This window comes from Lotus japonicus, chromosome 1 (genome assembly GCF_012489685.1).
Source record: "Lotus japonicus ecotype B-129 chromosome 1, LjGifu_v1.2".
NCBI lineage: Eukaryota > Viridiplantae > Streptophyta > Magnoliopsida > Fabales > Fabaceae > Lotus > Lotus japonicus.
In genome coordinates, this window is record NC_080041.1 from 115777534 (window position 1) to 115835963 (window position 58430).

Genomic DNA, 58430 nt, shown 5'->3' on the forward strand with positions numbered 1-58430 from the left:
GGAAGACAAGGTTCTTCTTATTTTATGTCTATTCTTAGTGATTGTAGGGATTTGATTTCAGCTTTTAATAATTTTCATTTTTCTTTTGTTCGTCAGTTCGGGAACTCTGTGGCTAATCGCTTAGCCAATGACTCTTCTAAGTTCTAAGTACCCCAACTATGTTTGGATAGAAGAGATTCCCCCAGAATTTGAGGTTTTGGTTCAGTCTAATGAAATTGCCAATTTGGCCACTTAGTTTTTCTTAATGGAATATGTTTAAAAAAATAAAAATATTACCTAGTAATATCGATACAAAGAGAAATGATACTCTTGTACTAAAATTTGACATATTTAAAATACAAATATAATTAGTATCTTTAATAAGTTGAATTTTAATACAAACTTTAATATGTTGAATTTCATATTAACAAAAAATATAATAAATTATCAATATTAAGATAACATTACACTTTCCTCCCTTATTATCTTAAAATTCACAATACTCACTTCTATAAGATAAATACTGATTAAAGTTTAAGCTATATTTGATATGTTCTTAAAAGCTCTTTAAAAGTGTTTGGAGAAGAAGCTTATTTCAGTAGCTTAAAGCTTTAAGCTTAGGTAGCTTATAACTTATTAAATATATTCTCATTTTATCCTTATTATTTTATTAAAATTCCATCTTTAACCTTATATGTTTCTTACTAAATCTATTTACTTATTACTTTAGAATAAAACATAGTTGTTTTATTACTTATCACCATCGGTTCGAGTATCAGATTCAGAGATTGAAAAACCGATGAATCCGAACCAACCCAATGGTATTGAGTTTATTTTTTTTTTACTTCACCTCAAAGACTTCACACCATTATATAATTTACATTTGAAGAGATACGAAAACATGTTCACAGCTGTTTAACATTACCTATTTTGTGTTAATGTAAACTTGAGGAGTACAAATACTCTAAGACCCAAGTTAAAGTATTTATAAATGTTGGTTTTAGCTCTTTTTGTTGGATTATATAGATTATATCATTATGAAATGTTGTTCTTTTGGATATGCTGGATTATGTGGAGATTCCATATTGTTTTTTTTTATAATTTTTCACATTTTAAGAATACGTTTTGTGCAAATTTCAAAATTATAATTTTTTGATTATGAATCCGACCATCTGAACCGAACCAATCCGATTGAGATCGGGTTGGTTTAGTTCGGGTCCAAAATAAAAAATTAGGAAATCCAAACCGAAAATGTTTGATTGGTTCGGACATTTAAATGCTTTAAATCCGAACCAATCCGGTCCGAATACACCCCTAACTAGCGCCTTGCCCGATAGTCCGAAAGTGTTTTCTCTGTTCTTTTTGTAAAAAAAATTAAAATATATAAAGTTATAATAATTTGAATATTAATATATATCATATAGGTATTAATGTAAAAATAAAATATTTAAGAGCTGGTGTTGATGCTCACTTAGTGTTTGCTTTCTTTTTCTTTGTCTTTTAATTTCTTTGGTTTTTCTTGTTTTGTTGCTCTTTTGGTTTGTATTTGACTCAAGGTTTGGGCTTTTCCCTCTCTGTTTCTCATTAATATAATCATTTTGGTTTTCTAAAAAAAATGTAAAATAAAGTAATGTTAAATATAAAAAAAATTATACAAGTATGTCCTTTTATGTCATTTTAGATTTCAGCTTGTTCAACAACTAGTTTTACCATTTCAAAAAAACAAAACAACTAGTTTTGCCAGACATTTTTGTTCTAATTACGTAGCTTTTCAGCTTTCAATTAGCTTTTCAGCTTTCAACTACCTTATCAGTTAGGCGTGCCAAACATAACCTTAGTATATTTTTTTTTTATTCATCGGAAAATAGCCTTAGATTATTTTAATATAGACCTTTAATGAGTCTTCTATTAAAAAATTATTTTATTTATACCAATCAATATTATAATAAACTAATTTAATAAATTTGACTTTTTTAAAATGAGCACTTTAGAATATAAAGTAAAATATTGATTAAAAAATCAACATTTCAATTTAAAAAACATGATAAATGTATAATAACTTACCTTTAACTAATTATGACTGGACATGTTTCCAGTTGAACCAGTTACCGGCATGAATAAAGTTGAATGAAACGAAGACAAAATTTCCCCTTTTTCGTAAAAAAGAAAATTCAAAAACGGAAAATTCATTCGGTGTTTCAGTTTTCGATTTTCAATTTTCAATTTTCGATTCCGAGCTGTTGAAGGTGAAGCGAGAGTTGAATTCTACGGAACTCTGGTTTTTTTAATTTTTTTCTGTGTATTTATTTGAATTTTTTCGACGAAATCGATGTCGACGACGCCGGAGATTGGCGCAATCTTGGAAAACTCGAAGGAGCTCGATCGGTTAAGGAAAGATCAGGAGGATATCTTGTCGGAAATCAACAAGCTTCACAAAAAGCTTCAAGCCAGTGAGTTTTTTTTTTTTTTTTTTTTTTTTTTTTCATTCATGCTTTAATTAATTTCCCTTTTTTACTCTTTTGTCCACATTCATCATCATGCTAATGTCAAAGCCAGTGCTTGTTTGTTGAGAATGAAATTACTCTACTTGTTTCCTTATTTTCCGCAACTGCAATTGCGGCCGCAATGTAAAGGGTTTTCGAGTCCCCGCATTAACTCACATTTGTTTGCAATTTCGCAATTGCAATGACGACCGCAACCGCAATTTAAAATTCTGTTTTGGAAACAGGATCTGATATTTGGTTTATGATTATTTTATTCTCTACATATGTGTATGTAGTTGGTTGTTGATAGTTTCTTGTTGCTTCAATGTAGCTCCTGAAGTGGTTGAGAAGCCTGGAGATACCTCATTATCTAGGCTTAAAATGTTGTACACTCAAGCAAAAGATCTTTCTGACAATGAAGCAAAGTATGTTTGTTCTGTAGCTCTGAAGCATTTTATTTTCTTTTACACTGTTTCGAATCATCAACACACAGTTTCTTAACATTAGAGTAAGCTACTCTTACATAATCTTAAATTTGGTTGCAGCATTTCCAACAAACTGATAAGCCAACTTGATGCCCTGCATCCTCCGGGAGCACAAGGGCAGCAGCGAAGAAGATTAGGTTTGTTTCCAAGTTGTGACCTATAAATGTTTTTCACGTGAAATATAATTGCTTCAAAGAACATATTTGATTATTGAGTCTTGCTAGTTTCATTTTCATGTGCCTTGTCTAATTGACAGTACTTGTGATACAGAAGGCAGTGAGCAGAAAAGAAAGCGAGTAAAGGCTGATTCAGACATTACAAGGTTAAATCCTAGTATGCGAAACCAACTTGAGGCTTGTGCCAGTCTTAAGGGTGAACAGGTATGAATTTGCTTTGAAGTTTGATCAATATAAATCAGTGAACATATATTGATTGCTCTTTTTCTTTTTATTGATAAAGTTAATTTTTCTTTGTTATAGTACGCTGTGCTTTGGGCAGTATATTGCTTCTGTTTAGCTCGTTTGGGTTAAACTGTTTCTGTTAGTTTGGTTAAAGCTTACAGCTGTTAGAGATTCTGTTAACTAAATGAGCTGTTTTGAAGTTAATTATAAGTTATAGTTTAGCTTTTAGATGTTAGATTTATAGGAACCTTTCGAAGGTTCTCCGTGTCAATCATACTAGCTTTGTCACAGACATAGTTGTTGCCTCTCAGTATTTTCTCTTTCTTCCTATTATTTCTTCACTTTCTTGGGAAATCATTTCTTACAATGAAGCATCTTTAGTCCTATTTCATTTGGTTAATGTTCTTGCTTCTCCTTCCTCAGGTAGCAGCTAGGGTGACACCACGTAATGCTGATAAGGATGAATGGTTTGTTGTAAAAGTGATTCATTTTGACAAAGAGTCGAAGGAGTAAGTATACATTTCTGTATTTTTCAATCTTTCAATGGAATATTTTACAGTTATTTTAGTAATATTGTTTTTGGGCATTTAATCTCCTCCTTTGGGTTAGCGCTTGTTACACTAACACATTGTTTATGGGAAAGAAATGTATGTTCCTCTCCTCAATTATCTGCAAGGGGACTTTTGTAATTGCCTTAGAATAGAGTGCCACTTTCTTTTGCTAACTTGTTTTCAATTTGGGGCAAAGTGGGCTATCCTCTACTAGCATGTACCAAGTACCAACTATCCGAAAAACTCAAGTTCTCAGATGAAGACACATGAACAGTATTCTATTTCTAACACGCCCCTCACGTGAGAACCTATTGGGCTTGAAGTATGAATAATGTGCACACCCAACTATGTAATGATGAAATTCATTTTTATTTTTTTTATAAGTAGAATGGTGGTGTGGGAAAATTTGAACTTAAGGTTATTTGGTCATAGAAGCTTTGGTCGATGCGATAAACCAATTATATCAAAAGTTTAAGCTATTAGGTAAAGATACATTGGTAGCTTTATTTTATATTTGTAATTCAGGATCAACTATATAATGCCCGAGGGTCTTCTTGTTAACCTAAAGGCTCATCTACTCAATCCATGATCTATTAGTGCTTTACATTTTGATTACTGTTTGAGTTTCTTCTTTTTTATTTTTTTATTTTTAAGTGATTACATTTTTAAGTATTATGAAGTTATTTTTCTCACAGAAAAGTACAGTAAGTCAAGTATTGATTAGATATAAGTTTACTAAAATTCAGATCATGATGGATGGAAAAATTTAGCCAGCGCATCGCTTTAGTTAGGCTAATCATAAGCTCCTTTTTTTGGGATGAGTTTGTTTGTCAAAATCTAACTTATTGAGTTTGTCATTTGGCCATCCTTAAGCTGTTTCAATAGCTGAGATGTTTACATGGTATAAGTTACTGTTGCTCATTTTGACTTTCATCTTTTTATGATTATCCTTTTTCATTATTTTAGTAATTATTTTTGTGAAACGATTTTACAGATTTGAAGTACTAGATGAGGAGCCTGGTGATGATGAAGAGAGCAGTGGCCAAAGGTAACTTATTTGGAAATATATTTTGTTTAATTGTGAATGCTTATGTGTATGTTTATGACCAACCATCTCAAAAGTTTAAGCTCTTAGGTAGACACATAAATGGTTTTTATATTATATTTCTATGATGTTGCATCACGTAAGAGCCCTTTGAAATTGAAGCATTGACAATATACTGGCTCACCTACCTTTAGTTGAAATTCAACTTTTGTTTGAAGAGTGTGGGGGTGGCAAGGATCTAACTCTAGACATCTTGGTCAGAGAGGCTCCAATATCATGGCATGAACCTACCAACCATCCCAAACGTTTAAGCTGCTGGGTGAATATACATGCATGTTTTTACATCATAATTCTAACATTGTACCATGCTTGAGTTGCTGCTTAAAACTTACATGGGAATTTATTTTCACAATAACAATCGAAGCCTTTTTCCATTACTTGGAGTGAACTACATGGATCAAAGAATGCCCTAATGTATCATATATCATGTCTAAAGATAGACCATTTAGATCCAAGTTCTTAATAGTTTGGTCCATAAGTTTCCTTGGTGTCCTTCTATCTCTTACTGTTGAACTGTCTTTGCTATTGCCTATTCTACCCATTTATTGGTGCTTCTGCAAGCCTTTTCCATGTTTGCTCGAACAATTTAAGGTAAGTCTTTACCATCATTTCCATAATAGATACTCCCTTAACTTCTCTGATAGATCCATTCCTAATCCTGTATCACATTTTGTATCTCCACTCATCTATGATAACATTCTCATTTTTACAGCATTGATCATACTAGCTTGTTGGCCCTTTACTCCCTAGCACTCAAATCCATGCAGTATTGAATGTCTTATAGTTGTGCAGTAAAGTTTTCTCTTAAGTATGAGCAACACTTTTCTATCACAGTTTATATCTAAAGCCATGGTTGCCAAAATCATGATTTTAATCGCATAATCGCACGATGTATGATTTGTGCAACCCTGGTCGATTAAAATCATGACCAAAGTCGCTTTTTTACTTGATCATTCCTCAATCGTGATTTTGATCATGAAAATTGCAATTTCACAATTTCTTAAGCCTGGATTTGAAGCGGTTAGCCCTAAATCTCAACCCATTTCTGTTTTGTGATCATAAATGTTTCAACCGGCTGGGTGCTCCCTTCCACGGTGCTTATTCTCCTTCAGCGACGTGTTCTTCTCTGACAATGTCTGCTTCCCTGCATTTCCTCTGTCCGTAACTTGTTCTGCAACGTCTTTTATGCTTGGAATTTATTAATTCTGTTTTCCCTTGGTGCCTTTAAGATTAGCATTAGTTCTGCTCTGCAACATCTTTCCAACTCAGGAGTTATTGGTTGTGTTCTACTGCACCTTTTCAGCTTGTGAGCTATAAGTCTTGCTTGGAGTTAGGATTTTCAATACTTTTTTGGCTTTTGCATGACATTCTTATGGAATATGAATGCGTATAAGTTTATTTAGGTTTCTAGTGATTTATAGTTTTTTTCCTGTTTATGCTACTTTTATATGCACACACTCACACATACATATTAATTTAAACGCACATGTACATATGCTATCTAAGGATCAGGTTTACGATTTTATGAGTTTCGCCTCCCTTTCCATTTAAATATCCCGATTTTGACTACCTTGCCCGAAACATTCCTTGATTTACTCCACTCTACATGAATCTGATAGTTTACATCTTCATTTTCTTAGTAGGGAATGTGAACTATTGTTGCTGTATTTGAATGGGTTGTTCATTATTATTTATTTATGGTTTTTCTGCTGCATTCAGACAGTACAAGCTTCCCATGGCAAATATCATTCCTTTCCCCAAGAGTAACGATCCTTCGAGCGCCCCAGATTTCCTTCCTGGAAAACATGTATTGGCAGTCTATCCAGGAACTACCGCACTTTATAAAGCAACAGTTGTCCATTGCCCTCGCAGGGTAATCATTCTCTCCTTTCCTTAATAGAGTGGGATCACCTGATTTTCCCTGACTTCATTACTCTATAATATATAATCCTGGTTAGTTATAATTATAACTTTGTTGACTGACATGATACTAACCAATAGTACTCTTGTACATGTTCTGGGCTATTCTCCATTTCACAATTGTGCAGAGGAAGACAGATGAGTAAGTATATCTATTATGATCTGAATGCACATTTTTTTTTATTACTTGTTATGATTGCTTACTTTTTGAGCTGATTGGAACAGTTATGTGTTGGAATTTGATGATGATGAAGAAGATGGATCCTTACCTCAAAGGACAGTGCCCTTCCACAAAGTGGTTCCTCTGCCAGAAGGACATCGCCAATAAGTTTAAGCTATTTGTAGTTGTTGTATAAAGTAGAAACTAACCTATTGCAGTGCCTGTTGTGTAATATTATCCATGTGTTATTATGGTTCCTTACAATAACATTGTAGTGTAATTTTATGGACGTGTGAATGACATTGCAGTTTAATTTTATGTTCTTTGGGAATGATAAATGTCCAAGTTTTTTTTTTCTAAGAACTAGTATGGTTGCCTGTCTGCAAGTTCCATTATTTGAAAAATTAGGCATAACATTTAAAAAGCTTTTACCTCTCTCTCTTGCAAGTACCTAAGATTACATAGAAGAAATAAGAGAGAAAGAAACACCACTCAAATGAGTTATGATCTTTCCATATGACTACCTCATAATCTCTCAAGACATATGGTGTTTCAATTTCTGGGGCATCCATACAACAGGGCAAACGTCATCATTTTCCATACACCAACCCCCGTTTCATCGTTAATGAGAAGCTTTGCCATATATTAATAGCTATGTTAAGGGTTAGTTAGTAAAGCTACTGTATGTAAAGCTGCTTCTAGAAGCTACATATCCGTGTCTATATAAGGAGCGCGATGCAGTGGCTTTAGTCAATCTGGTTCAACCGGGTTTTAGACCGGTTTAATAAGGGTCTATACTCTATACGGGTTGACATCATAACTGATTCAATCATTTTTTTTTGAAATTTAACTGATCCAATCATGAGACTGTTTCAGGAGGAAAAAAGTTATTTACAATTTTTATTGTGAAATAAAATCCCAGGGAATTTTTTGAAACAGTAAATAACTTGAAAAAATATCGTGGATCCAAACATGCACTTAAGAAAGAGAAGCTAAGGAACGTGTGACAAGCAGTTTCAATCAAATTATTTATTGCAAAGCACATAATAGAAACCATCAATAAGCCGGTGAATTACCAATCTCCAGAATGTTTCTAATTTAAAACATTGAAGGAGCTCCAAGTTTCTGGTTTTCATCTAGTAGTGGAATAAACATGATGCATTACTGGATTTTTCTTATTTGGCTTTCAATTCATGCCTTCAATGCCTGTAACATGCTTGAGTAATTAGTGTAGGCGGGTCTGTGAAAGAGCCATTGAGTATACGATTGGCAACCCAATGGTTAGCAGCCTCAGCATAGTGAACACCATCCCAACTCACATACATTGAAGGCTTTTCACAAGCATTGCCAAACACGTCTTTCCCATTTGCAGTTCCTATTGTCCCACACCATATGTGAGTGTCATTCACATGATACCCACAACAGATTTTTAGCGGATCCACAAATCCTGAAAAGCAAAAGTAGTTCATTAGATTTACCGTAATTGATTACTTATAGTAAAAAATCATGGCCCTTTTTCTTTGCAATTATCAATCTCCATAGAAAGCACACATTTCTAGTGATAGGCATAAACTGAGATTTTGAAGGAAGAAACTATTGGCATGTTATAACATGTTTGTATCAGTTTTGTTTCTTTCCTGGAATCAATTCCAACATCCAAATATGTTTCACAGAAGCTTCTCTCAAGAAATGATATAGGCTTTAAAATCAATTGTAGAAAAATTTCCAAACATAAACTTATAACATGTTTGGATCAACTTCTCTTTTCTCAAAATCAATTCTGAAATCCAGAAGCTACTCACATAAACTTCTCTTACGAATTGACTCTGGCTTTGGAATCAATTGTAAAAGGATTTCCAAGTATGCAATTAAATTCATGTTTGATATTTTGCTTCTTAGCTTTTAGATGATAGGCACCTCGTAGACTCACCTTCATTTTTGGTATTGCTGATTAATCCATACTTTGCAGCATAGAGATCAACATATGTAATTGCAGCTTCTGGCAGTTCTGTCCTCAGCTTGACCACTCTATCCTTAAGTTGCTTGTTGAATTCTACAGCCATCACATTTTGATCCTTCACACATCCATACGGGTCAAGATAGCCAGCAGGTAGATTATGCTTGTAAAATAGGTTCACAGGCAAGCAGCCAATGGGGGCAGTGTTGTGTATCCAGAATGTCCTCCCTCCTAGTTCATATATATTCTGCGAAGTAGTATATTCATCAGATTCCGGACTAATTACAGTTAGGGTGGATGGATAAAAAACTTAATCAATCTTTAATAGCAATAAGCGCTTGTCCGTAAGCCATATTGAGAAGCTTAATGAAATAAGCTCAAAATATGTTAGAACTAGGTACAAACACTTATTCGTAAGCCAAATCTAAGCAGCTTATGAAATTAAGCTCATCATAGCTTATAAGTAGGTCATAGAGCCTTTCGTCTTGTTGGAGTTTCTCTACAAGAAAATGCATTAAATAGGCTCCAATATATGCTATTTGGTTTGCATCCAAACGGGCACATAAGAACTTTACATAAGCTCCCCCAAACACTTGCATAAACGTTTATGTTATAAGATAAGTTCAAATAATCTCTTCCAAACAGGGCCTAAGTCAATTATGGACTTTCACGATCTTTTCAAATCTGAAAACACTTAATGACTAGTTCTTAAGCAGTCATCTCTATTACAACACTACAAGTGACCAAGTACTACTTACTTTAACTGCAGAGGCTAACTGGTTGACAATATCCGGCATGGATTCACGCATTTGGTCGAAGTTCATCATCCTAAATCCAACAGAGAGATCATTTTGACCAATATCAAACGTGTAGAGCGCCTTAGAGAACTCCTCAGGCACCGGAAGCTTGCTTCTCTCAAGCGCGGTCTTCGCTAAAATTTTCAACAAACATACACCAACACAAAACCAATAAATGACTAATTTAGTAACAGAGGTTCCAACTTGCTCAACTATAACATTGTTTGTTTGTTCCTAGTAGCATTTTACCTTCTTGGTAAAGTTGCTTGGTACGCGCCTTGAACTGCTTAAACTGCACAAACTGCATATCAAGGGAAAATGGACTAATCCCATATTGAAAAATGGTTTCATTCTGCCTCCTAATGGTGGATCCTCCAGTGGCAAAATTTGCCCCATGTCGGTAGTTGGTTCCAAGGGAATTCAAATAAGCACTCAAGTATGGCAAGTTTAGCTTCTCAGCTGCAACAAATTTACAGTTAAAAAATTAAGTGCTTTTTCATTCTTACCCAGAAATCAAAAAATGAACTTTTTCATTTCAATTATTGAAACAATAAAGAAAAAGCTAAGAACAAGAGAAGAAGAATACCTATGAAATCTACAATGAGACGACCATCACAGTCTCTTGCAGAAGGTTTCTGTGGAAAGCTCTCACCATATGGCGGTGGAATTGGCTCAAATGCAGCTGAGATGCCTCCAGTGTCAGAGTTGGAGTCTCCAAAGTTGTAGATTGCTGGAAATGCACACGGGGGTGAGTTTTTCAGCTCAACACTGTTCACACACAGAGTACAAGATAGGAAGAAGGCAATGAAGAGTGGCCTTAACCCCATTTTTCAGAGCAAGGTTATGTGAAATTCTTGAGAAGCTGGGAGAGTAGTTCAATAAATGGAGAGATACAACAAAAGTGAAAAGTTCTATGATACCACGGAACATAGGATGAACATAATCATGTTCATTGGCCACATCTGTGTTTGTAGAGAAAAATATTTAATAATGCCTGTACAAAATCTTAGATTGAGAGAGATATCACGTAATAAATGTTTGGAATATATTTACTTAAGGTTCTATGGTACCATTATTTCCGGAATATCAGAGTAAGTAGTACTCCCTCCGTTCCTAAATATAAGATATATTCCAAAAAATTGCGCTTATTAAGAAAGTACTTAATGTAACTAATTAGTATATTGGTTTTTTAAAAATGCATACATTCTACCCTATTTACCCTTTGTCATTTTCTCTCACTAATAATCATTGCATTTATATCAAAAGTCATAATTAGTTGAATTAGCAGTAATTAGTGGTAGGTGGTAACTTTGAAATTGAAAACATACAATTAATGTGGGGGGTAAATATGGAAGAATACAAAACCTTTTACTAGATTATTGTAAGAGGTCTTATATTTAGGAACATGAAAATTTTAAAACTAGGTCTTATAATTAGGAACGGAGGGAGTATTAAATTACGTTTAAAAAAGGTATTAAATTAGAAAAAAGACATGTCAAAGGTTTATAAGTTGAAATTGTAGATAAAATTTGAGTTAAATAACATTAGATTTAAGCGAATTAATGATATGAGTTAAGTGACAAAGTATACAATTTTTAGTTAATTTTTATCTTAAATATCGGTTTCAAAAAAAAATCTTAAATATCATTGGTCTATTTAGAACCAAAATGATTTAGTTCAAATATTGTATAGGGTAATTTAAACAACTCAAATAGAACGGTTTATACAGTTGTTACTTTACGGTTTCATGTGAAAAACATGATCATCTTGAGTTTTAGGTCTGGGATCTCCGTGGGCCTCTAACCATGTCCATAATCCGCATTTGTGTGCTTCACTTTCTTTATGCATACTGTTGTAATGAGTAAATGCTCTAGAATGAAAAAGGAATACAAGAAGAAAACTATAGTAGATGTGATATATGATGTGATGCAATAATAAGTAAGAGATGAAAAGAAAAAATTAGTCTACGTAGAATTAATGCCGGTATTGTTTTGTGTCTCATAATTGCTATTTTAAATACTATTGTTTTTATCTAAGAAAGTGATTTTATTCACACCATATTTTCTTCCGTCCAATTTTTAGTTATTTCTCGTTTTTATATGATAAATACATCATATTTCTCACCTTTTTGTAAAGAGTTTGAATTTAAGTGTGAATGAAACACGAACCCATTTGTGTAAAGTTAAGTTTTTTTATCATATAAAGCACACTTCCATCTTGATATACAAGATAAAAAGAAAATGAAATAAAAGAGATACTAGGTGATATGATAAAAGTTAACAGAAGTGGGAAATATGCAGAAAAGAACATAAAAATAAAATGAAAAAGAGAATCATATATAAATGAATCAAAACTCTTATAATACAATAGTAAGACAGAAAGCCCACAAATATACAAATTTCAGAATTAATTTCTTGGGGAAGTACTACTAGTGTAAATGTAAGGACTTTACACGTAACATGTTAATCAAGAACCTTTCTTATTAAAAACAAGAATCTAAAAATAAGTCGGTCATGACTTTTGTCGGCCTTCAGAGATTGCCCTTTGCATATAGTAAGGATATTTCAATATTTGATAGTCGATGTTGTCGATCTTGTGTCAGTGTATGCTATAGAAAGCAGGACAAAATTAAGATTAGTATTTTCCTTCACACTTCCCATCGAGTGAAGAAGAGGTAAAAAAATGGGAGAGATGGGTATAAAATAAATAAAATAAAAGAGATAAGATGTAATAGGTAATATGATAAGAAAAAAAGAGATAAATAAATTTAAGTGAAATTGAAGTGGATAAAAAAATAAGTGTGAATGTATCAGTTTTAAAGTTAAAAGGAGGATATAGTTGAAGAGTGATTCATATCACTTTTTATGTGTGAAAATATTTCATGGGAATATAATTTAATAGTTAGTTTTGATTTCAGTTTACCATTGGAACAAAGTTGCATTTTGATCTATAAAATAAACTAGGATTATGACCCGTGCTATGCACGGGGTCTTTATACACAATTTTTTTATGTTCGTATCTAATCGAACAATATAGCAATTGAGTGCGTATGTCTGCGTAAAATCAAGAATCCATTTTTTTTACTTAGGGTTACCTACAACAAAATTAAAAGCACAATAAACTACTTGTTGTCAGTTGTAAATAAAAGAGGAAACTAATTGGTTACGCATGTGAGTGCAATTGGTGTGCCATTGAACAAAAATACAAGTATAAAAGCACAGTAATGTATATTTATGCTAATTTTCCTGTGACTGAACCTGAAGAACTGAGTTTGTGTCATGTGTGAAGGTACAATCAAGCAACATATAGTTTATTTTACTAAGTCTCGGGGGGTCAAGAATGTAAAATAAAAACAGACAGTGTTTGTAAAATATTCCTTGAAACTATCTATTTACTACATTGTTTTGCCAAGCACAACACAAATGCTAAGGCTAAAATGTCTAAGCAAAATAATTCATAGTGTAACCTTACTGAACCACAAAAATAAAATTGAAGAACAAAGATTAAGCAATAAACATCGTCTGAATAAACATCACAATCAAAAACATAAATAACACTCATCATCTAATAATCTAGTAACGTCGAACTTCAAGCCGGTAGGTGTCTGGTTGATGCGTCTTGTAGAACCGCAGTTGGTCCCTAGCACGAATGTGTTCCTCCCTACCAAACTCATACCAGCCATGACCAAAGTCAACTTGATTGGTCCTACCATCTGCCCATTTCAGGATCCATTCAACCGAATTGCCATTGGGTAATATGATGTTCAGTGATGGAGGTTTGTGTGGAATCAGCTCAATTGCGACATTAGCAGGGACATGCTGCAAAAATGTAGCAAAAAATAAAATCACTTATGAACGGTTATACTTGATAACATGAAAATGGAAGTGGGATGAGTAATACCAAAGATTGTCTTCCGTATGACTTTGCCTCAGTGATATCACTCAACCAAGCAAGCTCCTCCTCATCATCAGAATCCTCCTGCTCCATGACTATGTAATCATCATCAGAATCCTCCTGCTCTATGTAAGCTACCTCAGTGTATTCATCATGAAATATCCGGATATAGAACTGGCTCCCTCTAATGTAGGTGTAATGCACCCTAACAGTTCCATTAATGTGGTGCGCTTGATAGATTTCTTGAAAACTTTCTATTCCTTTGTCTCCGTTCACTGTCTTAAGACTCACAGAGAATATGTTGTTCGCCGGATCAGTGAGGAGAGCATTCTGGTATGGCATGATAATAGGGTTATTCTTGACAAACCGCCTAGGAAACTTCGCAAAATCCTACAAAGAAGTTTGCAATAATCATGCCCAAGAACAAATAAAAATAAATTGTACAACATATATTTATATCATAGATATTGCACTTATATAAGATAGTCTAAAAGGCATAAACTTGATGGGCTAAATGCTTACTGTGTCAGATCGGTGGATAATGATAAAGTTATTTGCGTCTTGGGGAAGGCTTGATAATCTAACTTGGTCCATATTATATTTCGAAAACAGATGTAGCACCTGAAACTTCATTGAACGCAAAAAAAGGTAATAAGTAGTAAATAATTTGGATAAAACATTAAGATTTCGACTGGATTATCTATATGTATACAAGTCAGAATATGATGTAATCAATAAATGGTGGAAGCAGGATATATACACACTTCAATTACTACAGCCACAAAAAAAACCTAAAAAATCATTCCCACACCAGCAACAGTAAACAATGCCCACAATCCCACTAAAGGTCCACTGCCAAAACAACTAAACAAACAAAGACCTGCCAAATAAACAAAAGCACCAACATACTATCCAAACATACAACACCAGCACGCAAGCTTGAGGCAACTCTACAACTTGATAAATTACACCGACAGGATAAAAATTAAAGGCTGTGTAGACCACTGAAATATCGATTTCAGAAAACCCTTTGAGCTTAATCCGAACCCAATTCCAAGTTCTCCACTATCAATGGCAAACATAATCACTATCAATGACCAACAGTTTCAAACACACACTTGACAGTACCAAACTAACATGAAACCAAAGGCAAATTGATACATACCCAGAATGAAAATCAAAATAGGAGGTTGGTAGAGTAAAGGGCTTACCTTGCAATGAGGCTACGACGGAATTGGAACTGGCCGGAGATTGGACACTGGCGGTAGAGATCGCGGAATGCAACAGAGGGATAAATTTGCCTTTGGTTTCGACGGGCTCCTTCAGTCTCTAGCTATTGAAACAAAAATTAAATGACCAGGCTCTTGCTGTTTCGACGGGCTCCTTCAGTCTCTATGGAGGGGGGTGTTGGGCGTCCACAATTGTAGAAGAGGTAGAGAAAAGGGTAAACGTTTCTAAGGTAAAAGGAAAGGTTAGATGACCTAATTTACACCCTTCCCAAACAAAACGACATCGTTTGTGGGGCCTCTTTATTTTTTTTCCAAATTTTTTTCAAATATAGCTTCATATCCTTGGTTATTTTAATCTAAGTTAGATGATGTAGACACAGAAAAAAGCTTGAGGGTGAAGACTGATTATATTATCCTAGATTTTGTTTCAGTATGTTCAGATGAGGCAATTTAAATTTATTACTTATTTATCCACCTAATAATACACGTGACTCATCTTCTCATGGTTAAACAATTAATTCTCTTTAAACTTGATCAATAATAGCTATTTATTTACTGTTTATCAAAAAAAAGTAACAGTCATTGATTGTGGAGATATTCAATTTGAATACATTAAGAATCAATTTATTTTGGGGTTTGAATGAGTAAGATTTTTATGATAACAACATATTTAAATTTCAAATATGAAAGTTGAGAACACATCCACCAAATTTTGTAGATAGCACAAAATCAACTCATATCAAATGATTCAAAATTTATTAGATACAACAAATTATAATAAGTAACTTAAAAAAAAAAACAAATTATAATAAGTAGCTGTCCACTAATTCTCAATTTAAAGTACTTAAGAGAAGGGAGACAGGGAGATTTAGCTGCTAGCAAACTCAAATTTGGATATCTCCTTTCTGGAAAGCAAATTTGCAATGAGCGAGGGTGAAAACTTAGCTAAGAATATGGAGGATGCTAGTCATGTGCTCCAAAGGTACATAATCATATGAAGTGAGATCAGGCTTGTAGCCATCCTCATCTACTCCACCAGTATTTGCTCCATGATAAAATCCAGATTGAAATGCCACCATGCACCACCTAAAGAAATAGTCTCCCCACTGATAGTTCCTTCTCAAAAGATTTACCCTGGACCCTCCATCTGTAGTGTATATAATACATTGTATCTAACTTATTATATAGGTACAATAAAAACAAAACATAATACACAAGTTGATAGAGTATATTATCAACACATATCCTATCGTGCAAATTTTAGAGATTAAATCATCTCTATGATTCTTTCAATTAATAACAACTAAGCTATGTCTCTCTACCTTATACTGAAACAGGATTTGAAATCAAGATGATGTTGAACCTGGTTGCTAAAGTTCAAAGATACCTCACTTCAAAATCGTGCAGTAGAAATGGGAATGAACCACTGCATCTTTTTTTTTTTTAAAATAATTGACTTGTTTCTTAACCTTTTCTTCTCACGTATATAATTAGTTTTAGATTTTAGGAGTATTGACTACGAATTCAGCCATAAGGTTTGTTATTCAACTCTTTAATGTATTATGCAACTATTCGTATTCTTCACATTTATCCTTACAGGTTGGTTATTCTATCCTTTAAGCTAGCCATGTATGTGTTTTTTGCATAAGTTAATGTGATCAATCTTGGTATGTAGTTTTTTTAATCACTGGGTGAAGCCATAAAACAATCAATGTTGAAGTGGTGTGCGACACGTGCAGGTACCTTGGTGACCTAAATGGCTATATGTGAAAAGTTGGTTTGTTTTAAGCATTCTTTAGATGTGCAGTTAATTTTTGTCAACAGGCTCCTTATTGGAAGTAAGTCAGTCAGCCTAAAATGTAAAGGTGCAATAAATTACATACATATTTAATTTTTGTAATAAGTTACCTGAAAGAAAAATAAATGTAACACATTTTTATCCAGAACACTTTGGCATCAATGTAACAAAGTCAAGAATATATACGAATGTACGACATTAATAAAAAAAGAATGGGTTTATGTAAAACTTACATTTTCTTAGTTAATCTCGTCGAAATCAAGAATATATTTTTTGGAAGACCTCTTTGTACACAATATTCTTCGTGACATGACGTTTGCTAATGTCATCATCACAAATGAGAATTTTTAACCCAGATCTTGACTTCACCCTTGAAACAGCAACATAGAGTTGACCATGAGAGAAAACAGGCTTCGGTAGATACACACCTACATGAGATAAGCTCTGCCCCTGACTCTTGTTTATGGTCATGGCAAATGATAGGCACACTGGGAACTGACGACGCATGAACTTGATTGGAAGATTGGGGTCTGAAGGTATCAAATCCATTCTAGAAATAAAAGTCTTTTTGCCAGTGTGCGTACCAGTAATAATAGTAGCACCAATGACATTTGGGCATAAATGCTCCACAATTAATCTAGTGCCATTACACAATCCTGATGATATGTCAAGGTTACGCATCAACATGATTGGAGCACCCTTTTTTAGCACCAATTTATGATCAGGTACACCAGAGCACTTGATATCATTCAGAAATTCTGTTGTTATCCAATCAGCCATAATTCCAACTTGTTCGTCTACCTTCCAAATGGTGTCAGAACTTGAATACGTTGTTTCTTCACCGTGAATAAGAGATAGCACATGCTGATTAATAGACGCAACTGCATCCAATGTGGGGGCAAGAATTGCCTTGTCTTTGAAATAATCCACACCTACAACTTCTTGACAGATGTTGCTGTAGGTGAAATTAACAATATCAGAAATTGGATCTGAAGAACCTTGAATCAACAAATCATCTGGTATACAGATTTCACTTTCACCATCATTCGAAATACCTAATTTACCATCACCAAGGTCAAGTACCCATTTAGCAAATGCACGTACTTCTTCAATCTCTTCAGCGGATGAGTTAGATAGCAACCGCATATTTTCAGATAATGTAAGAACCTTGCAATGTCTCCACAAACGGGATGAATTAATGGTGGCCATAACAATATCTGCCCTGCTACCCTTTGATATAACAGGCAATATTTGTCTAAAGTCTCCACCCAATACAACATTTTTTCCACCAAATGGTTTATCCATACTATCCTTTACCTTCACCTTCATAATATCTCGTAATGTTCTGTCAAGTGCCTCGAATGCATATTTGTTAACCATTGGGGCCTCATCCCAAATGATTAAGCTTGCGGCTTGAAGTAATTCTGCTTTAGGGCTTCGTTGTGATATAGAACAACATGAGTCCTCATCCAAATTCAAAGGGATGGAAAATAATGAGTGGGCAGTTCTACCTCCTGGTAATAACAACGATGCTATACCGCTAGATGCAACATTCAAGACTATTTTTTTCTCAGCTCGAAGTTTGTATGTTAAAGTTTTCCAAAGAAATGTCTTCCCAGTACCTCCATACCCATAAACAAAGAAGAAACCCCCTTTATCACTACTAACAGCTGCCATTATCTCACAAAACAAATTCATCTGGCCTGCGTTCAACTTCTGCATACATTCTGTGTGCAAAAGACTCATCTCATTAGTATCATAGTTCATTTCATTAAACATTAGCAAATTGCCATACTCAGCAAGTAAGTTCGAATCAGCATAGGGCATGCCGGTGAAGTCTTTCAAAGATCTTCCATTCACCAACAAAATCTTTTCAATCTCTAGCAAACAAAGTTTCCGTAAACTTTCCTCGTCAATTGTAAGCCCTGCATTTTAAATACACAACAATGCAACATACACAACAATGCTTCAGAAAATGTTTAGTGAATAATTTTTTTCTTAATACACTTAATAATGAAATTTCGCATATCACCTGGGTTCTTCAGTTGTTTTCGTCTCTGGTGGACTATTCCATCAGCTAGATGAATAAATGATTTCTCCCACACATTCAAGGGATTTGCCATTGTATTGGATAACAATAATCTGACAAACAATGCTCTAAGATAAAAACCGGAACCTAGCTCAGATGCCTCTTGTATAGCATCAATAAATTGTCGATCGTCAGTCAATAAACCCAACGCATCACAGGCTTCCTGAAATGTATCATGAGTGTGGTTTTCCACAGTCCTCAACTCTTCAAAGCTGCTACACCCACGTTGCACATTCAGTAATAGCCTCATATAGAATAGCTCGCCGGTTCCAGGAGGCATGAAGTTCATTCTTCCAATGGAGAAACCTCGCTTCCGAGGTCTCCACTCGCACTTAGCACGATCATACACAAACTTGGAAGGGAAGTCAGCATAAGTTAAATCCTTAGCAATGTCATATTTGGCATTTGCCCTCATCCATGCCATGAACATTGTGATTTTCTTTCTTGAACGATTTAGCACACCATCCACTGCAACATCATTTCTAAAAATAACAACCTGTTTGTTGGGTAAGTGAAACCGCAATCTCTTCACTGGTGGCCATTTATGGTGGATCTTGAACTTGAATATTCTCCACACAGCTTCACATGGTGAAATATATCTACAATCATAATATTGTTTGATCTCGTCAACCTCATTGACATTTTCACCAACAGACATAGACATTGTAACCCGATCGACACCCTTGTTAATGTACTTAAACAAATACTTGATCGAATTAGACTTGTTGCAATATTCAATGTTGATATGCGCTTGATATTTCAACAACAACTTCGGATTATAAGGAACAACAAACCCATTATGCAATGGCACATCTCTTCTGGTTGTTGTGATGCCAGTATTTCTCCTTCTATAAATAGGATATCCATCACTGTCAAATGATGTATGATCTGTGAATTCTTTGGGGAAGAATTTGGAACATTGACCATCCTTCATGCATGGAGATTTCGTGTTACTTAATCCACACGGACCATGAACCATATAGTTTGAAACAGCTTGAAAAAGCATAGGATCACTCTCAGGATCTGGAAGCTCAGCACATATTACAGCATCAATCATATCAGGTGATTTGAGTTTACTACTTGCGTCGAGCCATAAGAGAATGTGAGCGTGTGGAAGACCCCTCTTTTGGAACTCAATAGTGTACATGGCTACAATTAATGGAAAAAGGCAAACATAAAAAACTTAAGCATTTAAGACGGGCAAAATAACTAATAATTAATTAGTAGTATGTGATTGAACCTGCAATAACTTTTCCAAAAAATTCTCCCTTCTTAAAATCACTCATAAGCTGATTTAGCTTAGCTCGAAAAACTCTGCATGAAACATCTGGTCGATCATACGCTACTAACCCATGTATAGTCGTGTGACGATCAATCTCTGGCCAATTTGGATTACACGTCATTGTGACAAACAGATCTGGGTATCCAAAGCTTCTGCAAATAGCCATTGCATCCTGACAATTATTGAACATGTAACGCCTACCACCTGTGAATGAAGAAGGTAGGACAATCCTAGAACCAACCATTGAAGAACTTGTGTCTCCCCGGTCAACAGCCTCTTGTATACCAGATAAGATTTCTCTACGAATAATGTGCTGATTTCTACGAACAAATAGCAATCTAGCTGATTCAATCATAGAATAACAATCAACTACAAATTGTTGAAATAATCTTCTGCTCAACAACAATCCATTAAACTCGCCTTGCCTCTCTTGCAGCCTAAAAGCAACCCATTCTCTTAGACTTATACGTTTACGTTTCCAACCACGAACATTATCCGGGTTTCTAGAGAATTTAATGCCATCGGCATAACCATTTGTCCCATATGGAAATATCATAGGGTACTGCAACGGTAGAAAGGCCGCGTGATATTCAGGAATTCGCTGCAGGAAGCCACTTTTTGTGCGTATGATAATATCACGACCACAGTCTGAACTATCAAAGTCTCCAACAATCAAAGCAGCAACCTCATCCACACTTGGGAGGTTATATGTGTTTATATTTTGCCGACGATTTCTAAATAGCCGCAGTGAGACATCTTCACCACCACCTTCTTCAATTAGGTCTCGAACTCTTCTAAATGACTTAGCTAGTTTATTAGACTCATCAACCATCTTTATCAGGTCAATCACTAAAGTCTGGTCAATTTTAGATGTACCAGCATTTTCACTAAGAACACAAATAGATTATATAAGTGTATACCTAATTATTGAAACACATGTGTCAATATATAATTTACCTTAGAATAAATATCATTAACTCAATACTTACCCGAAGTGAGATATTCTATTCACGACTTCATTCTTCGTATCATATATATATAACTGAGCGAATTTAGGTGTGTCACCTTCTTTAGGAATCAAACTACCTATGCGGTGATAGTTTTGGCCACTGATAACAAATTGTGGTGGACCGCCGCCGTCATTTAGATTACCATCAACTTTCCCACCCAGTGATGTAAACGCAAACATACTATTGTATGTTCGCAAATGATCAAGGAAGTGACGACTACGTGCGTCGACACCTGAAAATAAATTCTGTAGCAATTCAGGAGGTCTTTGGAAATGAGGTACAGAAATCTTCCCCTTAAGGCAGCAAACAGAGAATTTCGGTTCACCATCTTTTCTAGATCTGGCAACTCTTTCAGCATACCAAAAAAGAGCGCCACAATATTGGCAGGTTTGGTTCATCTCGCCAAAATCTGTGTATTCTGTTTTGGGAGGGCACACAGATGTGGTGTGTCAATAAATTGCTCTACTAATCCGATATAAGATCAATTAAAAAATTAGCTAAATTAGTTTAGTTCTTGCAACATTAAGAAGTTAAACTCTACTTTAACCTATAATACACTTCTGATTCTTGTTATTGGATAAGAGCAAACTATTTCAAGTTTAAAAATTGTTAACCTGTCCAATAATTCACCTCTAAATCACTTACATTAATGGAATGTACTAAATTCTCATAATGATTAGAGAATAAAAAGCAACATAGTGATGCAGTCAAAATAGTTGTATATAACAAATACATATGTATTTGATTAGTCATGGAGTTCTGTATTAGAATATGTATTCCAATTTTTGTATATATTTGGCTGTCACGATTTCTCTTAGTAAGGTTAAATTTGATATGTTTTGTTTTAGGTCATTTCATAATTCATATTGTGCCCTGGGGGAGAAACATGGTTAATAATGGAAATGAAGACAAATGAGGGCAATAGGTAATAGAATGAGGAAACAGTTGGGAGTGATAGACCACTCACTCTTTAAACATTTGGGTTATCTAGATTTGGTTTTTTTTGTTATTAATACCAGATATACATTCTAGACTCATATCCTAAAAAACCTTTAAAATTGAACAAAATCTAACCACCACCTTCTTCATATATCAAATCGAGCTTAAAGCCTAAAATATCAAAACCAGCCTAAGCAAAACTAAGGAATCAAATTGCAATTAAACTATTAAATTACTATGCACAGCAGTGAATAAGGTAAATTTGCAAAAGTTCAAGATGAATCACATTTTAAAAATTTTAAGGCTTGAGTAATAACATATATAGACACCATGTGGCCTATAATTATGTGGCTGCGTCTATTCTTCCTTCCACTTCTTTCCTTGTGATGCAAATTGCCTATATTGTCCAACTTAATAATTCACTGACTAACTGTTCATAAATTTATACCTCTTGTAGGCTGTAGCATTTGGTTACTGTCATTGAAGAAAAATATTAAATGAAAGTTCCTTTCAGATTCACAAACTTTCATACGTGAAGGACATAAGGTAAGAGGCATTAGATAGGTGACAACCATCAAATGATGCCACCGTTTGGCTGAAAATTGGATTTTGAGAGTTTGTCAGATGTATTTATTACAAAGACACTATCTATGATAATCTATACAATAGGAATAAATTAATAATGAAACCTACTACATGAATGCAATGTATGGGTATCATTATCAATCTACATTTTAAGACCGGAAAAAAAAAACAAACTACAATATGGAAAACTTAGGACACTGAAGCCTGAAGGGTACACCAATAAATGATTTGATAACTATGCCAATAACCTTTGCCTTATTCTTGAGTAGGTTGACTTGAAGCAAAATAGTCGAATGAAGATCTAGACTACCATTTCTACAGCTCAGACCATCAATTAAATATGCCTTTGTCAAATTTTGAAAAATTGCAAAGCTACTATATTCATATTCTTCCTTTAGGAATCAATGTTGTCTTGACTTCTTGGTAATGACCATGCAAATGATGAAAGGTGGTTTCCTCTCAAAAAACAAAATCAGTACCTGGTGATCTATGTGGAACGGGTTGAGCTGAGGTTTGTGTCGAGCTTTCCACGGTTAGATCCCATGGTACCACTGAGAGATATATACAGAATATTAGTCACTGGATAAAAAAAGAGGTGTGTTTGTAATCATGGCAAAAGTTAACTTACTAAAATCTACTCTTCTACGTGATCGACTTGCACCAGAAGTTGATGATTGAGATCTGACTCGAGGCCTCTTTGCTCCTCTGCCTGATGACATAAAAACATATTCAATCTAAGTGTCTTTTGCAAAAAATGGTTTACTGTAACACATATTATTCTAACCTGGTTTTCTATTGGATAAACGAACAGAAGAGTGATCTAACTGGTTAGTCACATCTGTACACAAAAGAAAATCACTGATTTAAATTATTAAACAATGAGGAAGACCAAAGCATGATCTGTTGGAAGTTAACAGGAGGAACGAAATGAATTGATCAATGTAATGTTAACTACATGAAAGGAAAAGGACATACCACTTAATATTGAAGACATCAAATGTGTTGCTGTAAGAATGATGACAGTAATTGATTCAAGTAGATGACTCCAAATAAAAGTGTTGAACACAGAACCTGGTGATCAGTTTGGTGGATAAGGAAGAGAAAGATGATGAATACCACCTCTATATATTGATCTGGCTGAGCAATGGAATAGAGATAGTGGTAGTCTATACCTCTAAATAATATTATATTTACTGTTGATATAGCTGTGGTTAAATAGGTGTAGTACAACCCATTTAATGTAGAGATATGAAGTACCAGATTTTGTGGGCAAAAGTAAAATCTGCTGACATATGTTTATGATAACGTTTATGTAATAGAAAAGATATGGATTTTTAAAACATTAGCTTTGATTACAAGTCAAAATATAGATTATTTAGATAAAAATAGGAAAATATAGTTGAAGGAGATAAATATGATATATACCAGTACAAAAATCTTTGTAACTTATGATTTTAAATGGTGAATCAAAATCAAAAGTTGACTATAGTTGGTCCCAAAGCCATGAACAAAGTCATCCATGATTTATCTGGTATCATTGCATTCTGGCATTCAAATAAGATTACATATGAAGCTTCGGGTGGTGTTTGCTTTAGCTGTGCTATATAAGGTTCTGTATCAGTGCACCTGCGCCATATCTTGTCTCTTGATCCTTTGATAGTTGCTGTTTTGTATTTCACTGCTGGTGGGAAGACATTATCTGGGATGCTTGCCTAAGCTACTCACAGGGAGTTTTCTTCTTTGCTCTCAAAGTGGTGTCCACATCAATAGCAATCTACATGATGCAACAACATTCAACATAAAAAAGACCATATCTATGTGCCTACAATCAAATTTACAACAGTTAGCTTAAGGTCATATAGCTGGAAAAATAATGGCATGTGCAAATATTCATTAGAGTTGCCAATTTCAGAAGTTGCACTCTTTCTTTCTATTAGTGATGTTAAAGGATTAAACACTTTAACCTGCAAAAAAAATCATAAATTTGCTGTCTTTATTCATACTTAGCAGCATATGCTTGACCAAGCTCAACATTTAACAATTATATATAGGATTTTTTGATTAGTTATATGAATTGATCATCATACCTGGAAGGAAAGGTGCATCTATCCACTTCAGTGACCAAGTTAATCTGCTTTGCCGAAACTGAGTATAAGTAAACTGGACACCTGTATAGCTTGCTTAATTGAATTGTCTTCAAAGCTTTTATGTCTTTATAACTTGGAAAGTGATACTCAAATGGATGTACAATCTTTATCAATCTCACAGGACCATATTATTAAGAAACATAGCATGGAATTTCATACAAGTTCTCTAAAATTAATCTATACACAACAGATTTTAAGTACAACATTTCCCTTATCTGTGATGTTATCTTATATGTTTCTAGTTTCAATCAATTATTATCTTTATCAAGAGAGAATGAAAGAATGATAAGGAATGAAAGCAGCTATATAATAAAGAAAGCATTGCATAGATAGATAGGATCACAATACAGCATCTACTGGATATACCAGTTACACCATAGAGATACCTATGGATTACATTAAAAGATAAAAATAAAAGCATTGATTGGAATGTGTAACTGTGGTCATAGTACAGTGACCAATTCCAATTCATGCATCAAACAGTGAGGACTGAAGTTGACACCATTACTAATGCTACTACTACTATAAGCAAAAAGAATTTTGGCTGTTGTCGTGGAAGACAATCTGCATCCTTTGTCAGCACAGCAGACCACATATAGTCTGAAACTTCCTAGTCATAAGTAGAGTGAAATTCAAGGAGCAATCTCATCATCATCTGAGATTACAATCACCTCATCAGCACCCTTCTCATCATCATCTGATATCACAATCACATAATCATCCTCAGCAACTTTCTTCAACAGTTTATCCTTGTCATCATCAACAGGTTCAATCTTGACCTTATATTTAAGGCCACATTCATCTAAGTTATCAGACATGTCTTCTCCTTCAGAAGAATCGCTGTCTTCCATGCTTTCCTCATCAGACACTATGCCAGTAAGGTCATCATCATCAAATATGAAATCAATCATCTCTTTCGCAGCATCACCTTCAGCATAAGCGACTCCAAATTTAGGAACTTCAAACTCATCAGAAATAGGAGAACCATCACTGGATAAATCTCTGCCTCCATCTGCATCTAAAGATTTGTTCTCACCATCATCTTTAGTTTCAATTTCAGCAATTGGTGGTTTTGGATCATTATTTAGATCAATCTCACTATCAGCAATATGTTTCTTTCCATCCATCTCAGCAGCAACAAACTCCGCAGCAACAACATCCTCATCTTCTGACTCAAAATCTATGAACAGCTTCCTTCGCAGGCGACGATCACCTCTTTCAATAGTGTGAGATTCAGATAATGCATGACCCTTGTCACTCAAGGTCAAGCAACTCCCCTCAGCACTTCCCATCTTAGTAAAAGATGGCATGAACTTTGCCTGATGTGCATCCACATACATGAGTACAAAACAATTAGAACATTGATAGAAAAAACTGGATAAATTACTCCAAATAATTACCATGTTATTCAATTGTGAATCCTAGTGTGAAAATAAGTAAAAGAAGTTATGTGTTAAGTTTAAAAGACAGCAAAACATCCGTTAATTAACAATTAACCTTATCCGGGGTAACTATGGCATCATGGTCATGGAACATTGCAATGATGTCTAGGTCAGTGCAAATCCTCAAAATCTCAAAGCAACCTTCCTTGCCATACAGCCTCCCAACTTTTTTGTGGACCTTAAAAAGCATCTCTAACCCAGCTATATGGTCTTCAATGTCATCAGGATATTCTCCTTCCGGAATCACTTTCTTCTCAAGCTAACGTGTAAACGAAACAGATTGGTTATCAATTCTTTAGCAGTTGTAGGGAAAGTGTAAATAAAGGAAGAAACACTAATCAAAATCAAGAATCATGAAGATAATACTTCAAATGAATTCATCAATTCTTCACAGGAAAAACCAGCAATCAACTCTGCCTCAGGATCATGGAGAACAAAAACAGCGCTGTCAACACCGTCATAAACTTCAACCTTGAACCGAAACCTGTAATAGGTATAGTACCAACGTGTTAAATCATTAGGTAACTAAAGCATAACGTTAACAATTGAATAAACTTAAAAAATATGAATTCTTACAACATACCTGTTAATCATTTTATCAATGGTGCGTCCACACTTAAGACAATCATATTTAACACCATTGACTCTAAGCTCACTAAAACATCTGCATGAGGGGTAAAACCACGGTCCATCCTTAAGGACTCCAACTATTCCGGCGTGAACTATGAATATCCCTCCCTGAATATTGAAGTAGTTACAGTAGATACAAAACAATTGATCTAAAGCACAAAAAATGTAGCAAATCTACATAAATATGAAGTTGATAATATGTAGCAAATTTAACACCTCTTTGTTGTCCAGCAGCTGAGTTAAAGTTTTCCTAGGGTGAGTATTCAGCATATCATCCCTAAGACTTAGATTAGGTTGATCAGATCGAATAAAACCAACAGGACCATGGTAATTAAAACCAAGAGCATCCATTCTGCAAATAGACCAGTTAAATAAAGGTCAGAGATAGTACTATAAGGGGTACTTGTAATGAAAGATTAATCATGATGTAGTATATAGTTAATGCCTTTGAGTTAACTCAATAGCTTCTTCAATATCTGGGTTGAAGAGGACTTTTGACGCAACAGGGGTACCCTCAATAAGGAATTTGTCTACATATAGAAAAAGTGTGTATAGTTATTGAGAGACAAAAGATAAATTAGATTACATAGATTACTTGAAATTATATTAGGTAGAAGAATTCTGACTACTATTCAAAAGAGTTTGCACATACCTCTGAAGCTCTTCACCTTAACAAACTGTAATACAATTACAGGCCTCATAGTCCAGTTGGAAGCCAAGTACTCAGCAACAATGTTGACCAGACTCCCAATCACCATACATCTGATATTTCCCCTGACATATGAGGTGCTTGAGATGTAAGTCATAATAATGAATATACTAAATGTAAGCCATAAATTACTTTGGCAAAGATACCTTGTATCTTGCAGATCAACATATAACATCTTAGTGAGCTGACCATCTTTTATAAATATCTTTTCCTGAGAGGCAGCCAACATAACTCCCAAACAATCTGGAAAAAAATTATAAGATTTAGAGTTGTGTTATTTCTCAAAATAATATGGAACTTGTAACACATGGATTATTGGACTCGGTTCATTTTGAATAAAATATGGCTTCTACATACCAATCAGGTGGGTGAACTCATCACTCCTGTTGCGAATTATCTGAGTGTTGCAAAGGGACCAGCCATTTCGAGGAATGCGAACATCAAAACTTTCAGCAATGATGGTGCATGCATGGAAGATCAATCTGAATTGATGTGGCGTTAGTCGAATATCATCATTCAGAACAACCTTAAAGTTAGAGATCTGGTACACTCTGCCAGTCTGCATGGCACGAATAGGAGGGTGCCTCCTGCACACAGAACCCTGTATCTTGGTCCCCTAACAAAAATAGAGGAAATTCATGAGTGAAGAAAACAGCACAATATTTACTTTTATAAACTGTCCATAAAATGTTGAAGATGGAGGGATTTGAACTTACAAATCTGTCCACCAGAATCATGTCCATGCAGGAGGGTCTTAGTGTAACATGGTCAAATGGAACTCTCCACACAGCAATAGCACGAACCTTGATACTCCAGTAGGGACCCTGTTGATGAATGGAGGTAACATGGTCAATGGCTGACAACCGAGTATCCATTAGAAGTTAAGCAAATTGATCAAAAAATCAAATTTGCAGGAAAAGGAGTTTGGAGAACTCAGAGAATTGTGAATCAATTGGGAACATATGAAAGGTTTTTATAGCCAATGAAGATGACAATTCAAATTAACAGATGCAGTAGTGTCAAAGGCTAAGTTCAGTGAGGTCTTGGCTCTGGAGGGCTTCTTGCATCATAAAGTACATGAAGATCTTCCAAAACAGTGGCAAAATCAAAATACAGCCCAGACTGAATCCAGGAAATAAGGGGGGAACAATAAAAAATGAACATAGAATGTCTAATTGGAGTAGAGGTGATGATTATTTAGCACAAGAGTCTAGAGTTATGCAGCAAAAAATAAGAAGATACAGAGCCGGCGATAGATTCGGATATTACCTGCTACGTTCTGTTAAGGACATCTTCAGAATCATGGTTCCAAACCTTTCTATTTATAGGCACAAAGTTGATGATCTTCTAACCTTATCAGTAACCAGGAGAAGTATATGAGTATCCAGCAACAAAATCTACCTTTAGGGAACAGTAGTTGTGAAGAACAGTTGTTTCCCATCATGGAGTACAGGCGTCGAATTGGGGGGGTGGGAAAGGAGATTAGGTCAATAGATTTCAGTAGATAGGGGAGATTAGCTATCATCATACGACCCAGACACACAATTGACAGAGAATTGGCTTATTTTAAACTATCAAGTACATTGGAGAGCAATGAGGTGGCTATGAGCGTTAGAGGAAGAAGAAAGTAGAACACATAAGAAATCAACGCGTTCTGATTTTATTAAATATGTAATACGTTTTTTTTTTCTTAACTTTCTTAATACATTTGTTTTGATTTACAAACAAATTACTTCAAAGATTGGATCTTTTAACAGATGTCAGGTACAATTAAATCACATAATATAAAGAAAAATAGATACTCTTAAATAACAAAAAAGAATTTCGTTATTTTAAAACTCATATTGATTTATTATTGAAACTAAATTAGTTTTGATTTGAAAACAAAATACTATAAAGATTGTATCTTTTAGCAGGATGTCAGTTACTATTAAATTACAAAAGAAAAAGAAAAATAGATAATCCTAAATACTAAAACAGATTTACAAAAAAATTAAGTTCACAAATACTTTAATTGTTGTTTATTTTGCTAAACTTAATAAACTTAAACGTGTGCTAGATCAAACTAATATTTGATTTGTTATTTGGATTTAATACAATTTTGGTTATAGTAAAAAATTAACATCTGTAATATGAATTGAAAACAAATATAAAATGTGGAAAAAAAAAAGATTTCATCATCTTACATGTATTTGAAAATGAATTAGTATTTCACACATGTCTTTATGAGAGCAATCCAAGATAGTAATTTTTATCTAGCCTAATTATTTTAAGTAATAGAGTTATACAAATATATCAATACATGTATATATAACATTAAAAGGCTTTAAAAACAACATATGAAAAGTGATTTTTTTTTTGCATATGAGCATTATGGTACATAGTTTAAGAGCACCGTCTTATGTAGAGATAAAATGGGAGATGCTTTTAAAAATGATAAGAGATGAAACATAGATTTTGTGGTAAATCTACAAAATAGCAATGGGATAGCCAAAATAGCAATGTTATAGTAATCATAGGTTGTTATATTGTAATCAACAAAGAATAAAGTTAACTAATAGATGAAAGAATAATCTGAAGAGTAACTTCATAGTTACAAATCTGCCAAAATATGTCAAAAAAATAATGGTTTTCCAAACATAGAACGAAACAAATTGAAGTTTGTGACAATGGACAAAAATAATTAAAAAGTCATGAGGAGGTAGTGAGTTACTAACTTACGAAGTAAATATCATCAAGCAGATCATTTAATTCAAGTACTTGAATGAAAACTACTGAAAGTATGGAACAATTGAAGATAGATAAAAAACAGCACTATGCATCTGGAAGGAAGATGAAGCAGATTTTGGGAAATAGCAGGAAGAAAGGAAATGGTTGGATGAAGAATGGGGTTGGAAGGAAGCAGCAGGGGGGGAACTGATAGCTTTATGTCATTTAAAAGGTGATACATTAAATGCTATACCAAATGTTAGATGAGCTGAAGAGAGATAAATTTTATGGTAGGCAACAACACTGAATGTATACATTAATTAATGAAGCTTACTATTGGAAAAACTCAACCAAGAAATTTATAATTGAAATGTTAAAGAAACAATTGTGATAAAAGTATTTTGACAAATAATAGACAATGTTTGGACTTGATGTCTTTAACAAAGAAAGATGTCTTCAACAAAGATACATTCAATAGACTTCAACCCATTGTATAAAATAGGAGACTCTAACAACTGACCTTACAAACCACAACGTCTTAGATCTATGATAACAAAATGAAATACTACTAATATATTAAGAGTGCAACTTAACCAATCTTCCTACAGTAAATACATTACAAAAAGACTCCAATTAGACACATTGTTGGAAATTGCATCTCATATTATAATTATAACTATCTTATTCAGCTACAGTGCGTAGTCCTTCTCCAACTTCACAGGCCTGATCCTCAATCTCTTAGCAGGTTTGTTAGAACTCAGGTCACTACCAGCACTCTGAACAGAAGAGCAGATAACAGATCCATCAGTGGGAGAAATTTCATCAAGGGATACAACACTGGGGCCTATTTCAGATAGTTTTGCAGAAGAGTCACCGTTGTTATCAAGTTCCGCACCAGAAAACTTAGAAAATTTGGGGCTGCTGATCATCTAGAACAAAAGGAAAAGAATATCAAGATTTTGATATATATAGTCTATAACATTAAAAGTAACAAATACATACCTTGGTGGGAGTTTGAACTCTGGAATTGTCCTTGAAATTCTCAACCATAACGACATCAGTACATATTTTCTTCACTTTGTAGGAGTCATCAAAAGTGGTACCATGGCCATTTGATTTCTGCACCTTAAATAAAATCTGTCTTCCAATGATGGACTTAATCTCATTTGGGTAATCTTTTGCAGCCTTCCCCTTCAAACAGATTTGTAAGCAGCAAAGAATCAATTATCACACAAAAAAAATCAGCTACATACTTTAATTTAGATCATGTAAAGAAAAGTTAGCAGGTGAACTACATTCACCTTGGAAGCCATGATCAGTTCCTTGCAGGTCTTGCTCAGCAATTGTTGGCAATCTGTGTCAAAAACAACAAATACACCGCAGCCAAGACCATCATCAACTTCTAACTTGATTCTGAATCTGCAATAAGATGCAACGAAATTAAAAATTACAGTTTCAAAGCAGTACATTATATTGCAAAATGGGCTTACAACTACCTTGGAGTAACACTTAGCACAACTTTGGAACAGCCAGGACAATAAGAGATTCCATCTTCCACAGTCACAGCCTTATGACAACTACAGGCAGAGTACCACCACTTTTCCCCTTCAACCAGACCAGATATATTCGCCATAACAATAAAAATACCATCCTACCAAATTAAAGAAGGAGGACATAAGAAAGAGGGGTGAATACATAAGATCCGTGCAGTGTATAAGAAGTGGTTTAAGGTATACCTCAGCAGTATCATTGAGTTCCCTTATGTCTTTCCTAGGATAAAGCTTTAGAAATTCATCCTCTAAGGTGATCACTGGTACATGATCAGAATCAACAGCTTCAGCTAGAGGCAAATCGGCATCGATTCCATGAAGGGCCAACCTAGAAGTGGAATAGTTACCATAAAAATAAATTAGAGGCAGCATATCATTAGCAATATCAATATAAGTTAGTAGTCATAAATAATACTAAATTATTCAATGTTAAAATGACATGAGATAAGTACAAATATCTCACCCATTATGAAATGAGACAGCTTCAGGTATAGCTGGATTCCATAATAGGACAGTAGCATTCATGACATTCTGAATTACAACATGGCTTACAAAATGAAAGAAATATAATTTCAACTAAAACACACCATGCAAATAAATCTACTAACAATAAGAATCTGACCTGTTTTACTTAATGAGGATTGTTAAAAAAAATGTCATGTGAATGATACCTGATATTAAGAAAATAGATAGCATAACCAACCCATGAATGTCTTGATCTTCATAAATTGAAGAACTACAACAGGCATTTGGCGATCAGCAGCAAGATGTTGTTTTACAACATCAACAAAGTGGCCAAATAGAGCACACTTAATCTTCCCTCTACAAAAAAAGGAAAGCTAATGTAAATACGAAGCCTCTCAGCAGAAAGATAAGATAATATGTACACTAAACAGTTTTGTAACCTCTCATTTATATCAAGCAACACTTTCAACAAAATGTATACATGATCCTTCAAATCAACACTTTATCTCCGTAGTAAATAAGTTAAAAGTTCACCTATCCTCCACATGCAGTTTTGCTACTAATGCCTCATGTCTCTCAAAACACAACTTCAATTTCATGGCATGATAAAAATTAAAGATCTCAACGAAAACTTGCATATGTTGACTGAACAGTTTTTGTGACATCTCACATATATCAAGCAACATTTCAAACCAAATATATATATGACCATTCAAATTAGAGCATGATTTCCAGCCTTAAGGTATACTCAGAAACATAGTTTACATCCTTCACAACTAATTATTCTTGAAACATTCAAATTAGAGCATAAAATTTGTAATGTGCTCATAGTCATTTAGAAATCAATCATAATTGTAAAATCTTGACATGAATATGTTACGTAAGATAGGGATTAACTTATCATCTGTCAGCTCCAGCTCTATCATCCGTGTTACATTGCCAGCCTTAGGATATTTCTTCTCACTTGATACATTGGTAACTAATCCAATCACATCTACAAAACATGATTCATTACAAAAATTAGGATTCAACATTCGAAACTGAACAATAAACATCTTAACATATGAGCTGATAAAACAATAAAAGTAGCTGATGTAGTTGATGGTAGCATACCAATTAAAAAGTCAGAATCACCACCAGTAGCCAATATCTGATCAGTGTCCTTGAAGGAGTATTTAGTCATTGGGATTCCAATTGCTTCTTCAACTGCAGCCCTAGTTTTTTCATTGAACATAATCTTGTAATCATGCTCAGAAGCCATAAAACCGCCACTGTTTGAAAGAACTGAGAAATAAGTGATGGTGTAAACTTTGCCTTCACGGAGTTCGCTCTTGAATTTGGACATCAGACCCTTCCGAGCAATGGCTTCAATTTTGTCACCCTCGAAATAAAAACAACAATTATCAGAACATGAATAAACCAACATTTCATTCAAATAAAGAAGAAAAACTACAATTTAAATAACCACTGCAATGTAGTAAACATTCAGAAGAAAGGTATAAACCTCAGCATCAATTAGAGCTATATGCAAGGCATAGGGACTCAAGGGATCGTTCACAGGGCATGCTTCCCACATCCGGATAACCCTAGTCCTAATTCTCAAAAAACTCTTCCTAGGGCAAAGACTCTTGACTGGAGTCACACCACCACCCATGGATCAAACACAAACTTTGAAAAAGTTGATCAAGTTTGAGAAAAAAAATGGTTGGGAAGAAGAACAGAAAACTGGCACACAATGTGGGAATTTGAGGAGAAGATGGCTCAATTTATAGAAAAACCCTCAGCAGTTTCGTAAACCAATTCAAATTGGAAATAAAAAACAGAAATTTAACATTTCAAATCATAACAGCTGTAAAGACAATAGAGGATACATTAGGGGATAGGAAAATTACTTGTAAAGTGATCTCCATAGGGTAGAGCAGAGATGAGAAAACCGAATAGCCCAGGGAAGGAGTAGAGGATTGTTGCACAGGCTACACGGTAGAGGCAATGAAGGGGGACGAGCGTTCGTACAAGGGAGACGGCCATGGTGCAGAGGCTACACGGTATAGGGAGCAGAGGGTCGAAAGTTCGTCCAAGATAGAAATCCATGGTTTGGGGAAATATTAGGCCCTTAGGGATCGGACATCGATAAATGAACGCTGGGACAGCTGGCGGGTGAGAGGGGTGAGCTCCTACCTATAAGCCTGACGGAGAAAGGCACAAAAGCTTCATTGGCGACGGCGGCGGCCGGAAAAGACGGAAAGAGGGAGGTAGGATACTGAACAACCTAAACCCTGACCCTAACTGAAGTTGAGATGCTCCAAGCAGCCCAATACTCCAACAGGCCCAAAAGCAAGAGATTTGTAACAAAAAAAAAATTGACTCTGATGAACAGTGACATTTCCTCTTGCTTTTTAAGTTAGTAGATATTGTATGTGTGATGGTTATCTCTTGATGCATAATTTAACTTATCAAATCTATTGAATTTGATGAGAAAAGGGAATGGGTTGGGCTTCATCCAAAAGTTAGAGGATTTATAATCCATCGAATCCATTTATTTCTTTTTATTCTAGGGGTTGGAGTAGTTAGATAATGAAAAACTGAATAACTTTGCTAGGTGAAGTTAAGATTCACAACAAATTTAGTAAGATGCACATGAATTTCACAGATAATAAAAACTGTATTGAAAAGAGTGAGAGTGTCTTCTTAGTATTTCTCCTTGCCTTTATCTTGGCTAGAAAAGTGTAAACATTATGGTTGGAAAATAAAAATAACAAATCAATTTGATAATCCCCTGCTGGTGCTGGCAATGCAGAGCATTTCCCATGTGCTCTGTATCATAATTACCACAGGTCAGAAAACTGTGGTCTATGCTAATGAGTAGTGACATGAATGTGTAATGGGAACTGGTGGATCTGAGAATGAACCGTTCACAATTCTATTAGCAATCCACATATCTGCTGCCTCAGTGTAGTGCACACCATCCCAGCTCATATATGATGAAGGGTCATCGCAGGAACTAGCCAAAATTTCTTTACCATTAATCGTTGCTTTGTTCCCACAGTATAAGTGATTACCATCCTCATGATGTCCACAGCAGATTTTAGAAGGGTCAACAAATCCTGCACTCAATGACACCACAAATACACAATTGAGAAGGAAACTAATTGATTTTTTTTAATGAAACAGCCTCTTTGGGTAAAAAAAAATAAAATAAATAAGCCGACCCATTCCCATACCCGTCTCACGTGGGAGCTTTGTCAGCCAACCAGACTGCCCTTTTTTAGGGTGAGCCTCGGTGTAATGGTCAGGTTTCTGCCATGCCATGTGATTTCGTAGTCATAAGTTTAGGTCATCAAATCAGTTTCTTACAAAATTGCAAGGAAAAATTACCTACACTAAATCCATAAAGTCGGCCTGACCCCTCCCAGGATCTCACGTATAGTGGGAGTTTTATACTGTCAAATTTGTTATTTTTTTCCATAAGTATCTTCCACATAAAGGAGTTATTAGCTCTTTCAACATGTTTTTTCATTTACAAGACTCTCAAAATTGACTCTCGAATTTGAGACATTTCTTAGGACAAACCTGACATGTACCCATGAATCATTTTTATGAGGCTTAATCCAGTTTTTGGTCCCCAACCTTTGTTATAAATATGATTTTAGTCCCTCGCCGGAGTAAAGGTGGGGAGTAGTCCCTAGTTTTTGGCAAAATGATTGGATTTGGTCCTTCCGGCCGGTTGGGTCAACGCCGGAGCTCCGCCAGCTGAGGTGGCCCTTGCCACGTCAATTAATGAGCCTCGTTGGAATTTTTTTTCTTTTTTCATTAAATTAAAATAAAATTAAGACACACTAATTAACTTCTTAATTATTTACATATTTTAATAAATAAAATGAAAATTAAATAGAAAACTGGACTGCATCTCTGTTTGTCGAAAATATTTTCTTCAGTCCAATTTTTATAGATCTCTTCATCTCTGTTCTTCATCTTCATTCCATACTCTCAAATTTTCTTCAAACCCAAAATCTCTTTCTCAAGAGCCACCACCTCATCTCCATATCCCAAATCTGACGCACAAACCTCAACTACCACACCACGTCCTCTTCTCCTTCCTCCCATAGCAACCTTCTAACATCACAAATCAGATTGACTAGGAAATTGATCGAAGGAAACACTCCTTTTTCATTTATAAAGGACAAATTAGCAATGTTATCTTCTTCAAAGAGAGATATCATGCAGATTTTGGCAAGATCTCTGACTAATTGATAACAGAAATTGGATTTCCCAAAAAAAAAAATCCAACCTTTGAAGCTCCTGCTCCTCTTCTAACAGGAACCACCACCACTTCTCTCTCCCCCAAATCTCCACAACCACGTCCTCTGTCCAAATCGCATCGCCGCCGCTCTGTATTCCCCTATCCGGCGCCGTTGAGACCTCACCCAACCACCTCCGGCCCAAATCGCAACCTTCTCCTCTTCCCCAAATCACGTCGCCGGCCACCATCGGGTTTATTGCTAGCTTTTTTTGCTGCTTATTGTGTTGCACGAATTGGGATGTTTTGTTACTGTTCGTGTTGCACGAGTTGGGGGTTGTGATTTGGGATGAGGAAACCCTAGATCTAGTTATGAGCATTGATTTTAAGGATTTTGGTGAATTAAAGGGAAGAAGGGGATGTGATGATGAATTATTTTATTTTCTGGATTTTTTGTTTTTAATGCCGAAGAAGATGATGAATATGAAGATGAAGAGCAGAGATGAAGAGGAACCCAAGAACTATTTAATTTATTAAAATATTTAAATAATTAGGAAGTTAATTAGTGTCTTTATTTTATTTTAATTTAATGAAAAAAGAAAAAAATTCCAGCGAGGCTCATTAATTGACGTGGCAAGGGCCACATCAGCTGATGGAGCTCCGGCGTTGACCCAACCGGTCGGAAGGATCAAAACCAATCATTTTGTCAAAAACTGGGGACTACTTCCCACCTTTACTCCGGCGAGGGACTAAAGTAATATTTATGACAAAGGTTGGGGACCAAAAACTGGATTAAGCCTTTTTATGATTACTTTTTTTTAGCCATATGCAGTAAAATTTTGCATGAAAAAAGGTTTACCTTCTTTTTTAGCATTGCTGATTAGCTCATACTTAGCAGAGAACATGTCCACATATATGAATGAGGCATCAGGAAACAGTGTCCTTAGTTTAACCACTATATCCTTGAGCTTTTTATTGAACTCTTTAGCCATGTCGTTTTGAACTTTGACACAGCCGTTTTGATCAAGATAACCAGCCACTGGAATGTGGTTATTGGCATTGTGTATAGGCATGGCCACTGGCAGGCAACCAATGGGGCCTGTGTTATGTATCCAGAATGTCCTTGCTCCTTGATTGTACAAATTCTGACATGGATGATCCTAAATTACTCTTTTGCCATTGTAAACTATCAAAATTAAAGATACGTTTTGTAACTTCAACCACTTACTTTAACTTGTTCTCCAAAATGGTCCACTATGTCAGTGATCACTGCTTCAGAATCTTCCTCTCCAACTTTTTGAAGTGCAGCAGCAATGTCATTTTGCCCAATATCAAGTGTGTAGACTGCCTTGGCAAAGTCCTCTGGCCTAGGAAAGTTTCTTCCATTTGCTACAAATCACAGACATGTGTTTGGTTTATAGACCGAGTAATCAATGTATGGAAATACTTCTACAATTGATTTTAAAGGCATAATCAATTCTGTCGAGAAGCATCCGTGAGTAGCTTCTGAGTTCCATAATTGATTACGAGGAAATCAACGATGATCCTATCATGCTATGAAGCTTCAGTGTAATAAAATGAGGAAAGTGAACACACACAAATCTTAAACAAACCTTGCTTGTCTAACTTCCCAGTACGTGCCTTGAACTGGTTATGCTGTGCAATCTGGATTTCAAGAGTGAAAGGACTACCACCATCAAAGAAGGTTTTGTTTTGGCGCCTTATGGTTGATGATCCTGCTGCGAAGTTTGCACCGTGACTAAAACTTGTTCCAATTGAGTCCATGTATGCACTCAAGTGTGGGAAACCAAGGTGATTGGCTGCACATGTTTAAATGATTTTGAATCTGTGTTACTTGAATTGTAGGAAATCTTATAGTAACTTAAGGATAACAAGATTGAATCCAAACTTCTTTTTTTTAACCACATGTTCAGGACAAGTATGATCACTATGGACAACAAAACTCTTATACTAAATATTTAATGCAGCTATATTCACAAGACTCGAACTCGAGACAACACAGACATAAACAAGCAGATGGAGAAAAATGAAGGCAATTAATGGAAAAAAGGTGTAGATGATGAATTTCTCACCAATGAAATCTATGATGAGTCTGCCATCAGAAGATCTACCAGCTGCCTCATGGAAGAAAGTCTCACCATAAGGCAGAATGGCAGGGTAAAATGCTGCTGACATGCAACCAGTGTCCGAATTGGAGTCACCAAAGTTGAAGATTGCTGGAAAATCACAAGGTTGTGAGGATTTGAGTTCCTCCGCTTGCATAACCAGAAAAAGTGAGAGTAAGATTACGGATACAAACTGTTTGAGTTGGCACATTTTCACTGAACAAAGTGGCATTTCTTGAATGTTGCAACTTGGCAACTACTCAAAAGTTAATATAGAGCAAGAGGGCATGGCTGTAGTATAAATTATTATACTGGTGTTATGGATCTTCTGAACGGTGTCAAAATATTAGTGTATGCAACGGCTAGAGGTCACGTGCGTTGATTTAATAATATGCACCAGTCTTTTTTTTTCTTTCAAAAGAAATCCAATCATTAAGAAAATGAGAGCCAGATAAATGAGTTCAGAGGAACTTCCTCAATCCAAACATCATCATGCAAATGATACAAAAGCCTAGTCTAGCTAAGTAATAAGCAGCAACACCATTGAGTTTAAATGCTGTTAATGACTTTGCACCTATTTCCATTTGTAGATATTAGATCCATTAGATGATGTATTCTAAGTTTGATTCAAAGATGTAAATTTTGACTATCATTTCAAATATAAAATCATTTTTTTATCAGGTTAAAATAAGCATCAAGAACGCATCATTGAGATCGGTTCATAAAATAATTACGTTTAATCTCAACAAAAGAGATTTAGCTATCCATTTTTATGCATTCTTACAAGCTCAAAGATGGAGATCTAAGAATGACATAACGTCCTCTAATGTCTCAAGAACGATCCTAACTCTTATGATGGTAGGAAATCCAAGTCTTCAAGCTCTCCATTTCTTTCTCTTTGTTTCCAAGCCGTGATTGCATAAGATAACTACCAAAGTTCCTCTATTTTGGCTTTTTAAATGAGTCAGGTGAAAGCACACTAGCTTAGTGAGGAATTTTCGCTCAGCGAGTACACATTTTTTCATGGGAAAGAAACCATGCTGGCGTTAAGATTCTCAATTACTGATGAGCTGAAGCTTTCAAAAGTTGTTGCTTCCCACCTAAATTTTGCTTAGCTATGGATTCCATACTAAGTGAAACTATCCCAACATTTGTTTCTTCTTGGCTATTTAATATCTTTGCTTTTCCAACCTATATTAACTAAGTAGGATTAACAAAATGATTTGTACTATTTACACCTTATCTATACTAAAACACAATTATTTACTAAACTAAGACTTTGAGAGGTAAATTCAAGTATTTAAATTAAATAAGTTCCTAATATCATATCTAAATCTAAGTAAAAATGACATTTATTAATTCCCTTTATCTTAGCACTTTGTTTTTGTTATGTTATGTAGTCTATTTGTAGTCCCACATCGCTTATGTAGTCTATTTGTAAGTCCCACATCGCTTAGAATAAGGAGGAGGTTGACTTACTCCTACTATATATAAGCACCTCATTGTAAGCATTATATACACCAAAGAAATATTACTACCTAGTGTAGCCGTGGACGTAGGTACACACATTGTGTTCCGAACCACGTTAAAAACTCCTGTGTGATTTTTCTTTCTCTCTTCTCTCCTTTCTATTATTGCTCCCAACAACTGGTATCAAGAGCTTTAGGTTTGTGGGATAGATCCTCAGTTTAGAGGAAGAAGTGGGAGCAATGGCGCTAGAAGAAGGGAAGGTGAAGATCGAGAGGTTCGATGGCAGAGACTTCGGGTTTTGGAAGATGCAGATGGAGGACTATCTGTACCAAAAGAAGTTGTATCAACCCTTGACAGGGAAGAAGCCAAACGACATGAAGCAGGAAGACTGGGATCTGTTAGATCGACAAGCCCTGGGTGTGATCAGATTGACGTTATCCAAAAATGTTGCCTTCAACATTGTGAATGAGAAGACTACTGCAGATCTGATGAAGGCATTATCAAATATGTACGAGAAGCCATCTGCCGCCAATAAAGTACATCTGATACGACGTCTATTCAATCTCAGAATGGGAGAAAGTAACTCTATAACTGAACACATTAATAGCTTTAATATAATTATTTCGCAGCTATCGTTAGTGAAGATTACCTTTGACGACGAATTGATGGCCTTGAGTCTGTTACAATCATTACCGGATAGTTGGGCTGCAACTGTCACTGCGGTTAGTAACTCCGCAAGGGATAACAAGCTGAAGTTTGATGACATCAGAGACCTGATCTTAAGCGAAGATATTCGCAGGAAAGATTCAGGAGAGTCTTCAAACACTTCCGGTTCAGCATTGAATACTGAAAGTAGAGGAAGAGGTAGCCAGAAGAGTCACAATCAAAGCCAAGGCCGAGGCAGATCAAAATCAAGAGGCAGAAGTCAGACAAGAGTCAGGAATGACATCACTTGCTGGAATTGTGACAAAAAAGGTCACTTCACCAATCAATGCAAAGCCCCAAGGAAGAAGAAGAATTACCAAAAGAGGCAAGATGATGATGAATCTGCTAATGCAGCAACTGAGGAAGTAGCAGACGCATTAATTTGCAGCTTGGATAGTCCTGTTGATTCATGGGTTATTGATTCAGGTGCATCTTTTCATACTATTCCTTCAAAAGAATTATTATCTAACTATATATGTGGAAAGTTTGGAAAGGTTTATCTTGCAGATGGAAAACCACTTGATATTGTGGAAAGAGGTGATATTGATATCAGATCCTCTAATGGAACTCTCTGGACATTGCATAATGTCAGACATGTCCCTGGAATAAAGAGAAATTTGATCTCTATAGGCCAGTTGGATGATGAGGGTTATCACACCACTTTTGGAGGTGGAGCTTGGAAGGTGACGAAAGGCAATCTGGTTGTAGCTCGAGGAAAGAAACGAGGCTCCTTTTATATGGTTGCAGAGGAGGACATGATAACAGTAACTGAAGTTGTCAATAGCTCATCTATATGGCATCAAAGACTTGGACACATGAGTGAAAAAGGAATGAAGATCATGGCATCAAAGGGTAAGGTGTCAAATTTGAAGCATGTTGATCTTGGTGTTTGTGAGCATTGCATTTTGGGGAAACAGAGAAAGGTTAGCTTCTCAAAAGCAGGCAGGAAATCAAAATCAGAAAAGCTCGAATTGGTGCATACAGATGTGTGGGGTCCAGCCCCAGTGAAATCTCTTGGAGACTCACGCTATTATGTCACCTTCATAGATGACTCAACAAGAAAGGTATGGGTTTATTTTCTCAAAAATAAATCTGATGTGTTTTCTGTGTTTAAAAGGTGGAAAACAGAAGTTGAAAATCAGACAGGCTTGAAGATTAAGAGTCTGAAATCTGATAATGGCGGGGAGTATGACAGCCAGGAGTTCAAAAAGTTTTGTTCAGAAAATGGGATCAGAATGATCAAGACAATACCAGGTACACCTGAGCAAAATGGTGTCGCGGAAAGAATGAACAGGACCTTGAACGAAAGGGCTAGATGTATGCGAATCCAATCCGGGTTGCCAAAAATGTTTTGGGCAGATGCCATTAATACAACAGCTTACCTGATAAATCGAGGACCATCTGTTCCCTTGGATTATCAGTTACCTGAAGAGGTATGGTCTGGTAAGGAGGTAAGTCTTTCACATTTGAAAGTCTTCGGTTGTGTCTCTTATGTTCTTATAGACTCTGATAGGAGAGACAAATTGGACCCCAAGGCCATAAAATGCTTCTTTATTGGCTATGGGTCTGATATGTATGACTACAGGTTTTGGGATGAACAAAACAGGAAAATCATTAGAAGCAGAAATGTTACTTTTAATGAAAGTGTGCTTTATAAAGACAGGTCTTCTGCAGAATCTATGAGTTCAAGTAAACAGTTGGAACTTTCTGAAAGAGTGGCATTGGAAGAAATTTCAGAAAGTGATGTAGCCAAAAGAAACCAGATTAATCCCGAGAACGAGGATGATGGGGTGGAAGTTGAGCTGGAACAAGAGCCAACAGCAGTAATTGAAACTCCTATAACTCAAGTGAGGAGATCTACAAGAACGCCGAAAGCACCACAAAGGTATTCTCCTTCGTTGAATTATCTGTTGTTAACTGATGCTGGAGAGCCAGAATATTTTGGTGAAGCCATGCAGGGGAATGACTCTATCAAGTGGGAGCTAGCAATGAAAGACGAGATGACGTCCCTTCAGAAGAATGGAACATGGTCTCCGACCAAGTTACCAGAAGGAAAGAAAGCTCTACAGAACAGATGGGTCTATAGACTGAAGGAAGAATCTGATGGCAGCAGAAGGTACAAGGCAAGACTTGTAGTGAAAGGGTTTCAGCAGAAGCAAGGAATTGACTTCACAGAGATTTTTTCTCCAGTTGTCAAAATGACCACTATAAGAGTTATCCTGAGTATTGTAGCTGCAGAGAATCTTCACTTGGAGTAGTTAGAAGTTAAAACTGCATTCCTACATGGTGATTTGGAAGAAGAGATTTATATGACACAACCTGAAGGTTTTGAAGTTCCAGGCACGAAGAATCTTGTATGCAAGCTTCACAAAAGCTTGTACGGTCTGAAACAGGCACCGAGACAGTGGTACAAGAAGTTTAATGAGTTTATGAGCAACTCAGGTTTTAATAGATGTGACATGGATCATTGTTGCTATGTTAAGAAATTTGCTGACAGTTATATTATTCTTGCTTTGTATGTTGATGACATGTTGATAGCAGGATCAAATATGACTGAAATTAACAGGTTGAAGCAACAGATGTCAGAAAACTTTGAGATGAAGGATCTTGGTCCAGCCAAACAAATCCTTGGTATGAGGATTTCTAGAAATAGATCAGAAGGTGTTCTGAAGTTGTCCCAAGAGAAATATGTTGAAAAATTACTGGACAGATTCAACGTTGGAGATGCCAATACCAGAAGCACCCCTTTGGGAAATCACTTAAAGTTTTCAAAGAAGCAGTCCCCACAAACAGGTGAAGAAGAAAGTTACATGTCAACAGTTCCTTATGCATCTGCAGTAGGGAGCTTGATGTATGCTATGGTTTGTACAAGACTTGATATAGCACATGCAGTGGGAGTTGTCAGCAGATTCATGTCAAATCCTGGGAAGGAGCATTGGGAAGGTGTAAAGTGGATACTGAGATATCTGAAGGGTTCTTCAAGAATGTGTCTATGCTTTAGAAGAAATGATCTCACTTTACAGGGGTTTTCTGATGCAGATCTAGGAGGAGACTCAGATGGTGGAAAAAGCACCACAGGTTATATTTTCACCTTAGGAGGAACTGCTGTGAGTTGGAAGTCTAAACTTCAAAATAGAGTTGCTCTCTCAACCACTGAATCAGAATATGTTGCCATTTCAGAAGCAGCCAAGGAGATGATATGGCTGAAGAATTTTCTCAAAGAATTGGGAAAAGAACAAGATGTTCCTCCATTGTTTAGTGACAGTCAAAGTGCTATTTGCCTTGCAAAAAATCCTGTCTTTCACTCCAGATGCAAGCACATACAGATGAAGTATCACTTCATCAGAGAACTTATCAATGATGAAGAATTATCTCTGTTAAAGATCTTAGGGTCAGAGAATCCAGCTGATATGTTGACCAAGACTGTTACAGCTGATAAGCTGAGGCTTTGCATTGCCTCAGCTGGCCTTCGAGGATAATTGAAGACGAAGGCGCTACACTAGGTGGAGAGCAGATTAGCTTATTGCTTACAAGAAGTTACTACAATTAGACTCCAAGTGGGAGAATTGTTATGTTATGTAGTCTATTTGTAGTCCCACATCGCTTATGTAGTCTATTTGTAAGTCCCACATCGCTTAGAATAAGGAGGAGGTTGACTTACTCCTACTATATATAAGCACCTCATTGTAAGCATTATATACACCAAAGAAATATTACTACCTAGTGTAGCCGTGGACGTAGGTACACACATTGTGTTCCGAACCACGTTAAAAACTCCTGTGTGATTTTTCTTTCTCTCTTCTCTCCTTTCTATTATTGCTCCCAACAGTTTTCCCTCAAACAAAAGATACTAACCATCTAAAAATCATATGCACATGGTTCATTCAACAAGCATGGTTTCATGAACAATCAATAGCCCTTTCCCCACTTGAATACAATACAACCTAACTTTGAATGCTCTCTTAACTTAGGAAGAGGTCTTTGTGTTTTCTTTTAAGCTTAAGGTTATATACAAGACACAAACTATTTCTTTTTCAGACTCAAGTGGGAAAACACAATGGATTTCCTATTTCAAAGGAATGACTTTCTAGCTAAGTGTCAATAAGTACACTAAAGAATAAATTGAAGACTCAAACAAATTTAAATGTGCAAAACAGTGATGATCTCTAAACTTTCAACTATTTAGGTTACACTTCATAACATGTATCAGGTTCAAGTATTCCCAGATTTCAAGCAATTCTCTATGATCCCCATATGAAATCTGCAATCATATCATATCCTGCCAGTGCCACCACAAATTCTATCATGGGAATCATACAATTCAATGTCCAATTAAAGACAAGCTCATGCAATCATTTTTACATGTCATCAACCCATGCTTATGCACAGAGCGTGCAATCAGTAATTCAGTCAGTGTACTACAACAACTGAAGTTCAATCAATCTTGTTCTCCACAACAGCTCAATCAAATCTTATTCTCATCCAAGATCTAATCTATGAAGTCATGATCTGCCTGTGCTCTGTCTGTCTTCCTCCATGTCTCCAGCTATCTCTTCATTAGATCCTCCATAATTCTTTGGATGTACAAGTACAGTTCCAGCTCCATGACTGCTCTCCCCATCTTGAAAAGCTGGCCTGTTCCCAGGCCATGCAACATGGGCAGCAAAATCCTCTGGTGGAGGCCAAATATAAGAATTTCTTCAAAGATAATTGTGGCAATGTCCACAGAATATCACTAGAATGCAGTAGTATCTCTATCATAATTTCCACGGACATATGATTCACTTCTCGCTTTAACTCCTTTGTTATTTCACCATTGTATTGTATTTCTGTGGTAAACATGCCAACATTCCCATTTCCTCCTATTAACTTCCTGCTCACACTCTACATATTGATCTAGCTCCAGATCCACCTTCCTCTCTTTAACAAAGGGCCTGGTCTCAATTTCCTTATAACCGTTGTACTTTGCCAACGTACAGAGTCCTGTCTTTCATCAAACAAAATAGTCCAACATTGGTGGGATATGATCACCAAGTAAATGAGAGTATATATACTTTGGTTTTTCTAAGTATGATATCCTGTCATAACACCACTGATTCAACAGTATATAATTAAATAGTGGTATTAATAATGATTTAGTTAATCTCTTAGATAAATAGGATTTTTTATTTTAACAACTTTTCTTGCTCACACTCAATGGGAATGGGAACACCAAAATGAGTGGTATTGTGCATAGTTTTGTTAATCACTTAGAAAATCAGGGCTTCTAATTTAATCATATACAATATGAAATATTGATCAACAATTTTCTCTTCCGGTTATATGGAGAGATTAAGCTCAAAATAAAGAAAAACTACACAAGAGTAGAATGGGGGAAAGAAATTGTCACTATCTCACATTTCTTATACAATATGATGAAATATTAATTGACAATCCTTTTTTTTTTTCTAGTTATAAGGAAAGATTAAGTTTGAAAACAAAAAAAAAAAACTACACAAAGATAGAATGCGGGAAAGAAATTCCCATACAATCAAATATAAGCATGTTTGAGGACCGAGGTGGGAACTCTCCATAACATTGCAATCTCATCAAACAATATCAAGCAATTTCCAACTTTCACATGATAAGTTGATAACCCACTTTCACATGATAAGTTGATAACCCACTTTCAATACCAACAATTAAAAACCATTCAAGCATTATAACAATCAATTACAACTTTTACATGATAACAATTAAAAACCATTCAAGCATTACAACAATCAATTACTATTAAGAGTGAAGAATGAGTCGTTTCAGTCCCTATTAAGAGTAATCAGATTATTATAAGGAATAATTATTTTTTATTTAATTAAATTATTGCTAAGAATAATTATGTTTTCTAGAAATAATAATTCTTTCGTTATTTATCTCCTTAAATTACACCACTCCATTGTAATCTAGGTATGAAATCAACTCTCACATTTGTTGTGACAATAATTTCATCTTATATAATATCAGATAAGTTACAAAAACCCATTTCAAAAAAAAAAAAGATAGGTTACAAAAACTCTAGTAACCAAACCACTAGCTGCTGTCTTTCATAGCCGCCAACCCTCTTTCTCTCATGGTCGGTGAGGAACTACCATCACCAACCCTCCTTTTTGCTACTATGATACACATAACCACGATTCGTCTCTCTTCCATAAATTTTTTACTTTGGAAAAAACAAGTTGAATCTCTTATCCGCTTGCAAAATATATTTCACTTTGTTGATGGCTCTACTACTCCTCTGTCGCTGCTCATACTGCAAACATTTTCTCTCACCATCTCTGCCAATCCTCTTCGTCAAAGCGAACTAGTACCCAACTTTAAGTTTGCCATGTGGAATACACAAGATCAAAAAATCAACAGTCTTCTCCTTTCTTCCTCAACCAAGTAGGAAATGCTGAGATCCTCGGCCATGACACTGCAAAAGAAGTTTGGCATGCATTGCATGTCGCTTATAGTTCACTAAACAAGACACTTGAACTCTGCTTCCGTGACGAATTGCAACTCATGTGGCGTGGTACTAAGCTGGTGAATCATTAGGGAAAATAATATTGTACTGTTTGTGATCGGTTAGCCGTGATTGGAGCCCCTACCACCAATGATGACAAGGATCACAAGTTTATTCGTGGTTTGAGATCATATCTCATGCGAATTTCTATACAAAACAACTCGATCGTGTGTCATTATCGTTGTTCAGAGATGTCCTCTCCAAAGCCGAAGGACTTGCTATTTTTCAAAGCCTCCCTTAATGATTAAACAATTCCTCCACCTGTAGCCTTCGGTTCCCACCATTAGTAACACAATTCCTGTGAAAATCATCAGCCACACAGTGATGGTAGTTCAGGTAGTTCTTGTGCTGCAACCGAGTTTGTACTAGTTATTTTCAACGGTTAACGAGTCTGTAACAATTATTTTCCAAAATAGGTCAAAGCTGTCAGCTTCATATATAAGCTCGGCTTTTGTGAATTCATCATATCTTAATTGTAAGAGTTCAGTTCATTGTTGTTCTTCCTTCAAGTTATTGGTAAATCGACAAGTTAGTTCTTGTTCTTGAAATCTAATTTTTTTTCTAGTTGAAAAATCTAATTTGAGTAGAAAACTCCAAAAACCTGATCCCTTAAATTCAAAACGACTCACAAGATCCTCTAAATTTAACAATCCCAAGGGAATAATAATATTGAGATTGATGATAAATAAATTTGTGAGTAAACACATAACTAAAAGTAAAATATAAAAGAATTAAATTATGATATATAGGTCGAGTTCTTCATGGTATTAGAGAAATGTGTAGACACGAGTTGGAGAATCAATCTTATTTGAATTCACTGGAACGGTAATGATGCTGCGGATTGACTTTGTTAAGAGGGAGCTAACTAACATACGACTAGTCTTATGAATTTTGATAGGCCTTCTATCGAGCTCGAGACCTTACTATTGAAGGATTCTCTTGCAGTTCCTTAGTTTTTCTTTGTAATTTTATTAATTTTCCGAAGCATAAAAAAAACTTTTACTAAGAGAATCTCCAATGCTAGTTCTTATTTCTTAGTTCTTAACACTATTCATGTGGGCCCGTATTGCCACATGTGTTTAAGCAACTCTCAAGCAATTTTGCTCCAACCACTATTCATTTGGTCCTACCAACCACATTATTTATACTTTTTATTTTTATAAAATAATAAAACAAAACTCATAAAGTAATAAAGTAATTTAAATAAGAGAGAAATAATTAATATTTTAAGTTAAGAACTCAAAAAGCAAAACTCCATATATAAGAACTGAGTTCTTATTTATTAGAACTAAGGAGTCCATGTCAGCACCTCCAATGGTAAAGTTCTTAATTCTTAACTCCAAAATAAGAATTAAGAACCTTACATTGGAGATGAGATGCTCTAAAGATGTATATATGAAATTCGGATTGCATGCATGAAGTTCAGAGACTCCTGAATTTAGTGAAATGATAAGCCTATAGTCATCAAATAACACGGTTTTAATTTAATGATATTACTTTGTATAGTAAACTGGTTAAATCGGATCCATTGAATCTTTGATCACAGGACAACATAGAGTCCTTGACTGTACCAGATGTACTAGAGACTTCTAATCGCAGGGAATCCGGGTCAATTGCTAACGAGTTATTTGACATGAGTGTGTGATGGGAAGTGGTGGATCTGAAAAAGAACCATTGAGTATTCGATTGGCAATCCAGCGATTTGCTGCTTCAGTGTAGTGCACGCCATCCCAACTGATGTACTTGGAAGGATCCTCACAAGGACCAGCATAAATTTCTTTACCATTAATTATTTCTTTCTTCCCACAATTCACTTGGTGACCATCTTTATAGTAACCACAGCATATCTCAGAAGGCTCAACAAATCCTGAAATTCAAATTCCATAATTATTAAGCGGTTAATGTAATTAAATCACTTTGAATATTCTTGTAGAAAATTGTTCTGTATCGATTTGATGTCCTCTTCCATGTCATATAAATTAAATCTAATGGTGTCATGTTATTTTAAAATTACTTATTCCATAAAAAAATCACAAATCACTTATGTGTGACAAGTTTTTCCGTTAGTTATTGGATTACCAATTAACATTCGGACCACATTTGTTCTATCTAAAAATAAAGGGGCTTAAATGAAATAATTGTAATTATAGGACCAAAATCAAGCATTTATGGTTAAACTCACTTTGAATGGTGGGGAAAGAAGTCATCATTACCTTCTTTTTTGGCATTACTGATGAGCTCATACTTAGCGGAGAACATGTCAACATACATGAACGAGGCATCACGGAACTGAACCCTTAATTTGTCCACTTCAATCTTGAGCTTTGTGTTAAACTCTTTGGCCATGTCGTTTTGATAGTTCACACAGCCGTTTTGATCAACATAACCAGGTGCTTGAGTAAAGTTGTTAATGGCATTGTGCACGGGCATGTCCACTGGAAGACAACCAATGGGGCCTGTGTTGTGTATCCAGAATGTCCTTCCTCCTAGCCAATATATAAACTAACAAGAAGGCTCTTAATTAATTAGCACTTGCTAAAGTAAATTAACCAATCATTTTTTTTAGTCTAATAGAATGTGTTATGTCATAATAAGTAGTAAAACCTAAGTTTTTAGTAGGGGTGCTAATGTGAGTTCGACCCGCTGAACCAACCAGCTTAAACCCGTGAAACAATTCAGTTTATGAACTCGCATACCTAATCAAACCGGCGAGTCAACCCACCAATTCGATGAGCCAATTCGCAAACCAGCCTATCTTATTTTAAAAAATGTATTTTAAATGTTTTTGTGCGGGTTTTGGTGGGTTTCATGAGCAGACCCGCCAACTCACGAACCAACTCGTCAACCCACAACTAAGCGGGACGAGTTGACATTTCTAACTCATTATTCTACGGGTCAACTCAACTCGATCTACTTTAAGCATTGAAAGTGATAGACGGGTGAGCCCGTTCACACCCCTACGTTTTAGCGATCGATCGACCGTAAGCACAACCTTCTAAATTTGAAAGAAATCTCTAATTATGAAATCGATTTAATTTCTAATTAGAGAGAGATCTCTAATTAATTTTCTAATGAACACAATTCAACTAGCTTATGTCGCTTACTCGGATTTGATTTGTAAAAACTTCCACAATGTCTGAGATTGCTGTGTGAGAATCTTCCATGCCCACCCTGCTAATAGCAGCACCGATGTCATTTTGCCCAATATCAAATGTGTAGATAGCTTTGGCTAAGTCCTCTGGCCTGGGAAAGTGTCTTCTGTAGGAATTTCCTTTTGCTGCAAATCAAAGACGTGCACGTTTTTAAGTGACTACAACTTGAATTTAATAAAACCACTTAATTAAGCTTTAACATTATGTAGATACATCTTAGGAAAAATTAACCTTGGTTGAAGAACTTTGCTGTGCTTGTCTTGAAGTTGTTAAACTGTATAGTTTGAACTTCAAGAGTAAACGGCGTGCCGTTTTCGAAATAGGTTTTGTTTTGTCGCATAATGGTTGATGACCCTGCAGCAAAATTTGCACCGTGCCTATAACTTGTTCCGATTGAGTTTATGTATGCACTCAAGTATGGGAAACCAAGGTGCTTGGCTGCATAAACAAAATGTGATCTCCCATCATTTAATTGAATAAGATTTGGGGAAAATCCTTCTATAATTAATTTTAAAGATAAAATCAATTACTGTAACAAAACTTGTGAGTGTCAGAGTTGAATATGAGTAAGAATAAGTTGATTCAAATATGTTATAAGTAACAAGTATGTTTTATATAAGATCTGTTGACTACAATTGCGGTCGTGACATTAAGATTTTAAAGGTTTGGATAATGCTATGTGACACGAGCGTGTTGACGCACGATCCAACACGACAAATAATACACGTGTAAACAATTGGCCGTGTTGTGATGCTGCCTAAAGAGCAATGTGCAATATAACACTGCTCTTTACCGAACTATAAAAACAATTAGCCAATGGATTTCTCACCAATGAAATCGATGATGAGACGGCCATCAGAATATCTGCCAACAGCTTCATGGAAGAAAGTCTCACCATAAGGCAGAGTGGCAGGGTAAAATGCAGCTGACATGCAACCAGTATCTGAATTGGAGTCACCAAAGTTGAAGATTGCGGAAAAATCACAAGGCTTTGTTTGTGAGGATTTGAGTTCCTCAGCTTGCATACTCAGAAAAAGTGAGAGTAAGATTAGAGAAACTAACTGTTCGAGGGGCCTCATTGTGAATGCACTAAGATAAGAAGCATGTATTTTTCATAAAATACACAGCATCAGGGTGTGCTTATATACTTGTTTTTTGGATCCTTTTAGGTAATTAACTTAAAATAATAACAGAGTCTATCAATTGATTAATTAATTAATTAGCGTGCGTACCCAACGGCTAGAAGTAACGTGGGTTAGAAGCATTGGGACCTGAAATGGAAAGATGATGAAATCCTCAAATCTACCTTATGTCTCCCCATCATTCAAGATTTGGTCGCATGAATTGAGAATTCTAATCCTCTTAATTGTGGTTCGATTGAACCAAATTTGATTATTCACGGTCTTTATCTTCTGAAAAATATATTAATTGATACTCTCTGAGAGATAATACTCTCTAAGAGATAACGTAAAATTTGTTGATATCATTAATATGGTTCACATTTTTATAATTATATCGATAAATCATGTTTTTACTTTATTTCTCAAGTGTTAAAATTAATTTAGTTCAAAAAAAAATTAATTTGAAATAAAAAATTTGTAAAGAAAATCATTTTAACTTGTGAACAATATATTTTATTTTATTTATGATCACCTTTTGAATGTTGATCACTATTTCAAATTTGAGATTGTCATAATTAAAACTCTTTATCCCTCCTTCGGTTGTATTATGTGTGAATCGTATCGGAGAGTTTTTCGCACACTCTATGTACGTTGCCAGCTGAGCTCATAGGATAATTTTTGTTTTGGTTTTAATAACCACAAAAATTGTCTACTAAGGTAATCATATTCAACCCAGCCGACAAATGTGATAAAGAACAAATGTCACTTTCTAAAAAAATGTCTTTTAAAGATCGAATTCTCAATGTCATAAATTCAAACACACTTTTAAACGTGACAAAGACCTGTTCGATTTTGATAGGATATATATTTTTTTTTTTTTGAAATCAGGATATATAATTTAATTATGAAGAAATTTTATGGTAACATGCGAGTTATATAATATTATGTGGCGGTGGTATATATGTTCACAAGGCCCATTTTCTTCATAAATTCTCTTAAGCCACATATACAAGAAACGTTTCAAGTAAACTGTAAAAGTATTATATTTACCGAAAAAAATATATTAAGTATTATAAAAATTATAACAGCTATGATTATTCATGGCGCGCGCGGGACACATGTGATGTTTTTAAAAGAAAACATACATAAATTGCGGCCTTTAGAAATATTTTAATCCCATGTGGATCAATGACGAAGAGACTTAGCTCAAGAAATGCACATTCTCATTTGAAATGTAGGGTAATCTATTAAGATTGAATAGTCAACTAATTAATACATCGAATGCTATAAGTAATCTCTGACACATTTACTTAAATGTATATTTATCTCAATGAATTTGTCTGGCATTTTTTTGACTTCAAAATAAAGGTTCAAAAATAAAAATGGATGTTGTGAATCACAGCTATTCATAAAATATTGTTTTGATTTTTATATGAGGGGACAAGACCCGAGTAATGATATATACACACCTCATTTTTCAAACACTTCATTTCCACCTCTTTTTATTTCTATCTCTCTCATCTTATTATCTATCACATCTCATATTTTCTCTCTCTTACTTTTTCTTTTCTTCCTATCTCTCTCACCATTCCACCTCTCCACCTCAAAAGAGAGGTGTGGAGGAAACATTACTCGACAAGACCCTATGGTAAGATTAACTTTATATTAATTAAAAGAAAGAAAGGGAAATGTCCTGAAAACTAGAATTGCCACTAGCTACCAGCAAGTGGACAATCCAATACATAAAGAGTGTGAAAACCACAAAATAGAGCGAGATAGAGAAGTTAGTTCAGGAGTCGATTCTCTTCTCCCATCTTGTGTTCTTATTCTACATGACTCTATTTTTGTTTTCTTTAACGGATGTATACTAATTTAGAAAATAGTTGTTTTCACAACAAATGACTTTTCTAATTTAATTATTTACTAGTGAAGAAACTTCCAAGATGGACCCATAGAGGAAGAAATTTTCGTTTTCCAAAAATAAGAAATTCTCTATTGACAGATGCTATATTTGTTCGGTAGACGTATGATATTATAATTTTCTACAAAGGCACAAGAAAAACATCATTTTCCAAAAGATTTCCATTCTCTTATAACTAGATTCTTCTTTAGAATAAATTATTGTCATTCAGTTTTCATGACATTTTAAGTAAAAATTTCTTAATAATGGTGAGGAGAGTCTGATGTTTTTTTTTGAACGTACGTGAGTCTGATGTTAGAAAGGGAAAATATGCCAAAAGAAAAAGTTGTCCTAGTATATAGCTCCAAAATTTAAATCGAAACAGTTATAAAGAATACATCTTCAACCACTTGTAGGTAACTTATTTTTCAATAATTATAGTTGAACTCAAGAAATCCGCATTCAAGTATGGTTTTGTCTAGCGTGGTACATTTGGAAAGTGAACCACCGTGCTTCACTTTTCCTAAATTAAATCATGGCCCTTAGATATATATTTATGGTCCGTTTGGTGGACATGATAAGCAAATAGGATGTGATAATATTAATCTTATTCTGCTGTAATATTTTGTTTGTTGTGCCAGCAGGATAGGATAGCACTATCTTATCCCTTATCATATCCTATATATATCATGTGCAAAAGTTATTATGAGGGGGAGACTTAGGATAGAAATTATCCTGACATGATAAGATACCAGTTAATGAAGATTATAATTTTTTTTTTCAAATGAAAATTTGATACATTTTTCATTGTTTCTACCATATCCTATCAATATCATGTTCACCTCAAACGCAGGATAGGATAAGAGTCTATACTGCTCTTATCATATCCTGTCCTTATCCAATCATTTATCTCTTATCCTACCTTGACCGCCAAACAAGCCCTTAAATATTTAAAAGTCCAGATTTCATAGAAAAAAATCTACAATGTCTAAAATACCCTCTACCATCTCCCGGCTGCAAATCCTTCTCTGTTCACCCTCTCTCCCTCATCAAACTCAAACCCCACGCGACACCTTTCCTTCACCGACGGCAGTGACAGCGGTGATGATGGATTTGGGGGTGTAAGGATTGTTGGTGATACCAAATGATCCTTTCAACTACACCTTTCATCTCATATCTTTGGCTTTTCTCTCATCCCAGATATCCAGAAATTAATGTACTAATGAAGAAAGGGTGGAAATTAAACAACATGAAGAATTTAATTATCATTCCAGTTCTTACATTTGATTTTCACTTTCCATTGTCAATATTGTTTTATTTGATTTCAATTTCATGAATATTGTTTGAAGAGAGCGATGGTGAGGGAGAGTAGGCAAAGATGAATACTTTTGGAATATTGTAATTGTTAAAGGGGTATTTTTCGTGGTTTATAGAAATAAGAGTGTGAACCACCGTGGTTCAGTTTGAAAGAAACTCATGGTAGACGCAGCCTCAAGTATGTGTTTAGTTGATGTTTCTGACTGCTACTAAGAACTAAGTGTAAAAATCATAACTTTGTTTAGCAAAAGTTTTGGACTGCCACAAAATTTAATTTGGGTAAAAAAAAACACATGTTCAGCGCGCGGTGGAAATTGGGATATAGAATATAAAAATCACATAGATTACGTGGTCAAGCTACATGATGGAACTCAAAATATTCAATGACGAGGTACTCAATGACAAATAGTAAACATTTGTGGACTGGGCGAGACCCCTAGGGCCCTCGCCCAGGGATACTTGCCTCAGGGCGACACGCGAGCCAGGGAATTGGGCCTCCCCTGAGAGGCCCAACCGGCCCACTGAAGACAATTAGGGGCGCCAGGTCCAACCCCTAGCCTATAAATAGGGGGCGGTTACCAATTGTAAGAGACTCTTAGCTCATTTGATAAATAACAAACTTAAAATTCAGTTACACTCTCTCTCTCTAAGCGGTTACACGCTCTTTCTCTCTCTAGACTCTCTCATTGCAATCCTTTTACTCTAGGTACTATACTTTCTTCCTATGTTCTTGGCTGGAACAATTTAGAACATATTGGATCAATTAAAAAACAAACACAAGCTAGAATTCAATAACTATCAATTGGAACATGATTTGATGTCTTCATAATGAAAATAATTAGAACATATATTTTTATCATTAGACGACATTTATAAGTTATAACCAATTGCAATAAAAATTAAACAGAAATGACAACCCTAATATATGATCTAATCATTTAATTATTATGTTGTTCTATCACATGATCCAACACTTTTGTCCTTTTTACAGCTTTACCTTTAAGGTTATGAATAACTTCTTCAATCTTCAAAATCCATTTTTCAAGAGCATATGCAATGTCTTCTACATGTCTCTTTTGATCCTCGTTGTCATGAATTTTTTTGCAGAATTTTCAACCCCAAGAATCGCCTTAACTTCTGCTTCAAAAGCTCAGAGATCTCTGACCGGCAAAGAAAACATACCCAATTGACGCTTGTTACAATCACGCAGAATACCACCTATTCCACTCTTACCTAGCTAGATTGCCTAAAGACGAACCATCCACATTAAATTTTAATATACCCTCCGGAGGTGGATTCCAGGTTTTGGATCGAATTCTTTCCCTTGATAAGGATACTCTCAGATCGGGGAAGTTGCAAGCAAAATCAGAAGCTAAATACGCTCATTTTGGAAAATTGCTCCACCAAGCCTTAATCCATCCCATGATTCTTGTTATATGCCAATCCCAAACCGATTCCAAAGAAAAGTGCTCATTTTGGAAAACAACTTTATTCCATTCAATCCACAATGGCCAACAAACGGAATAGGGGATTAGATCCCAAAGGGATGGGTCAGAAAGTGAACACAACAGCGACCACTCGAGAACCAATTCCTTTATCGTCTTTTGGCTGCACCATACTGAACCTTCCCTTGAAACAATGGCAGACTAGATTCTCCAAGAGGCTTCACAATGCAAGAATAAGGGGTTTCAACATGCAAACCACAGATACTACAGAGGTCCCCATTTTCTATTTCCATTCCTCTTGCCAACAAAGTAGCTTTCACCACAATCTTGTTTGATGAAGCTTGCCAAAGATAAAGTGGAAACTTGGGAGGAATAATCTCTTGGAGATTTTTTGGGGTGACCTATGCCTTAGAGCCCAAAACTCGACTCTCCACCTGAGAGTACAATGCCCTTACAGTAAAGCAACCGTTTCGATCCCCTAACCACATAAAAGAGTCTTTGCCTTTAACTGGAAGCATGGATTGAATCAGTGCATTAAAATGAGATTCCTAATCAACGTCTCATCCCAACTGATGGCATTTGAACTCAATAGTCCATGTCCAATTGCTAGCGCCAAAGAAGTCAGCCTCACTCACAGTTTCTGTTTTATTAACGGCCAGCGAGAACATGAGTTATACATCATAATTTAAAATGGTCCATATAAATTTGTTTCATAGTTTTTAGTCTCTGAAATATTTTGTTTGATTGAAAATAGTCTTTATGACGTCATATAACATTTTTTGAAATATTTTTTATCCAGTCACCAGCCCACGTGACAATCCTAGCTAGTCACATATAGGTGACCATGTGTAATTTTCACATCCGTTTTAGTCATTTTAAAATTCTCTTTCATCAACTATAGTCCTATGAAAATTATATTTTATCAAATTTAGTCCTTCAAGATTATTTTTAAGGTTTAAAGGGTCAAATGGCCCCTGAAATTACAAAGGGAATCAGTTCCAAAACCTAAATTTTTTTACATCAAATTGGGTCCCTAAGAATTTTTTTTAATTCAATTAAGGACTAATGGTGTCAGACGGTGATGTGGCTTCAATTTTAGCCTACTTAGCTTTTCCACGTGGCATTTAAATTTTTTTTTAAATAATTAATTCAAAAAAGATTTATTTTTTATTCCAAGTCATAACTTAAAAATATATCTTTAATATAATCTCTAAAAAAACCTAATCTAATCAATACTAATCCTTAATCAAATTAATACTAATCCCAAATTCAAACCAGAAATTCACCTTGTTCTTTAGCAAGCCCCTTCTTCTCCTACCAGTAGAACCCAACCACACCACCACCAGAACCCACACTCAACAACAATACCACCTCACATAAACTCAACCTTCTTCTTCCCTACCAACAACTCAAACCACCACAATTACAACCCTTCACCATGACCCTCAGCCACCACAGCAACCCAAATAGCCACATCTCCACCATCAGAACCACTTCACTTCCACCCCCAATCAAACCTTCCCTAATCAGAAAATGAAGATGAAAGAAAACACAATCATGGACTTGCAAACCCAAACCAAAACAGAATTAGACTAATCCCTTCCTCTCCCCACTTATTCCTCTTTCTTTCCCCCAATCCTTCCTCCTCCACCACCCCGCCGTCGCCACTAAATCTTCTTCGCCGCCACTTCACTTTCTTTTCCTCTCGTTTCAAGAGAACCTTACCTCCTCCACCTCTTCCTTTCTTCTCTTTTTAGCCCAGATCAACAGCACCATAGCCTAGATTTGAAACACCTATGTGTCCGGCGCTTTGCATGTGGGCGGGATCGGCGGCGGCAGAGTGTGGTGGTTGTTACAGTGGGTGCAGACGCGGTGGCAAGCTTATGACATGACGGCGGCACTGGTAAGGGAGAACCGTAGAAAGAAAACGACGAATGGAAAGGAGAAGAATGATGAAGCTTGCCGATCCCGATAGAAGCACGACATCATCGCCTCCGATGAAGCTCGCCGGAACCAGGGCGGTGGGTGCAGTAGTTTCCATCGATGGAGCAAAGGTTATGGGAGAGGTGGTGGAAGACTGGAAGCTGCAGTTTTGATGTGGTG

General features: G+C 35.5%; 8 protein-coding genes across 9 annotated transcripts; 1 reads left to right on the plus strand and 7 right to left on the minus strand.

Moving 5' to 3' along the window:
- Nucleotides 1–2065: 2065 nt before the first annotated feature.
- LOC130729590 (SAGA-associated factor 29 homolog A-like) lies at nucleotides 2066–7402 on the plus strand. 2 transcript variants are annotated; one of them, XM_057581393.1, is made up of 9 exons: nucleotides 2066–2429; nucleotides 2794–2887; nucleotides 3008–3084; nucleotides 3218–3327; nucleotides 3772–3857; nucleotides 4894–4947; nucleotides 6724–6877; nucleotides 7053–7066; nucleotides 7150–7402. In XM_057581393.1, exons 1-9 carry the CDS (start codon nucleotides 2309–2311, stop codon nucleotides 7250–7252), a joined length of 813 nt encoding a protein of 270 aa, XP_057437376.1. In that variant the 5' UTR covers nucleotides 2066–2308; the 3' UTR covers nucleotides 7253–7402. The 2 variants fall into 2 exon arrangements, with proteins under 2 accessions (XP_057437376.1, XP_057437377.1); XM_057581394.1 differs by having other exon boundaries at nucleotides 3221–3327.
- Nucleotides 7403–8088: 686 nt separating this feature from the next.
- On the minus strand, nucleotides 8089–10811 carry LOC130729591 (GDSL esterase/lipase At5g14450). Its single transcript, XM_057581395.1, has 5 exons — nucleotides 10425–10811; nucleotides 10088–10297; nucleotides 9800–9972; nucleotides 9015–9288; nucleotides 8089–8531 (listed from the first exon to the last, which is right to left on the minus strand). The coding sequence occupies exons 1-5, from the start codon at nucleotides 10663–10665 to the stop codon at nucleotides 8284–8286; spliced, it is 1146 nt and encodes a 381-aa protein (XP_057437378.1). The 5' UTR covers nucleotides 10666–10811; the 3' UTR covers nucleotides 8089–8283.
- Nucleotides 10812–13410: 2599 nt separating this feature from the next.
- On the minus strand, nucleotides 13411–21538 carry LOC130720601 (uncharacterized). Its single transcript, XM_057571266.1, has 7 exons — nucleotides 21120–21538; nucleotides 20089–21017; nucleotides 18792–19997; nucleotides 17042–18684; nucleotides 14642–14797; nucleotides 13739–14122; nucleotides 13411–13656 (listed from the first exon to the last, which is right to left on the minus strand). The coding sequence occupies exons 1-7, from the start codon at nucleotides 21536–21538 to the stop codon at nucleotides 13411–13413; spliced, it is 4983 nt and encodes a 1660-aa protein (XP_057427249.1).
- Nucleotides 21539–25443: 3905 nt separating this feature from the next.
- On the minus strand, nucleotides 25444–28467 carry LOC130720607 (uncharacterized). The gene is made up of 10 exons (XM_057571277.1): nucleotides 28309–28467; nucleotides 27950–28208; nucleotides 27739–27835; nucleotides 27536–27657; nucleotides 27329–27413; nucleotides 27100–27235; nucleotides 26837–26991; nucleotides 26620–26737; nucleotides 26309–26512; nucleotides 25444–26130 (listed from the first exon to the last, which is right to left on the minus strand). Exons 1-10 carry the CDS (start codon nucleotides 28465–28467, stop codon nucleotides 25444–25446), a joined length of 2022 nt encoding a protein of 673 aa, XP_057427260.1.
- Nucleotides 28468–30800: 2333 nt separating this feature from the next.
- Nucleotides 30801–32379, minus strand: LOC130732490 (uncharacterized). Its single transcript, XM_057584527.1, has 5 exons — nucleotides 32038–32379; nucleotides 31798–31952; nucleotides 31603–31720; nucleotides 31304–31492; nucleotides 30801–31230 (listed from the first exon to the last, which is right to left on the minus strand). Exons 1-5 carry the CDS (start codon nucleotides 32221–32223, stop codon nucleotides 30991–30993), a joined length of 888 nt encoding a protein of 295 aa, XP_057440510.1. The 5' UTR covers nucleotides 32224–32379; the 3' UTR covers nucleotides 30801–30990.
- Nucleotides 32380–33059: 680 nt separating this feature from the next.
- LOC130732491 (uncharacterized) lies at nucleotides 33060–33669 on the minus strand. The gene is made up of 2 exons (XM_057584528.1): nucleotides 33430–33669; nucleotides 33060–33310 (listed from the first exon to the last, which is right to left on the minus strand). Exons 1-2 carry the CDS (start codon nucleotides 33659–33661, stop codon nucleotides 33159–33161), a joined length of 384 nt encoding a protein of 127 aa, XP_057440511.1. The 5' UTR covers nucleotides 33662–33669; the 3' UTR covers nucleotides 33060–33158.
- Nucleotides 33670–34858: 1189 nt separating this feature from the next.
- On the minus strand, nucleotides 34859–38940 carry LOC130729592 (GDSL esterase/lipase At5g14450-like). The gene is made up of 5 exons (XM_057581397.1): nucleotides 38647–38940; nucleotides 38167–38373; nucleotides 37782–37942; nucleotides 37413–37698; nucleotides 34859–35420 (listed from the first exon to the last, which is right to left on the minus strand). Exons 1-5 carry the CDS (start codon nucleotides 38909–38911, stop codon nucleotides 35167–35169), a joined length of 1173 nt encoding a protein of 390 aa, XP_057437380.1. The 5' UTR covers nucleotides 38912–38940; the 3' UTR covers nucleotides 34859–35166.
- Nucleotides 38941–48829: 9889 nt separating this feature from the next.
- LOC130729593 (GDSL esterase/lipase At5g14450-like) lies at nucleotides 48830–51654 on the minus strand. The gene is made up of 5 exons (XM_057581398.1): nucleotides 51374–51654; nucleotides 50776–50982; nucleotides 50497–50669; nucleotides 49606–49894; nucleotides 48830–49259 (listed from the first exon to the last, which is right to left on the minus strand). Exons 1-5 carry the CDS (start codon nucleotides 51621–51623, stop codon nucleotides 49009–49011), a joined length of 1170 nt encoding a protein of 389 aa, XP_057437381.1. The 5' UTR covers nucleotides 51624–51654; the 3' UTR covers nucleotides 48830–49008.
- Nucleotides 51655–58430: the final 6776 nt, after the last annotated feature.

Coding starts and splice junctions, on each gene's coding strand:
- LOC130729593 (XM_057581398.1), bottom strand. CDS start 51,623: ATGAGGCCCCTCGAACAGTTAGTTTCTCTAATCTTACTCTCACTTTTT. Junction 50,983..51,373: donor TCTCATCATCGATTTCATTG/GTGAGAAATCCA, acceptor TTGTTTATGCAG/CCAAGCACCTTGGTTTCCCA. Junction 49,260..49,605: donor CAGTAATGCCAAAAAAGAAG/GTAATGATGACT, acceptor TTTGAATTTCAG/GATTTGTTGAGCCTTCTGAG.
- LOC130720607 (XM_057571277.1), bottom strand. CDS start 28,467: ATGGATACTCGGTTGTCAGCCATTGACCATGTTACCTCCATTCATCAA. Junction 26,992..27,099: donor AGCTGCTGGACAACAAAGAG/GTGTTAAATTTG, acceptor TTCAATATTCAG/GGAGGGATATTCATAGTTCA. Junction 26,513..26,619: donor AATTGATGAATTCATTTGAA/GTATTATCTTCA, acceptor TTTACACGTTAG/CTTGAGAAGAAAGTGATTCC.
- LOC130729590 (XM_057581393.1), top strand. CDS start 2,309: ATGTCGACGACGCCGGAGATTGGCGCAATCTTGGAAAACTCGAAGGAG. Junction 2,430..2,793: donor TCACAAAAAGCTTCAAGCCA/GTGAGTTTTTTT, acceptor GCTTCAATGTAG/CTCCTGAAGTGGTTGAGAAG. Junction 3,328..3,771: donor CCAGTCTTAAGGGTGAACAG/GTATGAATTTGC, acceptor CTCCTTCCTCAG/GTAGCAGCTAGGGTGACACC.
- LOC130732491 (XM_057584528.1), bottom strand. CDS start 33,661: ATGTCCAAATTCAAGAGCGAACTCCGTGAAGGCAAAGTTTACACCATC. Junction 33,311..33,429: donor TGATTCTGACTTTTTAATTG/GTATGCTACCAT, acceptor CATGTTTTGTAG/ATGTGATTGGATTAGTTACC.
- LOC130720601 (XM_057571266.1), bottom strand. CDS start 21,538: ATGAACCAAACCTGCCAATATTGTGGCGCTCTTTTTTGGTATGCTGAA. Junction 18,685..18,791: donor AAAACAACTGAAGAACCCAG/GTGATATGCGAA, acceptor TTTAAAATGCAG/GGCTTACAATTGACGAGGAA. Junction 14,798..17,041: donor AGAATATTGTGTACAAAGAG/GTCTTCCAAAAA, acceptor TGCCATTGATAG/TGGAGAACTTGGAATTGGGT.
- LOC130729592 (XM_057581397.1), bottom strand. CDS start 38,911: ATGCCACTTTGTTCAGTGAAAATGTGCCAACTCAAACAGTTTGTATCC. Junction 37,943..38,166: donor TGGGAAGTTAGACAAGCAAG/GTTTGTTTAAGA, acceptor TGTGATTTGTAG/CAAATGGAAGAAACTTTCCT. Junction 35,421..37,412: donor CAGCAATGCTAAAAAAGAAG/GTAAACCTTTTT, acceptor CATTGAGTGCAG/GATTTGTTGACCCTTCTAAA.
- LOC130732490 (XM_057584527.1), bottom strand. CDS start 32,223: ATGCTGCCTCTAATTTATTTTTATGGTAACTATTCCACTTCTAGGTTG. Junction 31,721..31,797: donor GTGCTAAGTGTTACTCCAAG/GTAGTTGTAAGC, acceptor ATCTTATTGCAG/ATTCAGAATCAAGTTAGAAG. Junction 31,493..31,602: donor AACTGATCATGGCTTCCAAG/GTGAATGTAGTT, acceptor ATCTGTTTGAAG/GGGAAGGCTGCAAAAGATTA.
- LOC130729591 (XM_057581395.1), bottom strand. CDS start 10,665: ATGGGGTTAAGGCCACTCTTCATTGCCTTCTTCCTATCTTGTACTCTG. Junction 10,298..10,424: donor TCTCATTGTAGATTTCATAG/GTATTCTTCTTC, acceptor AATTTGTTGCAG/CTGAGAAGCTAAACTTGCCA. Junction 9,289..9,799: donor AGTTAGCCTCTGCAGTTAAA/GTAAGTAGTACT, acceptor ACTACTTCGCAG/AATATATATGAACTAGGAGG.